This window comes from Triticum urartu, chromosome 1A, assembly GCF_056163025.1.
Source record: "Triticum urartu cultivar PI428250 chromosome 1A, HENAU_Tu73, whole genome shotgun sequence".
NCBI lineage: Eukaryota > Viridiplantae > Streptophyta > Magnoliopsida > Poales > Poaceae > Triticum > Triticum urartu.
Window position 1 is genome coordinate 318,325,760 of NC_141873.1, and position 72,089 is coordinate 318,397,848.

General features: G+C 48.8%; 2 protein-coding genes across 2 annotated transcripts; both read right to left on the bottom strand.

Annotated features, from left to right (window-relative positions):
- Window positions 1-21,431: 21,431 nt before the first annotated feature.
- LOC147991046 (uncharacterized) lies at window positions 21,432-21,842 on the bottom strand. The gene has a single exon (XM_087538507.1). The coding sequence runs from the start codon at window positions 21,840-21,842 to the stop codon at window positions 21,432-21,434; it is 411 nt and encodes a 136-aa protein (XP_087394633.1).
- A 789-nt stretch (window positions 21,843-22,631) lies between these two features.
- On the bottom strand, window positions 22,632-23,306 carry LOC147991047 (uncharacterized). Its single transcript, XM_087538508.1, has 2 exons — window positions 22,919-23,306; window positions 22,632-22,858 (listed from the first exon to the last, which is right to left on the bottom strand). Exons 1-2 carry the CDS (start codon window positions 23,304-23,306, stop codon window positions 22,632-22,634), a joined length of 615 nt encoding a protein of 204 aa, XP_087394634.1.
- Between the last annotated feature and the right edge of the window lie 48,783 nt (window positions 23,307-72,089).

The window sequence follows — 72,089 nt, forward strand, 5'->3', positions numbered from 1 at the left end:
GGCGGCAAAGGAAACAGCCTAAGGATAAAAAGCATACGCGAATGGAAACCAAACATGCACACGATCATATTTACACAAAAGACCTTCGAAAGGCCAGCATTCAACATAGTTCGAATACACCCCGAGTGGGTGGAACTGCGCAAGTTTAATAAAAATTGTTCAAAGGGTAACAAGCAGGAAAAGCAAGGACGACAGATTAAGCCAAGGGAGCGACTGGCGAGTCAGGCAGGTCGGTGGAGACGGCAGTGCCGGCTGGAGGAGTGGCCGGCTGGCGAACCTCGGCATGATCACCGCCTCCCGCAGAGGGCGCGCTAGCACGCGCCTCGTTGCTGGAGGCACGGTCAGGCTAAGGCTGGCTGGCCGCTTCACCGGCCGGCTCAACGTCTTTGCCTTCCTCTCCTTCGTCGTCTTCGCCTTCATCGCTGGAGGCGATCTCCTCTGCCGAGTCCTCACCCGCTGCCGGGTCCAGCCCGAACCACTCCTCCGGCTGGGCAATGCCGTCGTCATTTATTTCAGGAGCGAAGACGCTGATGTCAGTGCACTCGGCGATTGTCGAGGCACGCTGAGCGATAGCCGGCCGCACCTCCTCCATCTCCTCATCGGCCTCTAGCCACCAGGTGCGCAGCTGGTCCAGGTTCAGCCCCGGATACCAGGCTCGGACGAACTCCAGCGCCCGCCCAGCTCCAAGCCGGGCCGCCGATGCCTTCCAGGCCTCGAAGCGGCCAACCGCAACCTCCAGCCAGTCGGCAGTCCGACTCAGGGTGCGGGGAATCGTCTCGCCTGGCCAGAGGGCGGCCAACACCTGTGCCCCGGCGTGCTGGAGGCGGCGGAGCATACGGTGAGCCGGCTGCAGCCGGGCTTGGACCGCCAAGAGTTGCTCCTCAAGCGTCCGGCTCGCGTCCGGCATGATTTCAGCCCCCGCCTGCCGGCGTGCCTCGCGATGGGCCTCGATGGTTTGGGTGGCGAAGACGGAGTAGCCGGGAAAGTAGTCTACACAAAGAACAAAAAGCAACACAAGTCAGAACACAAATCAGGGGGCAAGGGGCAAGCAAGGAGTGAGGAAGGCGGCTTACCATCGATCAGATCCTCAATACGACTGAAGCCCTCGCTCAACACTTGTTTTGCCTCAGCCCAGCCCGCCGCTTCGGTCTCGAACTCGGCCTTCAGGGCGTCCTTGCTGTCCTGCGCCTTCTTCAGGGCCGCCTTGTGGCTCTCCTCCTGGTCGGCCAACTTCTTGGCCAGGTGGTCACGCTCCAGGACCAAGGCGTTGTACTCGGCTTCCTTGGCGCAAAGGGCGGCTTGGGCCCCACTGAGCTGCCCCCTCAAGTCGGCATTGGCTCCTGCAAGCATGAAGACAAAGGAAAAATCAATAAGGAAGAAGTCGTCAAGGAAGATTCGACCCGACTGCTCAGCAGTCGGCCCGAATCTCGGGGACTACACCCAGTGGGTGCACTGACGCGCCCCCACAGGAGATGAACGAAACAAAGCACGCACTCCGGCTGCTGGTCAGGTCTTCGGTTTTCCGGCCCAGCTCCTGAGCCTGGGAGTTGAAGGCAGCACCGCGGAGGTTATGATACTCCTAGAAGATCAGATAGGAGGCGAGAATAAGATAGTTGTCAGGACCTAGTAAGTTCCAAGCCGCCTGCGCAGCAGCCGACTCGGAACTCGGGGACTACACCCAGTGGGTGCGCTGACGCGCCCCCACGGAAGAAATCAAAAGAGCAAAATAACCAAGGCAAAAAGGCTCACCCGGATGACGGCCCGCGTCGAGAGGAACTCTTGGGTGTATCGCTGCAGCGAAGCGGCCTGGGCTTGAAGCTGGTTCTGGACCTCCTGGGCCGCCGCATTCAGCTCGCCCGTCCCCCCGCTGGGAGTCCACTCGGACGTGCTGACGCTGGCCGCCTCCAGGGCCTCCGCCGTCTGGTTGGCGCCCGCAGCTCGGTGCGGCTCCGGCGCGGAGGTGCCTCCCCCTGCGCGCCGGCGCAATGCCGACGGCACATCGAGGTCGGCCCCTGCCTCTGGCTCGCCCCCGGTCGGCTGCTCTGGCGCCGCGGCTGATTGGCCGCTTTGGCCCGCTCCAGTCGGCGCCGTCTGCGGCACCCCCTCCACGAGGACCACGTGGTCCTCCCTCCTCTCCATCACCAGCGGGTCTTGGTCGACCTCCTCCGACGGGGGCACGAGGATGTCGGGGGCCACGGCGCGGAGGGGAACGATGAGCAGCGGAGGCTGGTTGTGCGAGGCCTCCGCCTCCGTCTCCACGGCTGCCGCCTCCGCCCGGGCCTTGGCCGCTGCGTCGGCCTGCTCCTTCGTCGCCTGGGCGGTCCTTCGCTCCGCCGCCTCCCGCCCCTCCCGCGCCTCCCGTGCGTTCCGCTCCGTGGCCTCCCTAAGGTCAGCGCGGGGATCCACGCGACGGGAGCCTGAGGACCCTCCAGTCGGCCCGACTACGGAGCCGCCAGGACCTCGCTCAAGAGAAAGCGGCGCCCTATCCGGCGAGCAAAGAAAGATTTAGAAGATCTTCAATCGAAAGGGACAACAGAAAAATATACAAGACATTCGACGACTTACGCCGAGATCGCCTGCGGCTGCTTCACCGCCTTGCGGAAGCGGGCCGCCTTCACGGCCGCCTCATCCCGTTTGGTCGCCGCCGTGGAAGCCTTGGATTTCTTCGGCCAGCTGCCGAAGAAGGTCGACGCCGCCCGACGTTTCTGCGCGCCGCCACGGGCAGCTGGCGCGGCAGACAGGCCCGCGCCTTGATGATCAAGCACCGGCTGGCGGTGCGGGGCGGCTTCGACCTCGTCGTCGTCCGGCCAGTCCTCGAAGCCGGCCCCGAGCCCCGCGCCTCCTGCCTCGTCGCCTTCCCCCACGATGGCATCTTCCATGGCGGCCGCTCCCAGGTCCGGATCGTCGGCGTCGTCCATCGTGCGGTCGGGGAGGAGCTGGCGCTCTACCCCTGCGGCCCCGGCCATCGGCGGAAGAAGAGGGTTCTGCTAAGGGCAAACCGACTGATCAGAGGTCGGCCATCATGAGGCCGGCTACAAAAAGGAAAAAAAAGAAAAACTCACGGCAGGCGGAGGGTTGGCGCGAGAATACGGCCCCTTGCCGTATCGCCAATCTTCGGCAAGCTTGCAGTTGGAGATGTAGTTCACCATGTAAGACACCTCTGCATGAGGCATCTCCCTGGTGCTCAGCCGGCACGGGTCGAAGCGGCCGCTCATCTGGCAAATCATGTGAGGCCGGCCTTGGAGCAGAAGTACTCGGCGCTCCACGAAGGCGGCCACCAAGTCGGCTCCGGTCAGGCCCTCCGACTGGATCATCACCCGGAGCCGGGAGACGGCTGCGTTCCTGGCCTGAGACAACGACTTGGCCCGGTAGATTCACGAAGGTTGCCTCCCAGCCGGCGGGCCGGCTACGTAAGCCGGCAGGTTGACGTAGTCGCCTTGCTGGGCGACGTTCTTCACGTAAAAGTAGGACTTCTGCCAGAGCTTCACCGACTGGATCAGCGGGATGGCCGGGAACGGATTGTTCTCGCCCGTCCGCCTCATGGCAATGAAGGCTCCGCAGGGGGCGGGCACGCCCGCGACGACGGTGCCGAGCTTACTCTGAAAGAATTCCCCCCAGAGCTCGAGAGTGGGGAGAACCCCAAGAAAGCCCTCACACAGGGTGACGAAAGCCGACAACAGCATCACCGCGTTGGGCGTGAGGTGATGCGGCTGGAGGTGGTAGAATTCAAGGAAAGCTCGAAGGAATCCGCTCGCCAGGAGGCCGAAGCCACACAGGCAGTGCGAGCGGAAGATCACCCGCTCGCCCTCCTCCGGTGCCGGCGAAATCTCCCTCGCCGGTGCCTGACAAACCCGCACGAAGTTCTCGCCCGGCAGGCGCCGCGTCCGGCGGAGGAACTCGACGTGGTCCTCGTGGACGTTGGAGCCATCCCATGAACTCGACAACGCCATGGGAGCAATGCGGCGAAAGGCAAGACGATGCGACGACGGAGATGCACACGACCCCGCTACGGCTGGACAAAAGGAACCGAGAGGTCTGACGGCGGAACGGCGCGGCAATGGGTTTCTGCGGCGGCGAAGGGAAGAAGAAGGAAGGCGAGAAGGGGCGGAGCGAGGGAGAGCGTGCGAGCCTTTGCCGCTCCCCCTCCTCCCCCTACTTATAGACCCGCGCGGCAAAGCCGAGGAGGCGTGGTGTGGGGGAACGTGGGATCAACTGCGCCCACTCCCCCACGTCCCGCGATTATTGCGCCCTGATGGCGTAATAAAATCGCCGCGGGAAGGCGAGCGGTACGTGTGGGCCGCAGAAGATCCGCGCTCGGGCCGAGGCCTAGGAGTGGCGGGCCCGGGCTTGCGGCGGCGTCCCGTCACGCGCGTGCGTTGGCAGGATTTCCTTGCCACGTGGCCCGCGGGATGGCGCGCGGTCGGCTCGCAGGCCGACCCGCGTTCCCGCCTGCGAGAAACGGAGCTTTCCGAAGACGGCGCGCACAAGAAAAGCCGGCCCCTCAGGATAAGAAGCTGACCAAGCTTCTCGTCCCTTTGTCAGCCTCGAAGCTCGATCAGCTTTGGGGACTACTGTCGGAGTAAATGACCACGGGTAGCCTAGCCGGCTCCCCCTGGCCCTTCTAAAAAAATTACGAGCCGATCCGGCCCTCAAGAAATCCAAGACATGGGGCCGCCTTCCCCTTGCCGGCTGTCTCCCAGGCCGACTATCGGAGGGCAGACCGACTTTAGCCCTCATGAAGAAAGCCGTGGGAGGGCCGGCTCCAAGAAGCCGGCCGCGAGAAGGCCGACTCCAGGAAGCCGGCTCCCACAAAGCGGTCAAGATCGTACCCTCGAAGTCTGCATCCACATAACGGCGATGTGAAGGGGCGTGGCTACAGTAAAGCCTGCCACCCCCGAATCCTGGAGCACGCCTGGCACAGTGCGCCGTACGGGTGGCCATGACCCGTCCAGCGCGACACTGTTGCCATGTTGACCCTGATGTCATCCACGACGGGATGCCAGCGCGGCCCACGGGCGGTGGGCCCCTTCGGGCAGAGAGACACCCGAAGGCGGCCAGGCCTCCCCTAGTCGGCCCAAGACAGAGCCGGCTCCCCACAGCCGGCTTGCCACCTCCCTCGAAGGAGACACCCCATTAAGGAGACAAGACGCGGTGAGGCTACAGCGATCACCCGCCGGACGGCGGCACTGTAGCCACGCCCACCTCGGCGAAGCCCACGTCACCAGGATTGAGCAATAGTAACCAGCCACCGACAAGGCCCATGACAGTGGGGCCTGCCTGTCGACCAAGGAGCCGGCAGCCGGAGGGACCCACCAGCCGGCGGGCCCCAGCAGCCGGCGCAGAAGCCGGCGAGTGTAGACATAGACGGCTGGGCCCCACGCCCAGCCAGATTACCATTGTACCCCCGGGGGGTAGGCCTATATAAACCCCCCGGGGCACCCATGCAAAGGGTGGATCCATGCTAGTTTTAGACACCACATAGGGAGGAGAAGAGAGCGAGCCGTTCCCTTCTTCCTCCTCTCGCCATACTGCTCAAGGAGCATCGTGTAGCTACTTGTTCATCTAGTGATCATGCGGAGACTCCGCAGAGCAGCAATAGGGGTGTTACCTCCACGGAGAGCCCCGAAGCTGGGTAAGATTCGCCGGCGTGCATGTATTCGCCTCATCCCGCTTCCAGGCACCGGCGACGTCTTACCGGCTCCCGCAATGATAAGCCACCCGTTGGCATATGTCGCACCTACCACCCGACAAGAGGTTAATCATAAGTGGGATGCTTGTCCAAGTAAGGACAACACCCAAGCACCGGTCCACCCACATACCAAATTATCAAAGTACCGAACGCGAATCATATGAACGTGATGAAACCTAGCTTGACGATATTCCCATGTGTCCTTGGGAGTGCTTTTCTCTATAAGAGTTTGTCCAGGCTTGTCCTTTGCTACAAAAAGGATTGGGCCACCTTGCTGCACTTTATTTACTTCTGTTACTTGTTACTCATTACAAATTATCCTATCACAAAACTATCTATTACCTATTATTTCAGTGCTTGCAGAGAATACCTTGCTGAAAACCACTTATCATTTCCTTCTACTCCTCGTTGGGTTCGACACTCTTACTTATCGAAAGGACTATGATATATCCCCTATACTTGTGGGTCATCAGTGGGGGGCACTGTTGCCTCGTCCGGCTGACCAAAGGCATGGGCGGGGCACTGTGGCTTCGGTCATTAGTTGGTGGTGACTCGTCCCATCGTACGGCTGGGATGGGACGGCCGCTGACCCTTGGCCGGGTTGGAGTACACGCCAAGGGGAGTTGGCTTGTTGGATAAGTCTTGGTGCGCCGGGCTTGGCCGCCTTGGGCTGGCTTGCTGGAGAAGTCTTGAGGATTAGGCCGGGTCGAGGGGGCTTGGCCGGGTCGAGCGACCCGGCCGAGCGCGAGCCGTCTTGAGGGGCGATGCCATTCCCGTTGTTTTTTCAAAGGATCCGGGTTCCGTTGCCTGCCCGGGGTCCATCCCCCCGACAGTAGTCCCCGAAGTTGTGAAGGTCCGCCGTCTTCGAATGGAAGGGCCTTCGTAGTTTCCCCTTTGAAGGAGGTGAATCTTGAGGCCACCGGGTCCGGCAACACCCACTGTGTGCTGGCTTCCGGAAGCCAGATCGCGTCATCTTAACAGTGGCGGGAAACCGAGGAGTCCACCGAATCTTGGAGGCAATCTTTTGGGCCTCGCGCGGGCGCCACGTGGCGTCCGGGAGCCGGAGGGGCCTATCAGGCCACGCGCGTGATAGGACAGGGCGATGCACAGAGGCCCGTAGCCGCGCGCCTACGACCCACGCGTGCGGATTTATTGCAGTGTGAGTCAGTTGCCATTCTTGAGGCAGTTATTGCGTGTGTACGTGCGCAGTTATTGCGGGGAAGTGGGGGAGGCGAGCGCAAACAATCCCACTTCCCCACGTTTTGAACCGTGGCTTATAAATTGGGGCGAGGAGGGGGCGGTGGAAACCATTCCCACCCGCGCCCCTGCCTTCGTCTTCCTTCCTCTATTTCCTGCGAGCGCCGCGCACTGCGATGCCCGTTGCTTCGAGCAGAGCTTTGCGGTCACCCCCGTCTTCTTCTCTCGCTTCTTTGTCGATGGCGCTGTCGTCGAGCTCGTGGATGGGCTCGACCGTCACCCTTGAGGACATCGCCCAACTCCGCGCCACCAGGCGCCTACCGGGGGAGACGGAGGTCGCCGCGCGCCCGCCGCGGGGCGAGCGGGAGCCGCGGCCCGAGGGCATGGAGAGGGTCGTCTTCCTCCCGCACTTCGAGCGCGGGTTCTGGCTTCCTGCGAGCGGCTTCTTCCGCAACTTCCCGGAGTTCTTCAGGCTCCAGCCTCATCATCTGGGTGCCGACGCCATTGTGCAGCTGTCCGGCTTCGTGACCCTCTGCGAGGGGTACCTGGGGGTCGAACCTTTAATCGACCTCTGGGTCTGCTTCTTCTCCTTGAAGCAGCAGGGGTCGAGGGCCGGGGAGATGTCTGAGTGCGGGGCCACCGTCATCTCCAAGCGGGCGGGCGCTGACTGCCCGAAGATGCCGCTGGAGGATTCTGCCAAGAAGTGACAGAACTCTTTCTTCTACGTCCGCAACCTTGGCGCGAACTGCATCAGTCTGCCACCCTTCGTCAACTCGCCGCCGAACGAGAAGCAGAACTGGGGGTACTACCCCAAGCGCCCATCGCAAGAGGTGCTCAACCTGTGTGAGCGGGTGTTGGTGATGAAGGAGCGGGAGGGGCTCACAGGCACCGACCTCATCACTGCCTTCATCGTCCGCCGGGTGCTGCCGCTGCAGCAGCGCAACCATCTCATCGGGGAGATGACCGGCCTCCAGGACCCCAACCACATGGCGAACACGCGGCTGGGCGTGGACCTGGTCGCGCGCCGGGTCAACGACATCTCCAAGGCCAACCTCCAGGGCGACTGGGAGTTCGGGAAGGCCTCGTATAGTCGCGTGAACCCGGCACCCTCGGTGAGTCCTTGGTCTCCATTCTTTGCTGGCACTTATCTTCTTGTCCGTACCGACGCAACGCGGGAAGTGCTTCTGAACGCCATCCGACATCCTTATGACCGGGCGCGGGCGTAGTGTCGGGACCCCGATTCTAAGTCACACCGATCTAGCATGTAACACCTCATATCATTTTGCGGCCTCACGCACGGTAACCCCACGGGTGTCGCCTTACCATGACCCGGGACCGTTTGCGCCTTTTGGCTCACGTATATGATAGTGTCGCTAGCATCCATACGACAGAGAACCCGGGCCGACATGGCTAGTCGTGAACCCAAAGCGGCACAGACCTATGGAGACAGGCATACATGAATCACATCGAGCATGTCGGTCAATAACGTATGAGTCCGGGCTGTAGCACTGGCTAACAGGACTCCGGAAATCACCGCGTGACATTTCCCCGAAGGGACAGACATAGGAACGAAGTGGAACACATGCCGGCCAGTCAAGTGTTCTGAGCAGTAGTGCTGGGCTAGCAGGACTCCGGTGAACCGGGCTGTAGCGGACTACTATGGCTCAAGGAAGCACTAGACTACATTTCCCCATAAGAGAGGCTGCCAAGGACAAACAACCAGATTGTCCGATCCCACACATAGCAATACACGTCACACGTACGCATAACATGCAAGTATGTGATGTACAACATGGCATCACAACATAACGCAATTCATATAGATAAAGGCTCAGAAGATCCACATAGCATAAATACAAACAGGGGTCACATGACCCATCATTCAGAGCATACAAGCAATGGAAGCATTACATGTCTGAGTACAGACAACTACAATAGAAAAAGGCCGAGAAGCCTGACTATCTACAAGTCCCTCCAAGGTACAAGATCGTAGCTGAGGTAACAAGCTACTCGTCGAAGTCCAAGCGGTACTACTAGTGAGACAGATGTCTCACCTGCAAAACATAAATAAAGCAAACGTGAGTACAAAGGTACTCAGCAAGACTTACATCAGATCCTATCATACATGCATTTGTATCAAGAAGGTAATGTGGGGTTTAGTTGCAGCAAGCCAGCTTTGACTCAGTGGCTATCCTGTTCTACGACAATGAGAAACTTCTTTGAGGTGAGGCAGCGCACACGAGTCCACTAATCACCACATCAATACACTACTATGAATTCATCCCCGTCTCTCCTACGAGAAGGCCATCCATAGCACTCACACTTATCTTGAGCATTTTAGAGTATCCACTTCAGGTTGTCTATGTACCACATAAGCATCCAAGAAGTCCATAACCGAGGACACGGCTATTCGAATAGATCATGATAACCCTGCAGGGGTGTACTTCATCACACGCTCTCACCACTTATCACCGTATACCCGTCATGTATCTCGGCAACCTTCAAGCGGAAGCCTGGCGAGGGTGTCGGCCACGACCTGACTAACCACACAAGACTCTAGTCCAGGTTTATCGCCTATTCGGGTTCCATCCGCAAGGAGATCCGGCCGAGGTTTTGCTCACGGCCCCAAAAGATGTGTATAGGGTTCCCGAGCCCACCATCCGGGTGCCACTCGGTACACCGGGCCACGTGTGCCTAGTCTGTCCCAAGTCCACCCTGCCGGGTGCCACTCGGTAGAAAAATAGCACTACCTACAAACACCAGAAGCTATTTGCAACTCCTGGACAGAGTTCAAGGCGGTTAATAAGTCGAGAGAGCTTGGAGCGCCCGGAGCCCAATATGTGGTAGTAGCTAGTCATTGGACAACTTACACAGAACTCAGTTCTTAAGGACGGTCCCAATGAGACAACCCACCATGTACTCCTACATGGCCTCTCACCGCTACCTTTACCAAATCGTGTTCACACGCTTAACTCTCATTACCAGAACATATCATAACATTCCAATTCATTCCCGATGAATCAGACCTGACACAACTCTAAGCAATAGCAGGCATGGCATGGTAGGAACACAACATGGCTCAAACAACTCCTACACGTGCTAGTGGGTTTTAACTATTTACTGTGGCAATGACAGGTCATGAAGAGGAATGGGTTCAACTACCGCAGCATAAAGTAGCAGTTGAATCATTGTTGTCCTAATGCAATAAATGAGAGCAGGAGTGAGAGAGTAGGATTGTATCGGAATGAACAAGGGGGTTGCTTGCCTGGTAGATCAACAGGGGGGCACTGCTCCTCTGACAGGTACTCTGGATCGATCTCCGGAGCAGAACCTATCGAGAAGGAACGGTGTCGAAAATCAAACACAAGTATATGCAACAATATGATGCATGATCATGGCATGAATATGTGATATTGTTTGAGTTAAAGCATCTAGCGGTTATTTGGTTGAAGTCCATATGGACCAAGGGTTCATATGCAAACTCCATATTAAGCTCTTAAATATGCCATAAGTGTGTTTGCATATATACAACATGTATAGGTTGGTTTTTCATGCATGGAAATGGTACAGATGGATAGATTGAATTTTTCTGATCATTTTTCATATATAAATTATTTCAGTCTGAGCTACGGTTGAATTTCTATGAATTTTTGAAGTTTATATCAATTTCTGGAATTCTCTGAATTATTTAAAATCCAGAAAAATCATTATTGCGTCAGCATGACATCACAGAGGCGTCAGCAGGGCTGACCAGGTCAAACCTGACGTGTGGGGGCCACACGTGAGTGACCGGTTAGTTAACAAGGGGTTAGTTTATCCTAATTATAGGATTAGTGGCGCAGGGGCCCACTGTCAGTGTTAGGTTTAGTTAAATGGTGATTAGCCTTAAGCTAATCACCTGACCCATGGGGCCCACCTGACAGGCCCGCGAGGTCAAAGGGGTCAAACCCCACCGGCGTTTAACCGCCGGCGAGGCCGAACACGGCGGAGGGCTCGGGAAACGCCCTCCGGCGACCATTTAGGCGGCAGAGATCACGGACGAGGAGCTGGAGCTCGTCCGCGTCGTTTGGAGCAAGTGGGAGGCTGCGGGGGTGCCTGAGCTCGCCCGAAACGAGCTCGAGGCGGCGGCCGGAGCACGGCTTCGGGCGAAAAATGGGCTGTGGGGCACGGCAGGAACTGCGGAGGCCCTCTACGGCCTCCTGGCGTCACCAGGAGCACGGTGACGCGCGCGGGAGCGGCTGGCTCGGCCTCTGGCCATGATGGCGCCATGGCCGGCGGCGATGAGGTCTCGGGCGCGGCAGCTGAGCTAGCTAGGCGGGGCAAACGAGCACGGGGAGGAGGGGAGAACGAAGTAGAGCTCACGGGGAGATCGTAGACGTCGTCAGCGAGCTCGGGGACGCGCTGAGGTCGACGGTGCGGCGATGGGGATCCACGACGGCTGGAGATGAAGACGACGACGATGGAGGCGCTCCAGGGCCTCCCGAGGCTCGTGGCTCAACGAGGAGGTAGACGCAGACGTGGCAGAGCTTCTGGACACAACAGCGAGGCGAGGGGAAGTCAGTGGCTACGACAACGGCGAGCGGCAGCGACGGCAGCGCTCGGGCGGGTCGAGAGAGAGGGATCCAGGGGAGGAGGGAGAGCGAGAGAGAGTGAGAGAGAGTCGAGGGGAGTGTGTGGCGTCGTCAGGGGCCTCCAGCAGCGAACGGGGAAGCAGGAGGTGGCCGGCGCGTGCTCGCGCGCGGCGGCCACACGCGCTGTCCTCCTGGCAGGAGGAAGAAGACCTCCCTGCCCCTGGTGGCTGGGCCGGCCAGATGGGCTGCCAGGTAAGGCCCAGGTACTTCTCTCCATCTCTCTTATTTCTCTTTTCTATTTCTGACATTTGTTTCTGTTTTTTAAATAATACTAAACTAATTTATTTAATTCTGTCAATTTTGCAGGGGCCTAAGGAATTAATCCAAAACCCCTCACCAAAATTTAGAATTATTGGACAATATTATATATATATATAAATGTTTATCCAACGCAAATAATTACTGGATTAATTCCAAATGGCCAAAATAAATATTTTTGAGCCCCTAAAAATATTGGTTTGAATTTTACCTCCGCCCAATATTTTCAAAGAGAGACATGAACATTTTCTTGGACCTTTTTGGAGAAATTTTTATCTGGATTATTTCCAGAAATGATTCTGAGGGTTTCACAATCCCCATTTCAAATTTAAATGGAATTTAAACATGATGCACAAATGGCTAGCTGGTCTAGGTCATACCAGAACTAGGGATGTGACACGCAGGTGGTGCACGCTGCCTCAGAGGAGCCCAAGGCCCACGACGGAGAGGAGGAGGCGGCAGTTGACGCGGGCGTGGGGCACCGAGCTGGTAAGCCTTGAGCTTTCTTGTGTTTTCTTTTTGAATCACTGGGTTGCTGGGTCGAGGTGCCGACATGAGCCGTTGATGCAGCGGCACTGGGTGGAGGAGGTGGTGGCGCGGTCGAGGCCGGGTTGCCTCGGGGAGTGCCCGGGGCGAGGCAGCCACATGGGAAGGACATCATCGCGCAGCGAGCCCCAGCCGCGAAGCGCGCAGCGGACACGACCAGGGTGGCGAAGCCGGTCGCCAAGAGGAGGCGCGCCGGGCCGCAGGAGAGGGCGACGAGACCCGCCGTTCCGGTGGTGCCGGGGTAAGCTTTTCTTCTAGCTCGGACCGAGTTGCCGAGCAGCTTTGCTTGTCTTGTATTTACTTCATCTTGTGTTTCAGGTCACCGATCTCGCTGGCGGTGGCGGCGGCAGATGCGGCATCCGCCGAGGGCGCCGCGTTCCGGAGGAGCCAGTCCGTCACTATCGACCGGGACGAGGAGGAGGAGGGACGGGCGGATCCGGACCTTGGTCTGGACCCGTCCGACGCCGAAGGCCTGGCCTGGCGGGACCGGAACCGGGCTGAGGCGGAGCTGGAGGCAGCATCGACCCAAGCCTGGGTTAGCACCGCGACGGCGTGGGCCGGAGCCGGTGAGGAACCGGCGTGGCCTGATATGCCGGTGGGGACGGTGGCGGTGGAGACGGCCTTTGTGCCGTCGGCGGAGGGGGAGCGCGGCCACGATGGCCGCGTCGACGCGATGGACCTCGACCAGGAGGACGTGGTCGTTGGGGATGGTGTCCCGCCGCGGACCAACGTGGTCGAGCGGGCGGGAGCCGACGGAGGCGGTGGTGACGCTGTCTTGGGGTAGGCGTTGCGAACGGCACCGGCGAGCGAGACGCCGCTGGTGGAGGAGCTGCGAGCCAGCCGGCCCACGTAGCCGGCGTCGGAGCATGCCCTGGTGCTCAAGCCCGGGGGTCACCGGGCCGCCGGGTCAACCGACGCGGAGCAGGACCGGCGAGGTCTTCTTCGGACCCCTGACCCAGGAGGAGGCGGCGATGAACGTTGCTACCTCTTGAGCACTGCGTTGGTTTTCCCTTGAAGAGGAAAGGGTGATGCAGTAGAGCAGTGTAAGTATTTCCCTCAATTTTTTAGAACCAAGGTATCAATCCAGTAGGAGAGCACGCGCAAGTCACCTCGTACCTACACACACAAATAAGAACCTCTCAACCAACGCGATAAATGGGTTGTCAATCCCTTCACGGCCACTTGCAAGAGTGAGATTTGATAGAGATGATAATAATAAGATAAATATTTTTGGTATTTTTATGATATAGATTGAAAGTAAAAGGTAGCAAAATAAAGTAAATGGAAACTTATATGATGGAGAATAGACCCAGGGGCCATAGGTTTCACTAGTGGCTTCTCTCAAGATAGCATAAGTATTACGGTGGGTGAACAAATTACCGTCGAGCAATTGATAGAAAAGCGAATAATTATAAGAATATCTAGGCATGATCATGAATATAGGCATCACGTCTGTGAAAAGAAGACCGACTCCTGCCTGCATCTACTACTATTACTCCACACATCGACCGCTATCCAGCATGCATCTAGAGTATTAAGTTCATAAGAACAGAGTAACGCCTTAAGCAAGATGACATGATGTAGAGGGATAAACTCATGCAATATGATGTAAACCCCATCTTTTTATCCTCGATGGCAACAATACAATACGTGTCGTTTCCCTTTCTGTCACTGGGATCGAGCACCGCAAGATTGAACCCAAAGCTAAGCACTTCTCCCATTGCAAAAAAGATCAATCTAGTAGGCCAAACCAAACTGATAATTCGAAGAGACTAGCAAATATAAACCAATCATACATAAAAGAATTCAGAGAAGATTCAAATATTGTTCATAGATAAACTTGATCGTAAACCCACAATTCATCGGATCTCGACAAACACACCGCAAAAAGAAGAGTTACATCGAATAGATCTCCAAGGAGATCGAGGAGAACTATCGTGGTATTTCTCACGGGGGTCTTGCGAGTCGACAGATGCCACAAGGGCTTAGTGTGAGGGTAAGACTGCTGCTGATAGGACCGGGAGCGGGTATGCGAGTAGCACGCGGTGGTTTACCCAGCTTTGGAGCTCTCCGGAGAGATAATACTCCTACTGCTGCATGTCTGAGTGTATCTATCTGGGGTGTACATCGGGCAGTACAGAGTGCTCCTGGAGCTGTATCTGGGATCAGTGCCAAGTGCATCTGATCTGGTATATGCCTATGTGAGGCATGCTAGTGGCTGGCCATGCTCATGGCCGTGAGCATATGAGTGCTCATGCGTGAGTGTGTGTATCCTGGATGGAGGAATGGATGTGTGTGAGGCCTTGTGGCCATGAGCTAGCTAGCCCTCTTGCTAGCTAGCATGCATGCGTGGGAGTGAATGGCCAAGAGGCCATAGTGGCGCCCCTGGCCGTGAGCCTCCCCTGGTGCTCCTTATAAAGGGGAGCCCAGGGGACAAGGGATGGCCCATGTGACCAACTTCACTATTTGGGAGACAACGATGTGACATCTCACACCTGCTACAGTGTATCACTATTGCTCAGTAGTGTCCGGGTACAGCCATCTTGTCCACGGTATGGCCATCGTGTCAGGGTCTTGTCGGTGTCGGGTCGTGCTGCAGTCGGCTGGTTGACGCAGTCGGCAGCCGGCTGGTTGGCACAGTCGGCAGTCGGCTGGCTGGCGTAGTCAGACTGAGGGGCTTTGCTAGCCCCGATGTCTTGAAATATCGTCTTGCCGTCCTCGGGGTACCCATGGTCGATTACTCCGACAGTAGCCCCCAAGCCTCCGGGCAACTTGGCAAAGTTGGGCGGAGGTTTTTTGGCGAGTGTTCATGGAAATGATCATGAAAAAAGACAAAGTTAGTCCATGCAGATATATCAAATGTTTGCTTTTAGCATTGCAAGTTTTATGCGGAGGGTGCCGACTCGGTTTCGTCCGAGCCCCCTTAATCTTTTTCGTGTTCCCTCCGCTTTTTGGCTTGTGCTCTTGCTTGCCGGACAGCCGCTCTGCGGTCTGTGGCTATGAGTGGGCTGCGAAGTGGAGTGTACAGTACTCAGAGTCTAGGAGCAGATTCAACCGAGTAGATACTCATAAAGGAAACGATCGGGTCGCCCAAACCGTTTTTCTTCCCGGACGTTTTTCGCGTGGGTGGCCTCCAGCGTTCACTCTTGCTAGTCGGACAACCGTTCTGCGGTCTGTGACTAAGAGTGGGCCTTTGGTACCATGCACGGTACTAAGCCGTCTGCGGGAACTAACGCCTCAGGCCAAGCGGCCAGCCCCCGGGCCAACTCTGGCTGGCGCCGGGGTAATCAGTAATGCAACTGTAATTAAAATGCGGAGATAGACCCCGAGCATCGCTCGGGGTTATCCATGCTTGCGTGATGCAAAAAATATGCGGGTGAGGAGCTCACACTGATTTTTGTGTAGTCGCGGTCGTCGAAAACAGCCGGCACGACTCGGCGCTCGCGGAGCGCATCGGCGCACCCGCTGGGTGTAGCCATCGAGCCCCCGGGTGCTCGAAGGGGGGTTCCGGCCGGTCAGGCCCGACCGGCCAGGCGGCGAGGCATCTTGCAACACCCTTTATTCTTCTCTACTGCCGGCTGCTGGGAGCCGGACAAAACTCTTCTCTTGTCTGCAATCTTCTGTGGGGGCGCGCCAGCGCACCCACTGGGTGTAGCCCCCGAGATTCTAGCTGACTGCTGAGCAGTCGGGCCGGATCTTCCGGCAGCTACTTTGTCTTCATCTTCGCGGGGGCGCGTCAGCGCACCCGCTGGGTGTAGCCCCCGAGATCCGGGCCGACTGCTGAGCAGTCGGGCCGGATCTCCCGGCAACTACTTTGTCTTATTTCTCACGGGGGCGCGTCAGCGCACCCGCTGGGTGTAGCCCCCGAGATCTGGGCCGACTACTGAGCAGTCGGGCCGGATCTTCCGGCAACTACTTTGTCTTCATCTTCCCGGGAGCACGTCAGCGCACCCGCTGGGTGTAGCCCCGAAGATTCGGGCCGACTACTGAGCAGTCGGGCCGGATCTCTCGGCAACTACTTTGTCTTCTTCTTTTTTCTTCATTTGCGCCGGCTGAGAACAATCGGACACAGCTGTTTTTTTGCAGTCGGCCCTTTGACTTTTCTTTCTTTTCTTTCACTGCCTAAGCAGTCGGCAGGAGCGGGACGACAATAGCCAGCGTCCGGGTCACGGCAGAAGCCGGCAGGCCGGGAAGCAGGCAAAAGCCAGCCAGCACAGGAGCCAGCCGGCCGGGGAGCGAGGGAGCCGGCCAGGGCGAAGCCGGCAGGCCGGGGTGCGGAGGAGCCGGCATGCCGAGTTGCAGGGGAGACAGCCAGCGCAGGAGCCGGCCGACCGGGCGCGCGCGTAGCCGCCGGGTCGGCAGGAGTCCCCCAGGTGCGTAGCCGCAGGCGCGGCTTGGTCAGAAGTCGGCGTTGCGACGATGCGGAGCCGGCCCGACATAGGCCGAGTTGCAGAGGTGGCTCAGAGCAGAAGCCGGCGAGGGGCGCGCGAGGCGTGCGGAGCCGGCGGCGGACCGACGAGGCGGAGGCGGCCCAGCGCAGCCGGGTCACTGGGGAGGCGCGAACACGGCGCTGCGGGCAATTGGAGCCGGCTGCCGAAGGCGCGTACGAGATGCCGGCAAGGCCGGCTGGCGGATGGGGCCGGACCGGAGCAGGTCTGGGCGGGCGCGCGGATACGGAGGAAGCCAGCCGCTGGGCGAAGCCGGCGGAGCGAGGAGTGGACTGGAGCCGGCGCGCCCACGCGCGGAGGTGGCTGATGCGAGCACGTGGAGGCGGAGCAGCCGGCCGGCGAGCGGGCGCGGCAGCGACGGAGTCGTCATAGGGCTGGCGCGCGCGGGAGGAGTAAGCGGAGCCGGTGGCGAGATGTGTCCGGCCAGCGCACGTAGCCACATCCCGCGGGCGCCTGCATCGGGCAAGCTAGCTAGCTAGCATGCATGCAGCCTAATCCATTGGGTTTGCTAGCTAGCTAGCTAGCCATGCACGAAGGCGTGTACTTACAGGAGCGATAGCAAGGCGTGGCCGTAACTGCGGCTACAGCGAAACGCTGCATGGCAGCGACACCTACAACAATGCAAGCATGCAGCCACAGCAAGCGGCGGGCAAGCTCACAGTGGAGGCAGGAAAAGAGCCATGGGAGTGGAGGAGGCAGTGAGCAGCCACGGAGGCCGAGCGGCGCAGGAGGGAGCTCAACGGCAGCAGTGGACGACGCTCGAGGAGCTCGGAGAGGCCTGGCCGGGCGCGAGCAGCACGCACGCAGGCCTGGGCGCCTCTCGGAGAAGAAAACGAAGCAACGCCGCAGTCGACGGGACGGACGTGCTGCTCCACGCGGCCGTCCCGGGGGCGTGTTGGTGTCGAACCCTCGAGTGCTACCGGAGAGACGATGGCGATGCCACGCCGGTGAAGACGAAGATGGCGAGGCCAACGGCGAGGACATGCCGCCCCTCGCGGCCACACCGGGGGCGGGTCGAAGTCGAGCCCCCGAGCGCTACCGGAGAGACGGCGCGACGCTGCGGCGGGGAAGGCAAAGATGGTCCCGCCCGAATAGCGAAACCAGCAGCAGCGTGGTAGCATAATAGTAGTACCGCCCCACGGTGGGCGTCAACTGTCGTGGTATTTCTCACGGGGGTCTTGCGAGTCGACAGATGCCACAAGGGCTTAGTGTGAGGGTAAGACTGCTGCTGATAGGACCGGGAGCGGGTATGCGAGTAGCACGCGGTGGTTTACCCAGCTTTGGAGCTCTCCGGAGAGATAATACTCCTATTGCTGCATGTCTGAGTGTATCTATCTGGGGTGTACATCGGGTAGTACAGAGTGCTCCTGGAGCTGTATCTGGGATCAGTGCCAAGTGCATCTGATCTGGTATATGCCTATGTGAGGCATGCTAGTGGCTGGCCATGCTCATGGCCGTGAGCATATGAGTGCTCATGCGTGAGTGTGTGTATCCTGGATGGAGGAATGGATGTGTGTGAGGCCTTGTGGCCATGAGCTAGCTAGCCCTCTTGCTAGCTAGCATGCATGCGTGGGAGTGAATGGCCAAGAGGCCATAGTGGCGCCCCTGGCCGTGAGCCTCCTCTGGCGCTCCTTATAAAGGGGAGCCCAGGGGACAAGGGATGGCCCATGTGACCAACTTCACTATTTGGGAGACAACGATGTGACATCTCACACCTGCTACAGTGTATCACTATTGCTCACCAGTGTCCGGGTACAGCCGTCTTGTCCGCGGTATGGCCATCGTGTCAGGGTCTTGTCGGTGTCGGGTCGTGCTGCAGTCGGCAGCCGGCTGGTTGACGCAGTCGGCAGCCGGCTGGTTAGCGCAGTCGACAGCCGGCTGGCTGGCGCAGTCGGACTGAGGGGCTTTGCTAGCCCTGATGTCTTGAAATATCGTCTTTCCGTCCTCGGGGTACCCGTGGTCGATTACTCCGACAAGAACTTTTTATTGAGATTCAAAGAGAGATAAGAAGCCATCTAGCTACTAGCTATGGACCCGAAGGTCTGAAGTAAACTACTCACACATCACCGGAGGGGCCATGGAGTTGATGTAGAGGCCCTCCGTGATCGATGCCCCCTTCGACGGAGCTCCGAAAAAGGCCCCAAGATGGGATCTCTTGGGTACAGAAGGTTGCGGCGGTGGAAAGAGGGTTTCGTGGTGCTCGTGGATGTTTTCGGGGTATATGGATATATATATAGGAGGAAGAAGTAGGTCGGTGGAGCAACGAGGGGCCCATGAGGGTGGAGGGCGCGCCCAGGGGGGGTAGGCGCGCCCCCCTGCCTCGTGGCCTCCTCAATTGTTTCTTTACGCCCACTCCAAGTCCCTTGGATCACGTTTGTTTCAAAAATAATTCTCCCGAAGGTTTCATTCCGTTTGGATTCCATTTGATATTCCTTTTCCGCGAAACACTGAAATAGGCAAAAAACAACAATTTGCACTGGGCCTTGGGTTAATAGGTTAGTCCCAAAAATAATATAAAAGTGTAAAATAAAGCCCATTAACATCCAAAACAGAATATATAATAGCATGGAGCATTCAAAAATTATAGATACGTTGGAGACGTATCAGTCTGCTGTTGGACGAGCTGGAGGACGAGGTCTCCCTCCCGGAAGGCGAGGGGCTTGATTTTCTTGCCATGGTAGTGCCTCAGGCCTTGCTGGTAGATGGCCGAGTGACTGAGTGCTAGGAGACGTGCCTCTTTGAGCAGGTCGACGCCGTCTTTGCAAGATTCTTTGGCTTTGGCTTCCGTATACATCGTGACGCGCGGCGAGTCGAACTCGATGTCGGTCGGGATGATGGCTTCTGCTCCGTAGACGAGGAAGAACGGGGGGAACCCGGTCGACCGGTTTGGCGTGGTGCAGAGACTCTAGAAGACTGCCGGCAACTCGTCGAGCCAACTACCGGGAGAACGGACGAGTGGCTCGACGAGCCGTGGCTTGATGCCGGATAGGATGAGGCCATTGGCCCGCTCGACCTGGCCATTGGATGGCGGATGTGCAACGGAAGCCAGGTCGAGGCGGATGCCGGAGACGGAGCAGTACTGCGCGAGCGCGCCTTTGGCGAAGTTGGTGCCATTGTCCATGATGATGCTGTTCGGCATGCCGTAGCACACTGCGATGTCCTTGATGAACCAAACGACCGTCGGGCCGTCCAGCTTCTTGATTGGCCTTGCTTCGATCCATTTGGTGAACTTGTCCACCGCCACCAGCAAATGCGTCATGCCGCCTCGGGTGGTCTTGAAGGGTCCCACCATGTCGAACCCCCAGACCGCGAAGGGCCAGGCGATCGGGATGGTCCGGAGTGCTGACGCCGGCTGGTGGCTGCGCTGGCTGAAGCGCTGGCATCCCTCGCACTTGATGACGAGTGACTCTGCGTCTTCGAGGGCCGTGGGCCAGTAGAAGCCATGGCGGAAAGCCTTGGCCACCAGGGATCTTGAGGCGGCGTGGTGCCCGCATTCGCCCTGGTGTATGTCGAGGAGGATCTCAATGCCCTTGTCCTGCTCGACGCAGCGCTGGAACACGCCGGTGGAGTTGCGCTTGACAAACTCATTGTTGATGATGCTATAGGCGGACGCTCGACGCTGCACTTGCCGAGCTTCGGTCTCGTCCATGGGGAGGACCTCGTTCTCCAGGAACTCTGAGATGGGCAGGGCCTAGGATGGCGCCGTCACCACGGCGCAGATGACCACTATTTCAGGATCTGGGTCGGCGGCCCCCGAGCCGGGTCCGGTAGCCCCCGGGACGGGTTCGGCAGCCCCCGGGTCGGATGGAGCAGTCCCCGAGCCGGGTTCGGCAGCCCCCGGGTCGGATGGAGCAGTCCCCGGGCCGGGTTGAGGCATGGCTGGGTCGCTTGGAGCAGTCCCCGGGCCGGGTTGAGACACGGCCGGGTCGCTTGGAGCAGTCCCCGGGCCGGGTTGAGGCACAGCCGGGTCAGTCGGCACATGGATGGACTCGGAGTCTAGAGACGGCTTGACGGACGGCTTGTGCAGATGCTCGAGGGAAACGCCAGATGGAATGGACTGCTGAGACGAGGCGATCTTGGCGAGCGAGTCGGCTGCCTCGTTCTCCGCGCACGGGACGTGGAGGAACTCTCAACCCTCAAAGAACCCGGACAGTTTCTGGACGAGGAAGCGGTAGCTTGCCATGTTGGAGTCGTGCGCGTCCCACTCGCCCGAGCACTGCTGCACCACCAGGTCCGAGTCACCATAGCACAGGATGCGCCGGATGCCGAGTTCCTTGGAAGCCAGAGGCTGTGCACAAGGGCTTCGTACTCGGCGACGTTGTTGGAGGCGGCGAAGTGGAGCTGTAGTGCGTACTTGAGCCGTCCGCCCTTGGGGGAGGACAACACTATGCCGTCCCCCAGGCCGAGTCGCATCTTCGAGCCGTCGAAGTGCATGCGCCAATGCATTGAGTCTGGTGGCGGTGGCAGGTATTGGGTTTCGGTCCAGTCGACGAGGAAGTCGGCCAAAGCTTGGGACTTGATCGTGGTGCGGGGCTCGTAGAGGATGGTATGGCCGGCCAGCTCGAGCGCCCACTTGGCGACTCGACCAGAGGCATCCCGGCACCCGATGATGTCACCGAGAGGGGCGGTGCTGACCATGGTGATGACATGCTCTTGGAAGTACTACTTTAGCTTCTTGACGGTGAAGTACACGCCGTAACACATCTTTTGGTAGTGCGGATAATTCTGCTTCGAGGCGGAGATTACCTCGCTCAGGTAGTAGACGGGACGTTGGACGGCTTGGACCCTGTCCTTCTCTGGTTGCTCGACCACCGTCACCGTGCTGACCGACCGCGAGGTCACGGCGATATAGAGCAACAATGGCTCCTTCTCGGCCGGCGCGGCCAGGACTGGTGCGGTGGAGAGCATGCGCTTGAGATCCCGGAAAGCTTCATTCACATGGTCGTTCCATTCAAACAGCGTCGTCTTCTTCATCAGCTGATACAGGGGCAGGGCCCTCTTGCCCAGCCGGCTGACCGAGGCCAAGCAGCCGGTGAACTTCTGGACATCGCGCAGCCGGGCCGGCTTGCGCATGCGCTCGATGGCCTTGATTTTCTCCGGGTTCGCCTCAATGCCGCGCTCCGAGACGACGAAGCTGAGTAGTTTTTCGGCCGGGACGCTGAAAACGCATTTCTATGGGTTGAGCGTGACCTTGTACTCACGCAGGTTGGTGAAGGTCTCCTTCAGATCGTCGAGGAGCGTGAGGTGCTGCTTGGTCTTCACCACGATGTCGTCCACGTAGACGTGGATATTGTGGCCGAGTTGCGGCAGCAGGCATTTCTGCATGCAGCGCTGGAAGGTGGCGTCGATGTTCTTCAAGCCGAAAGACATGGTGATGTAGCAATACGCCCCAAAGGGCGTGATGAAGGACATCTTCAGGGCGTCGGCCGGGTCCAGCTTGATCTGGTGATAGCCGGAGTAAGCGTCCAGGAAGGACAGGAGCTCACACCCGGCAGTGGAGTCGATGACTTGGTCGATCCGTGGGAGGGCGAACGGGTCTTTTGGGTAGGCCTTGTTCAGGCTGGTGTAGTCGATACACATGCGCCAGGTCTTGTTCTTCTTCAAAACGAGGATTGGGTTGGCCAGCCACTCGGGGTGAAATACTTCCATGATGAAGCCGGCAGCTGGAAGCTTGGCAACCTCTTCATCGATGGTCCTTCCGTTCTCTTCGAAAAAACACCGCAGGGGTTGACGGACGGGCTTGGCGTCCTTGCAGACGTGGAGTTTGTGCTTGGCGTACTTCCTCGGGATACCCGACATGTCCTTTGGGGTCCATGCAAAGATATCCCGATTCTTAGGAAGGAAGCCGGCGAGCTCGCCTTCCTATTTGCTGTCGAGGCGGGTGCCTACGACAACGTACTTGCTGCAGCTAGAGTCTTCCGGGTTCAGCTTCACTTTCTTGGTTTCCTTGGAGGGCTTGAACGAGGCCTCGTCGGCCGGGTCCTCGTCCGGGGCGGGTGCGGCCGACACCTCTTGGGCCAGGGTGACGATTCGGTCGAGCAGGCGCCGCTCCTCGGCTACGACCAGCGACTCGGCCAGCTTGGCGCCGTCTCGGACACATTCCACGGACTTGCGTTAGTCGCCAGTGATGGTGATGAGGCCCTTTGGACCCGGCATCTTTATCTTCAGGTAGGCATAGTGGGGAACCTCCATGAACTTGGCGAGCGCGGGCCAGCCCAGCAGCGCATGATATGCGCTGGACAGGTCCACCACCTCGAACCAGATCGGCTCACGTCGAAAGTGGCTGCTGTCGCCGAACAGGACGTCGAGCCGGACCCGACCGATCGGGGAGCAGGAGAGGCCGGGAACGATGCCATGGAAAACCGTCCGGGTCGGCTCCAAGTCCTTGGCCTCGAGGCCGAGCTTGGTCATGGTTTCGCGGTAGAGGATGTTGATGCTGCTGCCGCCATCGATGAGCACCCGGGAGAACTTGCACGTGCGCCGAGGCGCGATGATTATGAGACCGAGGACGAGGGCGTAACCACCCGGGTTCGGCATGATGACCGGGTGGTCCTGCCGAGTCCAGGTGACCGGACGCTCTGACCAATGCATGTACTCTGTCTTGGCTGGGATGACGGCGTTCACCTCCTACCGAAGGAGGCGCTCGTTGATCGTATCATCGCCGAGGCTGGTGAAGACGACGTAGGTTGCGTTCTCGGCTGGGTAGGCGTCGTCGCGCATTGCACCGCCGGCCGGGGGCAGTGGTGGAGGTGGAGGCGGCTGCCTCGCTCCCGGAGCCGGGGCTGGAGGAGGTGGGATGTCGCCCCTCATGATGCGCTTGGTGATGGCATACTGCCGAAGCATGTGCGTGGACGGCCTCGCGCCACTATGGTCCTTGCAGGGAGTGTCAGGCATCTCCTCGAAACTCATGGCGGGTTTCCATGTCGTCTTGCCGGTCTGCCGACGTTTGGTGGTCGGGTCGGCCGCGGGCGCCTGCTCGGCGGCCGCAACGAGCCGGTTGTCGTACCGCTGAGCCGGCTGATCGGCCTTGCGCTTGTTGTTCTGCTGCTGCCGGCTTCCTCCACCGGACGGCTTCGGGGGGGGGGGGGGGGGGTAACCGACTTTGCTTTGTCGGCTTCGTCCAGCACCACCTGGATCTTCATGGCGGAGTCCGCGGTGGCGTACTTGTCCGCCGTCACCATGAGCACGGCCATGGTGGCCGGCTCGGAGCACAAGAGCTTGTGCTTGAGGAGGGTGCCGTCTCGACACCCGTTGACGAAGTATTGGATTTCTTGGACTTCATGGACGCCCTCGCAGCTGTTCCGGAGCTTGGTCCAGTGTGCGAGGTACTCGCGACCGGTCTCCGCCGGTCCCTGGACGCACATGGTGAGCTGACTTGGGCGGTCGGGTCGCTTGTACGTGCCGGTGAAGTTGCACACGAAAGCTTGCTCGAAGTTGACCCACGCGTTGATGCTACCCTCTGGTAGACTGTTCAACCAGGTGCGGGCCGACCCTTGGAGAATGAGGGGCGCGTAGCGCACGACGAGGCGGCGGTTGCCGTCGACGATGCCGACGGCGGTGGTGTAGTCGGTGAGCCAGTCCTGCGGCTTCACGGTGCCGTTGTACTTGGGGGCGTCGGCGGGGAGCATGAACCCTTTGGTAAAGGGCTCACCTCGGATGTGTGGTCCGAAGCATGCCGGCCCAACGGGGCCGGTTCCCTCCAGCTCTTGGGAGAGGGCGAGTCGGTCGAGGCGATGACAGGCGTCGGCGTCATCGATGACGCGCGAGCCCAGCCGGCCAGTCACCACGTCGCGGGGGGCCGGGTCTCCTCCCATTGGGTGCCGACTGGGTTGGAGCAAGGGGTCGAGCCGGCGTCGGGCCTCCAAAGTTGGCTCGTCGCCCAAGCCCCCGGTAGTCGTCAAGGCGGGGTTGCGCCGGGTCCGGGTGCGGCCAGAGTGCGCTTCGCCGGGCAGAGAGGACGCCGTGTGCTGGAAATCGCTGGGTCCAGCGACGCGGGCGGAGCCGGATCCGGCTCGCTTGGCGAGTTGGTTGAGGCGGTCCTGCTGCGCGTTAGACGCAGTGAGGAGGTCGTTCACCCTCTTGAGGCGGTCCTGCAGCTCTTCGCCTGCGAGCTGGTCCAGCCCGACCGCGGCCGCCTGGGCAGCGCACATGTTCTTCACGGGAGTCTCGTAGACGGGAGGGATGGCGCCGAAGGCGCACCCAATCGCGCCGCCCCGGGCCCGCACATCGGTGACCTGGCTTGGCTCAGGCGCGTCTGGCGTGAAGCCGTAGGCGACGTTGCGCTCCAGCTGAGCGGAGTCGAGGAGGCGCTGTGTGGCAGTGAGCGTCTTGGTGAGGTCCAGCAGGCGCTGGCGATCCTCGTCGAGGCTAGTCCGGGCCTCGGCGACGTCGGAGGCATCAATGTCGATGCCGATGGGGATGCGGAGGCTCTGCATCATGGCCCGCAGGGGGTCGGGTGGGCTGGCCTGCCCAGCCGCGGTCCTAGCTTCGGCGGCCTTCCTCGCCGCGCTAGACGAGGAAGCGGCGCCGGTGTCGGTGACGAAAACCTCCACGCAGAGGTCCATTGCCCCGGCGGGAACGCCGCTACCGAGGGAAAGGGGGGAGTCGGGAAAGTCGAGCGCCTCCCTGGGGTACTCGTCGGCCGCAGGCGCGTCGGAGATGCGCAGTGCGGCGAAGGAGATGGCGAGTGTGTCGATGACGTCGTCCGCCAGCGTGACCGGCTCGTCGGAGTCGGAGTAGAGCCCCGTCTGAAGCATGCTCCCGGCCAGGACCTCAAGCTGCCCCACAGTGGGCGCCAACTGTCGTGGTGGGCACATGGCAGATGCCATGGGATGGCTAAAGAGAGGAGGAGGCTCGAGGGCACTGGTGGGCTCCAGAGGCGAGGTCGTTATGAGCGAGCGCGGGACGCAAGACATACCCAGGTTCGGGGCTCTCTGGAGAGATAACACCCCTAGTCCTGCCGAGTGTGGTTAATACGTTAAAGTACAAGGTTGCTCCTAGAGCTGTATGGAGGAGGAAGAAGGGCAGGCCAAAGGCTTAGGCTGCTCTCTCTCCCGGTGTGGCTAGTCTAGTTTGTTGTGTGAATGCTATCATTCTCGTTGTGCTGCTTGCCTATGTGCATGAGGGCTCCTAGGGGTTTTATAGGTCAACCCCCCAGGGGTACAATGGTAATGTTACAAGGTTGTAGGGCCGGGTCGTCAGCGTCTAGGAACCCGGTGCTGGGACCCGCCGGGTACCAGGTCTCGCCAGGTTCCCCGGGCATGGGACCCACCAGGTACGAGGGCACTGTTGGTCCTCTTGTCGATCATCAGGGCGTGGCCGAGTTGATCTGGCTATAGTGGCGCTCCATCAGGTCGCCGCTTGCTGGCGTCATGGGTGACGTCAGGTGCACTGTTGCCACTCCGAGCCTGGTCAGCGGGTAGGTGGGGGGCACTGTTGCCTCGTCTGGCTGACCAAAGGCATGGGCGGGGCACTGTGGCTTCGGTCATCAGTTGGTGGTGACTCATCCCATCGTACGACTGGGATGCGACGGTCGCTGACCCTTGGCTGGTTGGAGTACACGCCAAGGGGAGTTGGCTTGTTGGATAAGTCTTGGTGCACCGGGCTTGGCCGCCTTGGGCTGGCTTGCTGGAGAAGTCTTGAGGATTAGGCCGGGTCGAGGGACCCGGTCGAGCGCGAGCCGTCTTGAGGGGCGATGCCGGCCCCGTTGTTTTTTCAAAGGATCCGGGTTCTGTTGCCTGGCCGGGGTCCATCCCCCCGACAGAGTGGAAAGATGAAAGAACTTATGAAATTGTTTGCTAGTAAGTGCTCCTATTTGTCGTGGTGTAACACGACCACTGATGGAAATATGCCCTAGAGGCAATAATAAATTGGTTATTATTATATTTCCTAAATCATGATAAAGGTTTATTATTCATGCTAGAATTGTATTGATCGAAAACTTAAATACATGTGTGAATACATAAACAAATACCGTGTCCCTAGTAAGCCTCTACTAGACTAGCTCGTTGATCAAAGATGGCTACGGTTTCCTAACCATAGACATGTGTTGTCATTTGATAATGGGATCACATCATTAGGAGAATGATGTGATGGACAAGACCCATCCGTTAGCTTAGCATATTGATCATTCAGTTTATTGCTATTGCTTTCTTCATGTCAAATACATGTTCCTTCAACTATGAGATTATGCAACTCCTGGATACCGGAGGAATACCTTGTGTGATATCAAACGTGACAACGTAACTGGATGATCATAAAGATGCTCTACAGGCATCTCCGAAGGTGTTTGTTGATTTGGCATAGATCGAGATTAGGATTTGTAACTCTCAATATCAAAGAGGTATCTCTGAGCCCTCTCGGTAATACACATCATAAGCTTGCAAGAAAATGACTCAGGAGTTTAGTCACAAGGTGATGTATTATGGAACGAGTAAAGAGACTTGCTGGTAACGAGATTGAACTAGGTATGAAGATACCAGCGATCGAATCTTGGGGAAGTAACATACCGATGGACAAAGGGAATTACATATGTTGTCATAACGGTTCGACCGATAAAGATCTTCGTAGAATATGTAGGAGCCAATATGGGCATCCAGGTTCCGCTATTGGTTATTGACCGGAGAGGTGTCTCGGTCATGTATACATACTTCTCGAACCCGTAGGGTCCGCACGCTTAACGTTCGATGACGAGATAGTATTATGAGTTATGTGATTTGGTGGCCGAATGTTGTTTGGAGTCCCGGATGAGATGATGGACATGACAAGGAGTCTCGAAATGGTCGAGATGTAAAGATTGATATATAGGACGATGGTATTCGGACACCAAAAGAAAGGAATAGGATTCCCCCTTCTTTCCCTCTCCCCTCCCTTTCGTTCAACCTCCGACATATATGGCAGGGGCGGCTAAGGAGTAGCCCAAGTAGGAATCGGTCCTACTTGGGGCGCCTCCTAGCCTCTCCCCTCCCCCTCCCACCTATATATACGTGGGGGGCGCCTAGCACACCCCAGACAATTGTTTAGCCGTGTGGGGAGCCCCCCTCCACCATTTACACCCCTGGTCATATTTTCATAGTGCTTAGGAGAAGCCCTGCGAGGATCACTTCACCATCACCGTCACCACGCCGTCGTGCTGACGAAACTCATCTACTACCTCGACGTCTTGCTGTATCAAGAAGGCAAGGAACGTCACCGAGCTGAACATGTGCAGAACGCGAAGGTGTCATGCATTCGGTACTTGATCGACTGAAGCGCGAAGAAGATCAACTACATCAACCGCGTTGTGAAACGCTTTCGCTTATGGTCTACGAGGGTATGTAGACACACTCCCCCCCTCGTTGCTATGCATCTCCATGGATAGATCATTGCGTGTGCGTAGATTTTTTTTTGTTTTCCATGCAACGATTCCCAACAGTGGCATCATGAGTCAGGTTTATGCGTAGATGATATGCACAAGTAGAACACAAAGAGTTGTGGGCGGTGATAGTCATACTGCTTACCACCAACGTCTTATTTTGATTCGGCGGTATTGTGGGATGAAGCGGCCCGGACCAACCTTACATGTCCACGCACATGTGACCGGTTCCACCGACTAACATGCAATTAGTTTTGCATAAAGGTGGCTGGCGGATGTCTGTTTCTCCTACTTTAGTTGAATTGAATTTGACTACAGCCGGTTCTTGAAGAAGGTTAAAATAGCAAACTTGATGAAACACCGTTGTGGTTTTTGCATAGGTAAGAACGGTTCTTGCTAGAAGCCCATAGCAGCCACGTAAAACTTGCAAAAACAAAGTAGAGGATGTCTAACTTGTATTTGCAGGGCATGTTGTGATTTGATATGGTCAAGACATGATGTGATATACGTTGTTGTATGAGATGATCATGTTTTGTAATTTATCGGCAACCAGTAGGAGCCTGATGGTTGTCTCTTTATTGTATGAAATGCAAACGCCATGTAATTGCTTTACTTTATCGCTATGCGTTAGCAATAGTTGGCGAGACGACCACGACGCAACAATGGAGATCAAGGTGTCGAGCCGGTGACGATGGAGATCATGATGATGCTTTGGAGATGGAGATCAAAAGCACAAGATGATGATGGCCATAGCATGTCACATATTTTGATTGCATGTGATGTTTATCCTTTATGCATCTTATTTTGCTTAGAGTGGCGGTAGCATTATAAGATGCTCCCTTCACTTAATTTCAAGATAAAAGTGTTCTCCTTGAGTATTGATAATCCCCAAGTGCAAGGAATCATCGTAGGAATTTCCAAAGATGGAAGTGATAAGTATGGAGTGTCGAACCCACAAGGAGCTAAAGGTAAGATCAATATTCTCTCAAGTCCTGTCTGCCACTGATACGACTCTACGTACACCGAACATTTGCTTCCAACTAGAAATAAGAAATAAAACTATGTTGTGGGTATGAAGATGATAACTTTGCATGATATCGGAGAACTAAAATATAAAAGTAGGTGTTGTTATCATAAAGTTAGAATATATTACTATATATTATAAATAGCGAGTGTGGAATAATGATGGATCGGTGTGCGGAATTGTCCTAGACAATTGTTAACAAGATCATTAGTCATCATTGCAATTTTATTTGAGGGAGAGGCATAAACTAACATACTTTCTCTCCTTGGATTATATGCACTTATAATCAGAACTCTAGCAAGCATCTGCAACTACTAAAGATCATTAAGGTAAAACCCAACCATTGTATTAACATATCAAGTCCCCTTTATTCCATACGCAACAACCCCCTTACTCGGGTTTAAGCTTCTATCACTCTAGCAACCCACTATAAGCGAATCATGAACGTATTGCAACACCCTACAAAGGGAATCCTTCACATGTGCACGGCACGAAAGGATAAAACATGCAACCCAAACCAATCTAGATCATCGATCAAGCCAACGACAAAGGAAATCTACTCAAAACATCATAGGATGGCAACACATCATTGGATCATAAAATGTGGCATAAAACACCATGTTCAAGTAGGGGATTACATCGGAGTGCGAGAGAGTGGACCGCGTAAAAGAGATGAGGATGGTGATGTTGATGAATACGATCACTGCGGCGATGATTCCCCCGGTGGCACTCCGGTGCCACGGAAATAGAGGCGGAGAGAGTCCCCCCTTGTGCTTCCTCCTCCATGGCCTACCCCCTAGATGGGGAGAGGTTCCCCTCTAGTCCTTGGCCTCCATGGCGATGATGGCCCCCTCCGAGATCCTCCTCCATGGCCTACGGTGATGTTGGCCCCCTCCGGCTAGGTGCCAGAGAGGGCCTAGATTGGTTTTTCGTGGTTACAGAGGCTTACGGCGGCGGAACTCTTGATCTATCTTCTGTTCTAGGATTTTTAGGATTTATAGGAAGGGTTGGCGTCGGTTTTACGCCAGGGGGCCCCACGAGGCGATCACAAGGTCAAGGGGCGCGCCCTAGGGGGGCACCCTTGTGGTGGCCCTAGGACTCCTCTTCCATATATTTTTATTCCAGTATTTTTCATATTTTTGAGAAAAATTCTCCGTTAATTTTTAGCCCGTTTTGAGGACTTTTATTTCTGCACAAAAACAACGCCACCGTAGTTCTGCTAAAAATAGCGTCAGTCCAGGTTAGTTCTAATCAAATCATACCAAAGTCATATGGAATTGTTGTAAACATGGCATGAATACTTCATAAATTATAGATACGTCGGAGACGTATCAGCATCCCCAAGCTTAATTCCTGCTCGTCCTCGAGTAGGTAAATGATAAAAGAAATAATTTATGAAGTGTGAATGCTATCAAGTGCACAATTTTGATCAATGAAAGTTGCAAGCACTTTTTTCTAGCATTATTCTTTATCATAAATAGTAGCTCATCTTCATAAAACTTCTCATGATCAAGTAACGAGCTATTCACATGTTAAAGCATAGACCATAAACTTTCTTGAAAACTAACAAACCATGTTCTTAGTCATCAAACTATTGCAATTCATCTTATTTTCAGGAAGGGTCTATGTAAGAGCTTTGAATTAGCAAATTCCACATACTCAACTATCATTTAATCTTTCACAATTGCTAACATTCACGTGATATTTATGTGTTCAAAGTTTCAATCGGACACAGAGAAATATAGGGGCTTATAGTTTCGCCTCCCAACCTTTTACTTCAAGGATAATGTCAACAATAATACTTTATGAAAACCTACATCCGAGTGGATATAAATATCCGGATCGCTCCAACACATAGTGCCTGCCAAAGGAAAAAGTGTAAAAAGGAAAGGTGAAGATCACCATGACTCTTGCATAGTGGTAGAAGATAAAAGTAAAAGATAGGCCCTTCGTAGAGGGAAGCAGAGGTTGTCATGCACTTTTATGGTTGGATGCACAAAATCTTAATGCAAAAGAACGTCACTTTATATTGTCGCTTGTGATAAAGACCGTTATTACACAATCTATCGCTTTCATTTCTTCCATATCACAAGTTCGTATAAAGCTTATTTTCTTCACACTAATAGATCATACATATTTAGAGAGCAATTTTTATTGCTTGCACCGATGACAACTTACTTGAAGGATCTTACTCAATCCATAGGTAGGTATGGTGGACTCTCATGGCAAAACTGGTTTAAGGTATGTTTGGAAGCACAAGTAGTATCTCCACTTGGTGCAAAGAATTTGGCTAGCATGAGAGGGAAAGGCAAGCTCAACATGTTGTAGGATCCATGACAATATAACTTCTATTCAGATATTAGAAAACCTAACTCATTGCGTTGTCTTCCTTGTCCAACGTCATCTTTGTAGCATGTCATATTTTAATGAGTGCCCACAATTACAAAATATGTCCAAGATAGTATATTTATATGTGAAATCTCTCTTCCTTCAATATTCATTCATGAATTTTTCAAATGACCAATACTATGTTTGCTAACTTTCAATAAATTTACCACCTATACTTATTATATGTGAAGTCATTACTCCCCATGGTATAAGCATATGAAACATATATAAATTAAGATTTATGATATTCAATTCATTCAACCATTTACTCATAGGATATAAGTGAAGTACTTGCATAAATGACAAACTACTCCAAAAAGATATAAGTGAAGAACAGCGAGTAGTCAAGTAATTAACTAGCCATGGGAGGACTCTCTCTCATTCAAGATTTTAGATCCAATGATTTTATTCAAATAGCAAGTAAAATGAAATATGCTCCAAGCAAAACACATGTCATGTGACGAATAAAAATATAGCTCTGAGTAAGGTATACCGATGGTTTTGAAGATGAAAGAGGGGATGCCTTCCGGGGCATCCCCAAGCTTAGGCGCTTGAGTCTTACTTGAATATTACCTTGGGGTGCCTTGGGCATCCCCAATGTTAGGGTCTTTCCACTCCTTATTCTCCTCATATCGATATCTCACCCAAAACTTGAAAAATTCAATCACACAAAACTTAACGGCACTTCGTGAGATGGGTTATTATGACAAAGAGTAAATCATTCACTTTGGTACTGTCAAAGACAAGATTCATAATTGTTCTCACACAATGCCTACTATAGCGACCCGACCTCAAACGGTCAAGCCTCTGTGTACCGTGCCATCCCTAGATCGGTATGCTGGCACACACAATACATCAATGTATGTATCAAAGTTCAATCACATGTATAAATAACATAAAACTGATATATATACCTCATAAATCTCAGCGGAAACAATCGAACGGGTGTGGAGTCCCATCAACGCCAATGGCAAGTTGAGTGTAGACAGTAACCCTACAACATAACCCTTACTCGTCGTAGAAATTCCTGCAACATAAGACGTTGCAGCCCTGTAGGTCAGTACATTGAATGTACTGGCAAGTCACATCATAAGAATAATGAACCTATCTGTACATGCAATTTGGCCGGTGGAAAGCTCTAAGTTTAGTTTTTGCATAAAGCTAGTTTTTCCCTAGAATAAAAGATATTATTCTACCACTAATGTATAGCATAGGATGAGTTGGCAAACCCAACTCAATCCATTCCCAAAGTTTCATTTAAAACCCAACCGTTTAATTAATAGTGATGAGATCTTCCATCCTTTCCACTACTAGATGCTCAAGTTGTCCGTAACCGAGGACACGGCTAATCGATTAGGTTTTAACACTCTACAAAGGTTTGCGCACTTTTCCCCACAAGACTCAATCGCCTCCCTTGAAATTCTCGCACTGCCTGGTGTTTGAGAACAGGATGACTGAGGCATAGTCTTTCGAAAGTATTTCCCCTTAACCCACAGATAGGCCGGTACACCTACTCATTCTACATTTGCTAGCCCATCCCGGAAGGGGTCACACTAACTACTCAACTAAGCCAGAGCCCATATTGTCTTGTGGCTGCACACGTAAGCTTCTAGACATGAGAATACGATTGATCTCTTTGAGCCTTGGCGGACGGACCACTAGTGGTGCACCACCATGGATTTCCCATGCATGCTCCCACTGTACTTCGCCACCATTCAAACCAAACCTCCGCCCAGGTAGTTCATTAAGTTATCTTGGATCTACTTACTAGTTTGTCACTCATCTCTCACAATGAACACTTCCCAATGCACGTCTACATTGGCGAGGCCAAATTAAACTTACGCGGTGGTGACAAAGGTATATGGTTCAAACCTACCTCAGTGAACTACTAGGTAACGACATAGCCATATGGCAACAATAAATCCTACCATGCAATCCTACCACAAAAGGACTAAGTGCATAACATAAACATAGGTAATTGGAAGAATGGTCAAATGTGAACTTGCCTGGATACCGGTAGTTGAATTCTAAAGATCGATAGTACTCGACTTCGCACTCCGGACAGTCTACCATCAAAGTAAAATAACATACATAAGCAAACATTCTAGAGAGCAATAACATGCAACACGAAAGACTCGGAAAACCAAATGGAAACCCAACACACATAACTTGCATGCAAATAATTCTAGGTGCCAACAATAAGTGACATAAGGTGCAAAACCGTGATGTGATCTATTGTGCATACTTGGCATAGTAATAAAACTATCATGGACAGATCCTAGGTGTGTGAAAATATTTTGAGAAAGGTCTAGGTGATAGGGTTTAGCTACAGTGACACGGTGCAAAAAGAATCACATCAATCGGAGCTACAGTTTAGGAGATATGGCCAGTTGAAGTTTGAATTCAAATCTGAATAAAGTTCAAATTTGAATTTGTAAAAAGTTTACAAACATGATGCTACTGGATAGATCTAATCATGGCGAAGAATTTGCCGCTGGTTTCATCGAATTTGGAGTTACGGTTAAAAAGATACGGCTATCCGAAGTTCAGGGACTAATTTGTAAAACTCAGGGACTAAACAGAAAAGAAATAACTGCAAACAGGCCCTTGGCCACGTGGCGGCTCGTGACTGGCCGAGCAGCGTTCGCTGTAGAAGTTATACGGCGAACGGTCACTAAATAAATAAAACACTACCGCGGCTAAATAAAAAGAAAACCAAGACCGATTTTCACTAAAACCGCACGGGTTTAATAAAACCGAGATTAACCGGTTTAATCTAAAAAACTAACAGAACGAGGGGGGGGGAGAAGGCGGCTCACAGCGAGCGAGGACGGCGAACAGGGGTGGCGGCGCTGGCGTCAGGCGGCGGACGGGGCGGCGGCCTGCGGTGGTCCTCGGTGGTGGGGAAGAAGACGGGGAGATGCGTCACGGCGTGGGCGTCACGGTGGTGGTGGTGGCGATCCTCGGGGTGGCCGGGACGGGCGAGGCGAGGGCGGCGGCTCCGTGCTCCGGCGAGAGCGCGGGTCGTCCAAGTGGCGGCTCGGTGACCTAGAGGCAAAACCACCATGTCAAAACGGAGTGCGCGGATGTGGGCATTCGAGTGATGAAGAGAATGGGGGCTGGGGTGCACCACCGGCAACGGAATCGATGGTGAGGCGGCTCGGCTCCGGCGAGACCCAAGCGACAACTGCGGGTGGTAGGAGCCGCGAGACGACGCGCAAGTGGGCAGGATGGAGGAGGATCCTCCGAGGCTTTTATAGGCGCGGAGAGGGGTGCTCGGGGCAGCGAGATAATGCTTATCCCGAGAGGGATGCGGCCGACGGGTTTGGGAGCATGGCGCGTGCTCATCCCGAGCAGTGCGGGAGGTTGGGGACGAGCTGGGGAGTGGGGCCCACCTGGCAGCGGGAGGGGCCGAAGCGAGCAAGGGAAGAGGGGCGCGGGCGAGCGAGGCGTAAGGCCTCAGGCGCTGCTGGGCCGGCTCGGTGCGCTGGCTGGCTCTTGGGCCGAAGACCATGGGCCGGCTAGAGGGCGCGTGTGTGTGTGTTTTTTTTTGTTTTTTTCAGAAAGGAGACTCCAATAGAAGTAAATTAAATAAAAAAATACATAGGCATATCATATACCAAAATGTTCAGAAAAATACCCCGAATAAGATGAACTATTTTTCAAGTTCAACTAAATTCCAAAAAAATCATAAAAGTCAAACAGTGCTACTGTTGCATTTAAAATCAGTAAAAATCATTTTTAAAATACCAAAATGATTTCAAATTTATTTTCTCCTAATTTTCTATTGAAGGGAATCATTTTACCCTTATTTCCATTTATTTATTTTTAGGAGAAAAATATTTTGAATAGAAACTCAAATAACTCCCAATTGGATTTGAATTTGGAATTTCAAACAACTTCAAATGGAAAATGAGTTTGAAATAACTTCAAAGTGACTTCCAATTTATTTCTTTGAAACTTCCAACTCTCTTTCTTCAAATATGAAGAAGTCATTTTATCTTCCCTCATGAACTCATTGAGTTGCTTAAAGTTTCTAAGTTTGAAATATTTCAAAATAGAATTTCAAATCATTTTCAACCCCCTTTTCATTTCTTTAAATGGAAGAAGTCATATTATCTTCACTCTAGGGTTTTGTGACGAAATGAATTTGAATTCAGGGAGATCAAAATGCAAGATGAAAAGTTTTGGGAAAGTCCTTTTATTCCCTCTCATTCAACTTTCAAAAGTTTTCAGTTTCCAATCATTTTCACACAATCAATCACACAACAATCAAACAAACAATCATAATAATTTATTTAATATAACATTCCAAAATTTAGAATTTTGGGATGTTACAAACTACCACCCTTAAAATGAATCTCGTCCTCGAGATTCGGAGAGGCTAGAAAGAAGGTTAGGTTGGGGGGGGGGGTCTCCTTGAAAATCCATTCATCAACACAAGGTCTGGGGTGCTACCACCCTTAGAAGAATGGTTATGGTTCCAACAAAACTCATGTACTCCATCCTTGGTGTTAACGGTGTCGGTCTCCTCATATTTTTTGAGATAACTCCTTCACTTGTGTTCTTCCGGTAAGGGCATGGCCTTTTACTCAAAATCTGGAGTCCTTGCATCAAATAAGATCCTTCCGGGTCTGGGTCTTCTTTGCTATCAGGCCTTCGCCAGTGCTAAACAACTATCGAAAATCTCATGGTGGTCAACAATTATTGGTTCCTCCTGCAGGAAATGGGTCTGGGATGAACCTCACCGCATAACCTATGATTGGCAACAGGTGCCTGTACAGGGTTTCCATCATCCTGCAATTCTAAGGCTTTTGGCTTGTCGTGTCGACACTCTTCTAGGGTTTTAAGGCTCTCTGATTTTCCATCAACATATGATAGCTCATGATAGAAGTCTTCGGTATGGGGGCCAATCCATCCCGTACTTGAATCATTACTACATACGTAGATAGTGAATCATGTGTCCTAACACTTGGGCACACTCACAAGCATTGCAGAACTTCTCTTCTCCACGATCTGGGTTCAGGTAAATTCATTGGTTCTGCAAGCCAAACAAGACCTCTATCGTTTCTTCACAACTCTCGGGTTTACGTAACCTCGTATGAAACGTGTGCTGATGAAATCACAACTTCTTCTAGAATTCTTTTCTTCAACAAGATTGTGCTTGTTTCCTTATCAAATCCTGGGTCCTGTGGGTTATGGCCCACTTCAACACTTGTATATCTTTAACTCATCCTTGGAGTTACTATTATTCCATATTCCAACATTACATCTCCTTTAAATCCAATAGTACTTCATTCCTTCATACTCTCGGGGTAACCATCATAACTAAAACCAAACTCCAACTCATTTGTCCAAACTCCACTCTATGGAATACATTTTCTTTTCCATTGTTCAAGTGTTCACACAGACAAGTACCGCCAAAAAATGCACTGGTTCATCCATAATCCATATTCTCTTCATATCAAATCCTTTATTACATCCTTAACCACTACTCAAAACTCAAATTTCAAAAGTACTTTATTACAAAAGCTGCCATCCACATAGTTTGATATGGTCAAGCATTACTTCCATCTTTATCCTTTTGCCCTTCTTGAAGATACTTCAGTCCCACTAGAATTGTGCGATGTGATCCTTCAAATCATCGATGTTTTGCTTCATTGTGGTGGCCATGAGCTTCATCTCCATCATCTCTGCATGCACCTCCCTCTGGTATTCCTGAGTGTGACAGAGTCTTGCTTCTAGTATTTCTCCAATCTGACGTATGGCTTCCATAGCAGCTTCATGAACAGAATCAAAGAATGTTGCCCGGGGCACTCGAGAAATGAAAAAGTATTGACCCATAGTCTTTGGGCAAACTCCCCTCACATGGTTCCACATACCAAAGTTCAACTCCCTTCTCCATGAAAGGATAACCCTTGTAGACTGCATCTCCTTCAAGATTAATATGCTTCATCATGTCCTTCAGGATCTTCGGGTAATCCTGATCACTAGTCAGGGTCATGATCATTTCTGAGCCCTTGAGAAAAGACTCGTAAAGGGTTGTCATCTGCAGGTATAAGATAGAAGGGGTACTCAGGATAATGTATCTATTTCCTTGGGTGAAATGTGGTTATTTTGGGGGAAAGGTTTGGTTCAGCTTGCCCATGGGCTCAAGTTTTAAGTGTGGGTGACATAGTGAGGGAGGCACTCACAATCAACAAAGAACTCATGACACCTCATATGAGATTTCAAACATATCACCTTTTATTTCTTCGCGAACTATTACAATTTCCATTTCATAACTCAACTCAACATCCCTAAAATTAAAGTGTATTCCACATTTATTACATGCTTTATTCCAATATCAAGATCTCAACTACTCAGCCCAAGCTTTCCTCGAGTCTGAACATTCTCTCGCAAAATGTCCTACTCCTTTGCAGCGTAAACAAATGATGCCAGACAAATCTAGGGGCTTCCTGGTGGTTATCTTGGCTCCTTGGGTTCTTGGCTTCCTTGTTGGGCATTTGCTAGCGTAATGACCTAAATCCTTGCACCTATAACAAGTGATTTGACTCAGGTCCTTTTCTGCAGAAATTGGGTTATTCTGGGGGTACTTGCTCTTTCTCGTTCTCGACTTCTTCGTTCCGATCAATTCCTCTATCTCTTGTCGATCAAACTCCACTTCTTCCATCGGGAAGTTTCCCAGATACTCTTGGCTTTCCTTCGTGCACTACTGTGAAAAATGTCATTCTTCTCCACATGAATAGCAAGCATTGGAGTAAAATCTGTTTAGGCTTTCTCCATCAGGGTCGTTAACATCTTCCTTCATCACAGGTTTTTTTAAACTCTCCCTGAGGGCTTCTTTCAGTGCTTCCTTCTGTTGCTTGGAAATTTCTTGTACCTTGGGGTAAATATGACACTGGGCAGGGTAGTGCGTAGTTCCTTCACACAAGAAACAAGTAACCTGCCTAGTTGGGCATTCTTCAACTCGGTGATTTGCTTCACAATGAGGGCATCCATCCTTGTGTTCCTCATGGTTATGTCGTATCTCACCGCAAATCTTGCATGCACAAGGTTTCCTCATTTTATTGCCATAGGGCTTCTGAATAAGACGAGATCTCAGTAGAGTCGTCTTGAATTGCTCCCAAGTTTTTGCCGCGTTACATCCTTGTATGGCCTGATGCATTTTCCACCAGGTTGCAGCACTTTTTGTAAAGTACTAAAGAGCGTATTGAACCTCATACTTCCTTGCAACCAAATTGCTCCTGAAGTGATTCTCCATGTTTTGAATCCATAGCTCTGCCTCCAACTGAGTGATCGGTTCAGAGAATACAAGTCCATCTTCATTCATCATCGATTGGGTCCAAGGGTTTTGGGATGAGATAAGAGGGATAGAGAGATACACACAATACACACAATATATTTTTGAAAGTAAGTTTTATTTGTGGCTGTCAGGGAAAACATCAAACAATGACAGCTCACAAACATCGCATCTAACGTGAGTATACAACAGGGTTTTGGTCCTCTAAAGGTCATATAAATCTTGGAATTTGTCGGTGTCTTCAAATTCTTCAATTCTTCAAAGGCTTCGACTGTTGTAGCTTCAATTCTTCCAGTGTATGGTGAAGTCCGATATCTTGCCCTTCTCGGAGTGGTCTCATCAGTTGATCCTCCGTGTGGTCAAAGGGAAAATGGGTATTGTTTAACTATTTGAGGTAAAAGGAAATATTTGATAAAGCTCAGAAAAGAAGAGAGGTAAAGGATCTTTTTGAAAATTAAGTGTTAGAGAAATCCTTTCCTAAGGGCTTTCCAGTTTCTAGGGTCACGTCCTACAGTCAACATGTGCTCTGATACCATCTCTGTAGCGACCCGACCTCAAATGGTCAAGCCTCTATGTATCCGTGCCATCCCTGGATCGGTATGCTGGCACACACAGTACATCAATGTATATATCAAAGTTCAATCACATGTATAAATAACGTAAAACTGATATATACCTCATAAATCTCAGCAGAAACAATCGAACGGGTGTGGAGTCCCATCAACGCCAACGGCAAGTTGAGTGTAGACTGTAACCCTACAACATAACTCTTAGTCGTCGTAGAAATTCCTGCAACATAAGACGTTGCAGCCCTGTAGGTTAGTACATTGAATGTACTAGCAAGTCACATCATAAGAATAATGAACCTATTTGTACATGCAATTTGGCTGGTGGATAGCTCTAAGTTTAGTTTTTGCATAAAGCTACTTTTTCCCTAGAATAAAAGATATTATTCTACCACTAATGTATAGCATAGGATGAGTTGGCAAACCCAACTCAATCCATTCCCAAAGTTTCATTTAAAACCCAACTGTTTAATTAAGAGTGATGAGATCTTCCAGCATTTCCACTACTAGATGCTCAAGTTCTCCGTAACCGAGGACACGACTAATCGATTAGGTTTTAACACTCTGCAGAGGTTTGCACACTTTTCCCCACAAGACTCGATCGCCTCCCTTGAAATTCTCGCACTGCCTGGTGTTTGAGAACAGGATGACCGAGGCATAGTCTTTCGAAAGTATTTCCCCTTAACCCATGGATAGGCCGGTACACCTACTCATTCTACATCTGCTAGCCCATCCCGGAAGGGGCCACACTAACTACTCAACTAAGCCAGAGCCCATATTGGCTTGTGGCCGCACACGTAAGCTTCTAGACATGAGAATACGATTGATCTCTTTGAGCCTGGGCGGACGAACCACTAGTGGTGCACCACCATGGATTTCCCATGCATGCTCCCACTGTACTTCGCCACCATTCAAACCAAACCTCTGCCCAGGTAGTTCATTAAGTTATCTTGGTTCTACTTACTACTTTGTCACTCATCTCTCACAATGAACACTTCCCAATCCACGTCTACATTGGCGAGGCCAAATTAAACTTACGCGGTGGTGACAAAGGTATTTGGTTCAAACCTACCTCAATGAACTACTAGGTAATGGCATAGCCATCTGGCAACAATAAATCCTACCATGCAATCCTACCACAAAAGGACTAAGTGCATAACATAAACATAGGTAATTGGAAGAATGGCCAAATGTGAACTTGCCTGGATACTGGTAGTTGAATTCTAAAGATCGATAGTACTCGGCTTCGCACTCCGGACAGTCTATCGTCAAAGTAAAATAACATACATAAGCAATCATTCCAGAGAGCAATAACATGCAACACAAAAGACTTGGAAAACCAAATGGAAACCCAACACACATAACTTGCATGCAAATAATTCTAGGTGCCAACAATAAGTGACATAAGGTGCAAACCCGTGATGTGATCTATCATGCATACTTGGCATAGTAATAAAACTATCATGGATAGATCCTAGGTGTGTGAAAATATTTTGAGAAAGGTCTGGGTGATAGGGTTTAGCTACAGTGACACGATGCAAAAAGAATCACATCAATCAGAGCTACGATTTAGGAGATATGGCCAATTGAAGTTTGAATTCAAATCTGAATAAAGTTCAAATTCGAATTTGGAAAAAGTTTACAAACATGATGCTGCTGGATAGATCTAATCATGACGAAGAATTTGCCGCTGGTTTCATCGAATTTGGAGTTACGGTTAAAAAGATACGGCTATCCGAAGTTCAGGGACTAATCTGTAAAACTCAGGGACTAAACAGAAAAGAAATAACTGCAAACATGCCCTTGGCCACGTGGCGGCTCGTGACTGGCCGAGCAGCGTTCGCTGTAGAAGTTATACGGCGAACGATCACTAAATAAATAAAACACTACCGTGGCTAAATAAAAAGAAAACCAAGACCGGTTTTCACTAAAACCACACGAGTTTAATAAAACCAAGATTAACCGGTTTTATTCTGAAAAACTAATCGAACGAGGGGGGGGGAGCAGGCGGCTCACAGTGAGCGAGGACGGCGAACAGGGGCGGCGGCGCTGGCGTCAGGCGGCGGACGGGGCGGCGGCCTGCGGTGGTCCTCGGCGGCGGGGAAGAAGACATGGAGATGCATCGCGGCGTGGGCGTCACGGTGGTGGTGGTGGCGATCCTCGGGGTGTCCGGGACGGGCGAGGCGAGGGCGGCGGCTTTGTGCTCCGGCGAGAGCACGGGTCGTCCAAGCGGCGGCTCGGTGACCTAGAGGCAAAACCACCATGTCAAAACGGAGTGCGCGGATGTGGGCAGTCGAGTGACGAAGAGAATGGGGGCCGGGGTGCACCACCGGCAACGGAATCGACGGTGAGGCGACTCGGCTCCAGCGAGATCCAAGCGGCAACTGCGGGTGGTAGGATCCGCGAGACGACGAGCAATTGGGCAGGATGGAGGGAGGAGCCTCCGAGGCTTTTATAGGCGCGGAGAGGGGTGCTCAGGGCTGCGGGATAATGCTTATCCCGAGAGGGATGCGGCCGGCGGGTTCGAGAGCATGGCGCCTGCTCATCCCGAGCAGTGCGGGAGGTTAGGGATGAGCTAGGGAGTAGGGTCCACCTGGCAGTGGGAGGGGCTGAGGCGAGCGAGGGAAGAGGGGCACGGGCGAGCGAGGCGTAAGGCCTCGGGTGGCCTCGGGCGCTGCTGGGCCGGCTCGGTGCACTGGCTGGCTCTTGGGCCAAAGACCATGGGCGGGCTGGCGGGCGCGTGTGTGTGTGTTTTTTTTGTTTTTTTTCCAGAAAGGAGACTCCAACAGAAGTAAATTAAATAAAAAAAATACAGAGGTATATCATATACCAAAATGTTCAGAAAAATACCCCGAATAAGATAAACTATTTTTCAAGTTCAACTAAATTCCAAAAAAATCATAAAAGTTAAACAGTGCTACTATTGCATTTAAAATCAATAAAAATCATTTTTAAAATACCAAAATGATTTCAAATTTATTTTCTCCTAATTTATTTCCATTTATTTATTTTTAGGAGAAAAATATTTTGAATAGAAACTCAAATAACTCCCAATTGGATTTGAATTTGGAATTTCAAACAACTTCAAATGGAAAATGAGTTTCAAATAACTTCAAAGCGACTTCCAATTAGTTTCTTTGAAACTTCCAACTCTCTTTCTTCAAATATGATGAAGTCATTTTATCTTCCCTCATGAACTCATTGAGTTGCTTAAAGTTTCTAAGTTTGAAATATTTCAAAATGGAATTTCAAATCATTTTCAAACCCCTTTTCATTTCTTTAAATGGAAGAAGTCATATTATCTTCACTCTAGGGTTTTGTGACGAAATGAATTTGAATTCAGGGAGATCAAAATGCAAGATGAAATTTTTTTGGAAAGTCCTTCTATTCCCTCTCATTCAACTTTCAAAAAGTTTTCAATTTCCAATCATTTTCACACAATCAATCACACAACAATCAAACAAACAATCATAATAATTTATTTAATATAACATTCCAAAATTTAGAATTTTGGGATGTTACACCTACTGTACCATATCATTTCTACACCTTATATTGAGAAATATAAGCCATAAAAACTAGAAAACAAGTGACGTATGCATTGAAAATAGAATCTGCCAGAAACAGAACAGTCTGTAATGATTTGAACAACAACCATACATCTGCTACTCCAAAAACTTTGAAAAATTAGGACAACCTAAGAAATTTGTTTATTAATCCTCTGAAAAAGAATCAATATTTTATCACGCTTCTGTTAAAAATGAGAATTGTTTTCCTAAGCGCAAAAGTTTCTATTTTTCAGCAAGATCAAATCAACTATCACCGTAAGCCATCCCAAAGGTCTTACTTGGCACTTTATTGAAACAAAAGCTATAAAACATGATTACTACAGTATCTTTATCATGTGAACACACAAAAACAGTAAGGATAAATATTGGGTTGTCTCCCAACAAGGGCTTTTCTTTAATGCCTTTTTAGCTAGGCATGACATTCTAATGATACTCTTCCAAGCCCAATTCCAATGATAATTTTATTCATACTCTAAAAGATATAAGTGAGGTTTATAGAATTCTACAAATAATATATATTTACCAACATCCAAGCTCAAAATATATAAGTGAAGCACATGAAGCATTCTATAAAGCCATGCTCAAAAGATTTAAGTGAAGCACAAAGATAATTCTATAAAGCCATAGTCAAAAGATTTAAGTGAAGCACAAAGAGAATTCTACAAATCAATGAAGGGCTATCTCATACTAACATGGAGCATAAAGGAAGATAAAATAAACACAAAAGACACATATCATGTGAACAAAACAAAAACCGAGGTATACCAATAATTGTTGAAGACGAAAGAGGGGATGCCTTCCGGGGAATCCCCAAGCTTAGATGCTTGAGTATCCTTGAAATATTTACTTGGGGTGCCTTGGGCATCCCCAAGCTTGAACTCTTGCCTCTCCTTATTCATCACATATCGGTAACTCCTCGTTCTTCGAACACTTCATCCACACAAAACTTAACAAAAACCTTGTGAGATCCATTACTATAATAAAGCAAATCACTACCTTTAGGTACTGTTGTAAACTCATTCCAATTTCATGTTAGCATTATATCTACTGTATTCCAACTTCACCATGGCTCATACCCCCAATACTACCCATAGATTCATCAAAATAAGTGAACAACATATAGAAAATAGAATCTGTCAAGAACAGGACAATCTGTGGCAATCTGGAGCTTCCGTATACTTATGTAACTTCAATACTTCTAAAAAATTAGGGCAATCTAAACAATTTGCACAACAGTATTGTGTAAAAATTTCAAGATTTTATCATGCTCCAGTAAAAAATGAAAATTAAAAGTCTACAGCAAAAGTTTGAATGAATATATACAAGGGGATACTTATTTTTGAGAAACTTCCATGAAAAATTCTACATTATTTCCATGAGCATGAACACAAGTGTTCAAGGTCGAACCTCACTTCTCCGATGCATAACCTTCCAATCACTTCTCTCTTTGAAAAAGTTTTTAGGCATAAGAGGCAAGTAAATTTTTTTGTATTTTTCAATTTGTAATTTTTTTGTTTGTTTCACCCACAACTAAACAAAAACTACTTAGTGAAGAAAGCAAACAATCATACACGAAAATATCAACCCCATGCTATTGCTCTCCGGCAACGACGCCAGAAAAGAGCTTGATAATCCCCAAGTGCAAGGAATCATTGTAGCAATTTCCAAAGATGGAAGTGATAAGTATGGAGTGTCGAACCCACAAGGAGCTAAAGGTAAGATAAATATTCTCTCAAGTCCTATCTTCCACTGATACGACTCTACGTACACCGAACGTTTGATTACAACTAGAAATGAGAAATAAAACTACGTTATGGGTATGAAGAGGATAACTTTGCATGATATCAGAGAACGAAAATATAAAAGTAGGTGCTGTTATCATAAAGTTATAATATATTACTATATATTATAAATAGCGAGTGTGGAATAATGATGGATCGGTGTGTGGAATTGTCCTAGGCAATTGTTAACAAGATCGTAGTCGTCATTGCAATTTTATATGAGGGAGAGGCATAAGCTAACATACTTTCTCTCCTTGTAACATATGCACTTATGATTATAACTCTATCAAGCATCCGCAACTACTAAAGATCATTAAGGTAAAACCCAACCATAGCATTGACATATCAAGTCCCCTTTATCACATACGCAACAACCCCCTTACTCGGGTTTAAACTTCTATCACTCTAGCAACCCACTATAAGCGGATCATGAATGTATTGCAACACCCTACAGCGGGAATCCTTCACGTGTGCACGACACGAAAGGCACCATAGGACAGCACCAAAATAAAACATGCAACTCAAATCAATCTAGATCATCAATCAACCGAACGACAAAGGAAATCTACTCAAAACATCATAGGATGGAAACACATCATTGGATCATAATATGTGGCATAAAGCACCATGTTTAAGTAGAGGACTAGAACGGGGTGCGGGAGAGTGTGGACCGCGTAAAAGAGATGAGGATGGTGATGTTGATGAAGACGATCACCGCGGTGATGATTCCCCCGGTGGCACTCCGGCGCCATCGAAAGAGAGGGGGAGAGAGTCTCCCCCTTGTGCTTCCTCCTCCATGCCCCCCCTAAATGGGGAAAGGTTCCCCCTCTGGTCCTTGGGCTCCATGGCTATGATGGCCCCCTCCGGGATCCTCCTCCATGGCCTCCGATGATGTTGGCCCCCTCCGGCAGGGTGCCAGAGAGGGCCTAGTTTGTTTTTTCATGGCTATAGAGGCATTCAGCGGCAGAACTCCATATCTATCTTATGTTCTGGGTTTTTTAGGATTTATATAGGAAGGGTTGGCGTCGGTTTCACATCAGGGGGCCCCAGGAGGCGATCACAAGGTCGAGGGGCGCACCCCACCCTTGTGGTGGCCCGGGACTCCTCTTCCATATCTTTTTCTTCCAGTATTTTTCATATTTTCCAAAAAAATTCTTCGTTAATTTTCAGCCCATTCTGAGGACTTTTATTTCTGCACAAAAACAACACCACTGTAGTTCTGCTGAAAACATCGTCAGTCCGGGTTAGTTCTAATAAAATCATACCAAAATCATATGGAGTTGTTGTAAACATGGCATGAATACTTCACAAATTATAGATTCATCGGAGACGTATCAAGTATGCACCGTTGCTACAATTCGTCATTTCGAGACACCACGTGATGATCGGGTGTGATAGACTCTATGTTCACATACAAGGGCTGTAAGACAGTTTTGCACATGCAGAATACTTGGGTTAAACTTGACGAGCCTAGCATGTACAGACATGGTCTCAGAACACCGGAGACCAAAAGGTCGAACATGAGTTATATAGTAGATATGATCAACATAGAGATGTTCACCACTCCTGACTACCCCATCTCACGTGATGATCGGACATGGGTTAGTTGATTTGGATCATGTATCACTTAGATAACTTTTGGGATGTTTATTTAAGTGGGAGTTCTTAAGTAATTTGATTAATTGAACTTAATTTATCATGAACTTAGTATTACAGTTTTGCATATCTATGTTGTAGATCAATAGCTCGCGATATAGCTCCCCTATTTTTCATATGTTCCTAGATAAAACTAAGTTAAAAGATGATAGTAGCAATAAAGCGGACTAGGTCTGTGATCCGAGGATTATCCTCATTGCTGCACAGAAGAATTATGTCCTTGATGCACCGCTAGGTGACAGACCTATTGCAGGAGCAAATGCAGGCGTTATGAACGGCTGGCAAGCTCAATATGATGACTACTTGATAGTTTAGTGCACCATGCTTTATGGCTTAGAACCGGACTTCAAAAACGTTTTGAATGCCACAGAGCATATGAGATGTTCCAAGAGCTGAAATTGGTATTTCAGACTCATGCCCGTGTCGATAGGTATGAGACCTCTAATTTGCCTACGAGATGGAGGACAATAGCTCAGCCAGTGAGCATGTGCTCAGAATGTCTAGGTACTACAATCACTTGAATCAAGTGGGAGTTAATCTTCCAGATAAGATAATGATTGACAGAGTTGTCTAGTCACTATCACCAAGCTACTTGAACTTTGTAATGAACTATAATATGCAAGGGATGACGAAAAACATTCCCATGCTCTTCGTGATGCTGAAATCAGTGAAGGTAGAAATCAGGATAGAGCATCAAATGTTGATGGTTAACAAGACCACTAGTTTCAATAAAAAGGGCAAGGGAAAGAAAGGAAACTTCAAGAAGAATGGAAAGCAAGTTTCCAGTCCCATGAAGAAGCCCAAAGCTAGACCCAAGACTGAAACTGAGTGCTTCTACTGCAAAGGAATGGTCACTAGAAGCGGAACTGCCCCAAATACTTGACGGATAAGAAGGATGGCAAAGTGAACAAAGGTATATTTGATATGCATGTTATTGATGTGTACCTTACTAGTATTCGTAGTAGCCCCTGGGTATTTGATACTGGTTCAGTTGCTAAGACCAGTAAATCGAAACAGGAGTTGTAGAACAAATAGAGACTAGTTAAGGGCGAGGTGACGATGTGTGTTGGAAATGATTCCAAGGTTGATACGATCACCATCGCACACTCCCTCTACCTTCGGGATTAGTGTTGAACCTATATAAATGTTATTTGGTGTTTGCGTTGAGCATGAATATGATTTGATCATGTTCATTGCAATACGGTTATTTATTTAAGTCATAGAATAATTGTTGTTCTGTTTACATGAATAAAACCTTCTATGGTCATACACCCAATGTAAATGGTTAATTGAATCTCGATCATAGTGATACACATATTCATAATATTGATGCCAAAAGATACAAAGTTGATAATGATAATGCAATATACTTATGGCACTGCCATTTAGGTCATATTGGTGTAAAGCGCATGAAGAAATTCCTGTAGATGGACTTTTAGGATCACTTGATTATGAATCATTTGATACTTGCAAACCATGCCTTATGGGCAAGATGACTAAAACTCCATTCTCCGAAACAATGGAGCGAGCTAATGACTTATTGGAAATAATACATATCGATGTATGCTGTCCGATGAGTGTTCAAGCTCGCGACGGGTATCATTATTTTCTCACCTTCACATATGATTTAAGTAGGTATGGGTATATCTACTTGATGAAACACAAGTCTGAAACATTTTGAAAAGTTCAAAGAATTTCAGAGTGAGGTGGAGAACCATTGTAACAAGAAAATAAAGTTTCTACGATCTGATCACGGCGGTGAATATTTGAGTTATGAGTTTGGCCTTCATTTAAAACAATGTGGAATTGTTTCACAACCCACGCCACCTGGAACACCACATCGTAATGGTGTGTCCGAATGTCGTAAACCGTACTTTATTGGCTATGGTGCATTCTATGATGTCTCTTACCGATTTACCACTATCGTTTTGGGGTTATGCATTAGAGACAACCGCATTCACATTAAATAGGGCACCATCTAAATCCGTTGAGATGACACCGTATGAACTGTGGTTTGGCAAGAAACCTAAGCTGTCATTTCTTAAAAGTTTGGTGATGCGACGCTTATGTCAAAAGGCTTCAGCCTGATAAGCTCGAACCCAAAGCGGAGAAGTGCATCTTCATAGGATACCCGTAAGCTATTGGGTATACCTTCTGCCATAGATCCAAAAAAGGCAAAATCTTTTGCTAAGAATGGTTCCTTTATAGAGAAGGAGTTTCCCTTGAAATAAGTGAGTGGGAGGAAAGTAGAACTTGATGAGGTAATTGTACCTTCTCTCGAATGGGAAAGTAGCACATCAGAGAAATCTGTTCCTGTGATGCCTACACCAACTAGAGAGGAAGCTAATGATGATGATCATGAAACTTTGGATCAAGTTACTACTGGACCTCGTAGGTCGAACAAAGCACGTTCCGCACCAGAGTAGTATGGTAATCCTGTCCTGGAAGTCATGTTATTAGACCATGGCGAACCTATGAACTATGAAGAAGCTATGATGAGCCCAGATTCCGATAAATGGCTTGAGGCCATGAAATATGAGATAGGATCCATGTATGAGAACAAAGTGTGGACTTTGGTGGACTTTTCCGATGATCGGCAAGCCATTGATAATAAATGGATCATCAAGAAGAAGACAGATGTTGATGGTAATGTCAGCATCTACAAAGCTCGACTTGTCACAAAAGGTTTTCGACAAGTTCAAGGGGTTGACTACGATGAGACCTTCTCACTCGTAGCGATGCTTAAGTCAGTCCGAATCATGTTAGCAATTGCCACATTTTATACTTATGAAATCTAGCAAATCGACGTCAAAACTGCATTTCTTAATGGATTTATTAAAGAAGAGTTGTATATGATGCAACCAGAAGGTTTTGTCGATCCTAAAGGTGCTAACAAAGTGTGCAAGCTCCAGCTATCCATATATGGACTGGTGCAAGCATCTCGGAGCGGGAATATACACTTTGATGAGGTGATCAAAGCATATGGTTTTATACAGACTTACGGTGAAGCCTGTATTTACAAGAAAGTGAGTGGGAGCTGACGATGACATGTACCTAGGGTAGGGTCATAGGGCTGACCTACACGCCTTACCCAAGGACACTGCCCTAGAGTCAAAGACATTCAAGATACAATAGAAGAAACTAGCTAAATTAACCAAGGAGTGCAATCCACTCGACCCCCAACCTCACTCGGAAACCCCAATTCCATTCGACCAAGATGAAGTCACTCGACCATACAAGAAACCACTCGGAATACAGAAGGCCTAAAGTCACTCAGGATGGCAACGGTTAGGCGTTCGGTCTCTAGTCTTAAAGATCATTTATAGCTCTTTATAACCGGCATTACTAGTAACGCCCTGTCTTGATGTACATTGAACCCTGTGTAACGTGGGATGGCTAGGGTCCTGGCGCACTCTATATAAGCCACCCCCTCCTCTATTACAAGGGTTCGCACCCCTGTAACTCTCATGCATAATCCAGTCGACCAAGCCTCCGGGCACCGAGACGTAGCTGTTACTTCCTCCAAGAAGGGCCTGAACTCGTAAACCTTGTGTGCACAACCTCGTCGTAGCTAGGATCTTGCCTCCTCCTACGTACCCCCTATTCTATTGTCAGACTTCCTCCCATGACAGTTGGTGCCCACCGAGGGGCCGGTGTCTTAGCGACTTCCGGCGAGATTGCAATTTTTCCGATCTTCATCATCATGGTTTCCGGTGGTGGTCTGGCTTTGGGCTGCGAGATCCGACTCGGTGTGCTCGTTTTCATCGCCGCCGACTCCGCCTAGCTCTAGGAGGCCCCCCTGACATCGAGGCCCTTCCCGTCCGTGGGGCGGCTCACTTTCACGCGAGTGCTTGTGGTGTCCTTCTGCGGCAGCCGTCGACTCAGTATCGGCCGATACCTTCGTTGTCCACTCTCCCCGTTGTATGCCGTCACAAGCGGTCTGGTGGATCGCGGCTTCAGCGCTAGGTGAAACATGCGGTGGCCCGCCAGTCCGCCACCCCCCAAGTTGCGGCAATCGAGCCCGACGAACCCTTCTATGGACCAGTCGACTGGCTCCGTAGACACTCTCTCCGAGTGCGGAAGCAGTGACCCCGCGGCGGAGGTCCTTATGGTCAACTCTCGCCACAGTCCGCCTGAATATCGTCGCACCGGTGGCGGCGGCGGCGATGGTTCGTCGGATGCTCACGATGAGTATAAACCCCAGGCCCTCACCTCGGAGCAAAGGGATGAGCTGCATCACCGTAACATGGAGGTGCTTCAGACCCCCATTGTGGGGGAGACTTCCGAGGCTCAGGCCCTGGAGACCGCGCACCTAGCAACCTTGGCCGAGCGCGCGCGTCTGGAGAACCTTCAGCATTCACTCGATGAGCATGCCCGTCAGTTGATCCCCGAATCCAGTCGACGACAGCGACAGTTGTTTCCGCCTGAGCCCCAAGTATATCGCACTCCGATTCAGAATTTTACAGCTGCAGCCCATATAGCAGAGTCGATTCAGCCGTCCCAATCAGAGGCCGGGAGACGTTTGATGCAGATCCGAGCGCTGCTATGGGCAGCAGGTGAGCAAAACACAACCGTTTCTCAGTCGCGCAACAAGATCCACAACAGGTCCATGGTAGCGCACACGGTCCAGTCGGCTCACAGCCCAAGATCACCTCTGCGGCATGAGGGTCGTGGGCACCGCCAAGAGCAGTACCTGGGTCAGAGCCACAAGCAGTATGATCATCGACTCGGCCGTGATGGCCACCGTCGAGTGCCAACGCCCCCTCCGAGGGGCGGATCGTATGTGCCCCGGCAGTATGATGACATACGCCCGTACGGCAACGAGCGAAGGATCCCAGTCGACCCAAGAGATCCCGAGTTTGATGCAAGATCAATTCTTGTACAAGGTCTGGTCGACAGAAACCGGGCACACAGAGAAGGGCAAGATAGGAATCACCCGAGTTGCGGCATAGTTCACGTGTCTGGGCCTGAATGTTTCAGTAGAGCCATTAGAGGTGCTGAGATTCTGCCCAACTTCAGGTTGGTGACAGGAGTAAGCAAGTTTACCAGTGAGTCTAAGCCCGACACTTGGCTAGAGGATTACCGAGTGGTTGTGCAGATTGGCGGTGGAAATGATGATGTAGCCATGAAGCACCTCCCCTTGATGCTGGAAGGCTCAGCCAGAGCTTAGTTGAATCAGTTGGCTTCTGGAAGTATTTTCAGTTGGGAAGAGCTAGCCCGAGTGTTTGTCAGAACATTCGAGGGCACTTGCAAACGGCCTGCTGAGCTAACTGAGTTACAGCATTGCGTCCAGAAACCGAATGAAACTTTGAGGGATAACATCCAGAGATGGACCACCCTTCATCATACAGTGGAGAATGTGTCACAGCATCAAGCAGTTTGCGCCTTCAAGGAAGGTGTTCGGTACAGAAAGCTTAACCTGAAATTCGGTCGAACATGAGATATGACCCTAGCCCAAATGATGGAAATAGCCACTCGGTATGCCAACTGTGAGGAAGAAGACCGACTCTGTAGTGGCAAGAACAAATCAGTCGCCCAGGACACCGGAGGAGGAAATTCCAGTCGGAAGCAGAAACGCAAGGCCGAAACTACAAGTCCTGCTGAAGCTGCAGTTGTGAACCAAGGGAAGTTCAAAGGGAAACCGAAGGGGCCATGGATCCCTAAAAAAGTGAAAGATCAAGCAGGTAATGATGTTCTTGATTTGCCATGCCACACACCAAAACAGATGCGAAGGGTAACTTGATTCTGCCCTAGCATACCACTCGACAGTGTCGACTCCTGATTCAGAGCTTCAGAGAGGGTCAACCCAGTGAAAAAGCAAACGAATCTGATAAGGAGGAGGACAAAGAGAGGGATGAAGGTTATCCCAATGTCAATGCCACCTTAGTGATTTTTTGCTGACATCAAGAGCAAAAGTCGACTAAAAGTTATTAACAGGGAAGTAAACATGGTTGCTCCGGCAACGACAACCTATTTGAAGTGGTCAAAGACTCCCATTACATTCGACCAGTCCAATCACCTAGCGCATGTTGCTACCCCTGGGCGGCAAGTGTTGGTGGTCGACCAAGTCATTGAGGGCACCCGACTGACCAAGGTTCTGATGGATGGTGGCAGTGGTCTGAAGATTTTGTATGCTGAGACCCTCCGAGGGATGGGCATTCCGATGTCCAAAGTCAGCGAGAGCAACATGTGATTCCATGGAGTCATCCCAGGAAAGAAAGACGACTCACTCGGTCAGATCACTCTTGACGTGGTTTTCGGCGATTCAAAGAATTACGTAAGGAAAAGTTGACATTCGAGGTGGTGGACTTCCACAGTGCTTATCATGCAATTCTGGGTCGGGCTGCATATGCTCGTCCCATGGCTCGACCGTGTTACGTGTACCTCAAGCTAAAGATGCCTGGCCCCAGAGGTGTGATCACACTCACGGGAAATCAGCAAAGAGCAGAAGAGTGCCTCCAGAAAGGCTAAAAAATTACCGATGGAGAGATGGCAGCAGTAGAAATGGAAGAATACAAGAAGACTACCGATCCGAGTGATTTGTTGTGCGCTAAGAAGCCTGCTTCGAAGTCTGCATTTCAGTCGTCCGGTGAAACAAAGTCTGTACACATTCACCCGACCGATCCCAATGCTGCTCCGACTCATATATCAACAACACTCGACGACAAATAGGAAGAAGCGCTCATCCAGTTCCTCCGTGAGAACTAGGACATCTTCGCATGGAAACCGTCTGACATGCCGGGTGTACCCAGGGGACTGCGTGAGCACCATTTGCAATTCGACCCAAAAGTAAAACCTGTCAAACAGTATCTCCGTCAGTCCGCCGTGGAGAAAAGGAAGGCCATTGGTGAGGAAGTGGCTTGGCTTCTGGCAGCCGAGTTCATCCGAGAGATATACCACTCCGAGTAGCTAACCAATGTCGTCATGATCCCCAAGAAAGATGATTCACTTTGTATGTGCATCGATTTCAAGCACATCAATCGGGCCTACCCGAAAGATCATTTCCCTCTCCCCCGAATCGACCAGATCATCGACTCAACTATGGGGTGTGAGCGTTTATCCTTTTTGGATGCATATTTTGGGTACCATCAGATCTGACTGTATGGACCCGACGAAATAAAAACGGCCTTCATCACCCCATTCGAGTGTTTTGCTATGTTACCATGCCTTTTGGTCTCAAGAATGCTGGCGCCACATTCATGCACATGATTCGGAAGTGTTTGCTCACCCAAATCAGTCAGAATGTGGAAGCATACATGGATGACATCATGGTCAAGTCACGTAAAGGTTCCGACCTACTGTCTGACCTTGCTGAAACCTTTGCCAACTTGAGAAGATATGATATCAAGCTTAATCCGTCAAAGTGCACATTCGGAGTCCCAGGTGGGAAGTTACTTGATACGTCTCCAACGTATCTATAATTTTTGATTTATATTATTTGTTTTGGATGTTTAATGGGCTTTATCATACACTTTTATAGTATTTTGGGACAAACCTACTAACCCAAGGCCCAGTGCAGATTGCTGTTTTTTGCCTATTTCAGTGTTTCACAGAAAAGGAATATCAGACAGAATCGAAACGAAATGAAACCTTCAGGAGTGTTATTTTTGGAACAAACGTGATCCAGGGGACTTGGAGTAGACGTCAAGAAAGAAACGAGGTGGCCACGAGGCAGGGAGGCACGCCTGCCCCTAGGCGCGCCCCCCACCCTCGTGGGCCCCTAGCAGCTCCATTGACCTACTTCTTCCTCCTATATATACCCACATACCCCGAAAACATCCAGGAGCACCACGAAACCCTATTTCCACCGCCACAACCTTCTGTACCCCAGAGATCTCATCTTGGGGCCTTTTCCAGAGCTCCGACGGAGGGGGAATCGATCACGGAGGGCTTCTACATCAACACCATAGCCTCTCTGATGATGTGTGAGTAGTTTACCACAGACCTTCGGGTCCATAGTTATTAGCTAGATGGCTTCTTCTCTCTCTTTGGATCTCAATACAATGTTCTCCTTGATCTTCTTGGAGATCTATTCGATGTAACTCTTTTTGCGGTGTGTTTGTCGAGATTCGATGAATTGTGGGTTTATGCTCAAGTTTATCTATGAACAATATTTGCTTATTCTCTGAAATCTTTTATGTATGATTGGTTATCTTTGCAAGTCTCTTCGAATTATCAGTTTGGTTTGGCCTACTAGATTGATCTTTCTTGCAACGGGAGAAGTGCTTAGCTTTGGGTTCAATCTTGCGGCGTCCTTTCCCAGTGACAGGAGGGGCAGCAAGACATGTATTGTATTGTTGCCATCGAGGATAAAAAGATGGGGTTTATATCATATTGCTTTAGTTTATCCCTCTACATCATGTCATCTTGCCTAATGAGTTACTCTGTTCTTATGAACTTAATACTCTAGATGCATGCTGGATAGCGGTCGATGTGTGGAGTAATAGTAGTAGATGCAGAATCGTTTTGGTCTACTTGTTGCGGACATGATGCCTATATACATGATCATGCCTAGATATTCTCATAATTATGCACTTTTCTATCAATTGCTCGACAGTAATTTGTTCACCCATCGTAATACTTATGCTATCTTGAGAGAAGCCACTAGTGAAACCTATGGCCCCCGGGTCTACCTTTTCTCATATAATTTTCCAATCTATTTTATTTTGCAATCTTTACTTTCAATCTATATCATAAAAATACCAAAATTATTTATCTTATTATTATTATCTCTATCAGATCTCACTCTCGTAAGTGACCGTGAAGGGATTGACAACCCCTTTATCGTGTTGGTTGCGAGGTTCTTATTTTTTGTGTAGGTACGAGGGACTTGCGTGTAGTATCCTACTGGATTGATACCTTGGTTCTCAAAAAGGAAATACTTACGCTACTTTGCTACATCACCCTTTCCTCTTCAAGGGAAAACCAATGCAGTGCTCAAGAGGTAGTAAGAAGGATTTCTGGTGCCGTTACCGGGGAGGTTGCACCAAGTCAAGTCAAGATTTGATCTCCCGTCAACGAGCCATTTCTGGCGCTGTTGCTGGGGAGATCTACGCACAAGGTAATACATACCAAGTACCCATCACAAACTCTTATCCCTCGCATTACATTATTTGCCATTTGCCTCTCGTTTTCCTCTCCCCCACTTCACCCTTTCCGTTTTATTCACCATCTTTTTCCGCTCGTCTCTTTTTGTTCGCCTCTTTTTGTTTGCCTCTTGCTTGCTTGTGTGTTGGATTGTTTGTCACGATGGCTCAACATAATACTAAATTGTGTGAATTTTCCAATACCAACAATAATGATTTTATTAGCATTCCGATTGCTCCTCTTACCGATGCTGAATCTTGTGAAATTAATACTGCTTTTCTGAATCTTGTCACGAAAGATCCGTTCTCTGGCCTTCCTAGTGAAGATGCTGCTACCCATCTAAACAGCTTTTTTGATTTGTGTGATATGTAAAAGAAGAAAGATGTGGATAATGATATTTTTAAATTGAAGCTATTTCCGTTTTCGCTTAGAAATCGTGCTAAAACTTGGTTTTCGTCTTTGCCTAAAATAGTATTGATTCTTGGAATAAGTGCAAAGATGCTTTTATCTCTAAGTATTTTCCTCCTGCTAAGATCATCTCTCTTAGAAACGATATTATGAACTTTAAGCAACTAGATCATGAGCATGTTGCACAATCTTGGGAGAGGATGAAATTAATGATTCGCAATTGCCCTACTCATGGTTTGAATTTATGGATGATCATACAAAATTTCTATGCTGGATTGAACTTTGCTTCTAGAAATCTTTTAGATTCGGCCGCGAGAGGAACTTTTATGGAAATAACTTTATGGGAAGCTACCAAATTGCTAGATAATATTATGTTTAATTATTCTCAATGGCACACCGAGAGATCTTCTAGTAAAAAGGTTCACGCTATAGAAGAAATTAATGTTTTGAGTGGAAAGATGGATGAACTTATGAAATTGTTTGCTAATAAGAGTGTTTCTTCTGATCCTAATGATATTCCTTTGTCTACCTTGATTGAGAATAATAAAGAATCTATGGATGTGAATTTTGTTGGTAGGAACAATTTTGGTAACAACGCGTATAAAGGAAAACTTTAATCCTAGGCCGTTTCCTAGTAATTCCTCTAATAGTTATGGTAATTCCTACAACAATTCTTATGGAAATTATAATAAGATGCCCTCTGATTTTGAATCTAGTATTAAAGAATTTATTAGTTCGCAAAAGAGTTTCAATGCTTTGATTGAAGAAAAATTGTCTAAGATTGATGAGTTGGCTAGAACGTGGATAGAATTTCTCTTGATGTTGATTCTTTGAAACTTAGATCTATTCCACCTAAGCATGATATCGATGATTCTCTCAAAGCCATCATAATTTCCATTGATGAGTGCAAAGAAAGAACCGCTAGAATGTGTGCTAAAAAGATTGCTTTATAAAAGCGTGTTCTTCTAGTCTTGATGATAATAAAGATGAAGATCTAAAAGTGATTGATGTGTCTCCTATTAAATCTTTGTTTTTCAATATGAATCTTGATAATGATGGGATTGGAGATGAGTCAACTTTAGTTAAAAGGCGTCCCAAGGATTCAGAGTTTTTAGATCTTGATGCAAAAATTGGTAAAAGTGGGATTGGAGAGGTCAAAACTTTACATAGCAATGAACCCACTATTTTGGATTTCAAGGAATTTAATTATGATAATTTCTCTTTGATATATTGTATTTCCTTGTTGCAATCCATGCTAAATTCTCCGCATGCTTATAGTCAAAATAAAGCTTTTACCAAACATATCGTTGATGCTTTAATGCAATCTTATGAAGAAAAGCTTGAATTAGAAGTTTCTATCCCTAGAAAACTTCATGATGAGTGGGAACCTACTATTAAAATTAAAATTAAAGATCATGAATGCTATGCTTTATGTGATTTGGGTGCTAGTGTTTCCACGATTCCAAAAACTTTGTGTGATGTGTTAGGTTTCCGTGAATTTGATAATTGTTCTTTAAATTTGCATCTCACAGATTCCACTATTAAGAAACCTATGGGAAGGATTAATGATGTTCTTATTGTTGCAAATAGGAATTATGTGCCCGTAGATTTCATTGTTCTTGATATTGATTGCAATCCTACATGTCCCATTATTCTTGGTTGACCTTTCCTTAGAACTATTGGTGCAATTATTGATATGAAAGAAGGGAATATTAGATTCCAATTTTTGTTAAGGAAAGGCATGGAACACTTTCCTAGAAATAAAATTAAATTACCTTATTAATCTATTATGAGAGCCACCTATGAATTGCATACCAAAGATGATAATACCTAGATCTATTCTTGCTTTTATGCCTAGCTAGGGGCGTTAAACGATAGCGCTTGTTGGGAGGCAACCCAATTTTATTTTTGTTTCTTGATTTTTGGTTCTGTTTAGTAATAAATAATTCATCTAGCCTCTGTTTATATGTGGTTTTATGCTTTTAATTAGTGTTTTGCCAAGTAGAACCTTTGGGAAGACTTGGAGGAAGTTTTAGTGATCTTGCTGTAAAAAACAGAAACTTTAGCGCTCACGAGATTTGCTGCCATTTTTTACTGGAGAGTGTGATTAGGTTGATTATTTTTGCAGATGATTAATAGACAAATTCCTCACGTCCACCAATTTATTTCAGAATTGTAGGGGTTACAGAAGTATTCTAAACCTATAGATTACTACAGACTGTTCTGTTTTTGACAGATTCTGTTTTTCGTGTGTTGTTTGCTTATTTTGATGAATCTATGCCTAGTATCAGAGGGTATGAACCATAGAGAAGTTGGAATACAGTAGGTTTAACACCAATATAAATAAATAATGAGTTCATTACAGTACCTTAAGTGGTGGTTTGTTTTCTTATACTAACGAAGCTCATGAGATTTTCTGTTGAGTTTTTTGTTGTGAAGTTTTCAAGTTTCGGGTAAATATTTGATGGATTATGGAATAAGGAGGGGCAAGAGCCAAAGCTTGGGGATTCCCAAGGCACGCAAGGTAAAATTCAAGGATAACCAAAAGCCTAAGCTTGGGGATGCCCCCGAAGGCATCCCCTCTTTCGTCTTCTTCCATCGGTAACTTTGCTTGAGGCTATATTTTTATTCACCACATGATATGTGTTTTGCTTGGAGCGTCTTGTATGATTTGAGTCTTTAATTTTTAGTTTACCACAAACATCCTTGCTGTACACAGCTTTTGGGAGAGACACACACGAATTGGAATTTATTAGAATACTCTATGCGCTTCACTTGTATCTTTTGAGCTAGATAATTTTGCTCTAGTGCTTCACTTATATCTTTTAGAGCACGGTGGTGGTTTTATTTTATAGAAATTATTTATCTCTCATGCTTCACTTATATTATTTTGAGAGTCCTTTAGAACAGATGGTAATTTGCTTTGGTTATAAACTTGGTCCTAATATGATAGGCATCCAGGATAGGTATAATAAAAACTATCGTAGAAAGTGCATTGAATACTATGAGAAGTTTGATACTTGATAATTGTTTTGAGATATAAAGGTGGTGATATTAGAGTGTGCTAGTTGAGTAGTTGTGAATTTGAGAAATACTTGTGTTGAAGATTGCAAGTCCCATAGCATGCATGTATGGTAACTGTTGTGTAACAAACTTGAAACAAGAGGTGGTCTTTGATTGTCTTCCTTATGAGTGGCGGTCGGGGACGAGCGATGGTATTTTCCTACCAATCTATCCCCCTAGGAGCATGCGCGTAATGCTTGGTTTTTGATGACTTGTAGATTTTTACAATAAGTATGTGAGTTCTTTATGACTAATGTTGAGTCCATGGATCATACACACTCTCACCTTTCCATCATTGCTAGCCTCTTTGGTACCGTGCATTTCCCTTTCTCACCTTGAGAGTTGGTGCAAATTTCACCGGTGCATCCAAACCCCGTGATATGATATGCTCTGTCACACATAAACCTCCTTATATCTTCCTCAAAACATCCACCATACCTACCTATTATGGCATTTCCATAGCCATTCCAAGATGAAGTCACTCGACCATACAAGAAACCACTCGGAATACAGAAGACCTAAAGTCACTCAGGATGGCAACGGTCAGGCATTCAGTCTGTAGTCTTAAAGATCATTTATAGCTCTTTAGAACTGGCGTTACCAATAACTCCCTGTCTTGACGTACATTGAACCCTATGTAACGTGGGATGGCTGGGGTCCTGGCGCACTCTATATAACCCACCCCCTCCTCTGGCACAAGGGTTCGCACCCCTGTAACTCTCACGCATAATCCAGTCGACCAAGCCTCTGGGCACTGAGACATAGCTGTTACTTCCTCTGAGAAGGGCCTGAACTCGTAAACCTTGCTTGCACAACCTCGCCGTAGCTAGGATCTTGCTGCCTCCTACGTACCCCCTATTCTATTGTCAGACTTCCTCCCACAACAGTTGGTGCCCACCATGGGGCCGGTGTCTTAGCGAATTTCGGCGAGGTTGCAATTTTTCCTATCTTCATCATCATGGTTTCCGGCGGTGGTTTGGATTTGGGCCGCGAGATCCGACTTGGCGTGCTCGTTTTCATCGCCGCCGACTCCGCCTAGCTCTAGAGGCCCCCTCGACGTCGAGGCCCTTCCCGTCCGCGGGGCGGTGCACTTTCGCGCGAGTGCTTGTGGCATCCTCCTGCGGCAGCCGTCGACCCAGTATCGGCCGGTACCTTCGTCGTCCACTCTCCCTGCTGTATGTCGTCACAAGCGGTCTGGTCGATCGCGGCTTCAGCGCTAGGTGAAACATGCGGTGGCCCACCAGTCCCCCACCCCCCAAGTTGCGACAATCGATCCCGACGAAACCTTCGATGGACCAGTCGACTGGCTCCATAGACACTCTCTCCGAGTGTGGAAGCAGCGACCCCACGGTGGAGGTCCTTATGGTTGACTCTCGCCGCAGTCTGCCTGGATACCATCGCAGCGGTGGCGGTGGCGGAAGCGACGGTCCGCCGTATGCTCACGATGAGTATAAACCCCAGGCCCTCACCTCGGAGCAAAGGGATGAGCTGCATCACCATAACATGGAGGTGCTCCAGACCCCCATCGTGGGGGAGACTTCTGAGGCTCGGGCCCTGGAGACCGCGCACCTAGCAACCTTGGCCGAGCACGCGCGTCTTGAGAACCTTCAGCATTCACTCGATGAGCATGCCTATCGGTTGATCCCCGAATCCAGTCGACGGCAACAACAGTTGTTTCCGCCTGAGCCCCAAGTATATCGCACTCCGATTCAGAATCTTACAGCTGCAGCCCGTATAGAAGAGTCGATTTAGCCATCCCAATCAAAGGTCGGGAGAGGTTTGATGCAGATCCGAGTGCTTCTCCGGGCAGCAGGTGAGCAAAACACAACCATTTCTTAGTCGCGCAACAAGATCCATAGCAGGTCCATGGTAGCGGACACGGTCCAGTCGGCTCACAGCCCAAGATCACCTCTGCGGCATGAGGGCCGTGGGCACTGCAAAGAGAAGTACCTGGGTCAGAGCCACGAGCAGTAGATCATCGACTCGGCCGTGATGGCCACTATCGAGTGCTAATGCCCCCTCCGAGGGGCGGATCGTATGTGCCCCGGCAGTACAATGACATACGCCCGTACCGCGACAAGGGAAGGATCCCAGTCGACCCAAGAGAGCCCGAGTTTGATGCAAGATTAATTCTTGTACAAGGTCTAGTCGACAGAAACCGGCACACAGAGAAGGGCAAGATAGGAATCACCCGAGTGGCGGCAGAGTTCACGTGTCTGGGCCTGAATGTTTCAGCAGAGCCATCAGAGCTACTGAGATTCCGCCCAACCTCAGGTTGGCGACGGGAGTAAGCAAGTTTACCGGTGAGTCTAAGCCCGACACTTGGCTAGAGGATTACCGAGTGGCTTTGCAAATTGGCGGTGGCAATGATGATGTAGCCATGAAGCACCTCCCCTTGATGTTGGAAGGCTCAGCCAGAGCTTGGTTGAATCAGTTGGCTCCTGGAAGTATTTTCAGTTGGGAAGAGCTGGCCCGAGGGTTTGTCAGAACGTTCGAGGGCACTTGCAAATGACCTGCTGGGCGAACTGAGTTGCAGCATTGCGTCCAGAAACCGAATGAAACTTTGAGAGATTACATCCAGAGATGGACCACCCTTCATCATACAGTGGAGAATGTGTCACAACATCAAGCAGTTTGCGCCTTCAAGGAAGGCATTCGGTACAGAAAGCTTAACCTAAAATTCGGTCGGATAGGAGATATGACCCTAGCCCGAATGATGGAAATAGCCACTCGGTATGCCAACGGCGAGGAAGAAGACCGACTCTGTAGTGGCAAGAACAAACCAGTCGCCCAGGACACCGGAGGAGGAAATTCCAGTCGGAAGCAGAAATGCAAGGCCGAAACTGCAGGTCCTTCTGAGGCTGTAGTTATGAACCAAGGGAAGTTCAAAGGGAAGCCCAAGGGGCCATGGATGCCTAAAAAAGTGAAACATCAAGCAGGTAATGATGTTCTTGATTTGCCATGCCACATACACACCAAAACAGATGCAGAGGGAAACTTGATTCTGCCCAAGCATACCACTCGACAGTGTCGTCTCCTGATTCAGAGCTTCTGAGAGGGTCAACCCAGTGAAAAAGAAAAAGAATCTAATAGGGAGGAGGATAAAGAGGGGGATGAAGGTTAAATGCCACTTTAGTGATTTTTGCTGACATCGAGAGCAAAAGTCGACTGAAAGTTATTAACAGGGAAGTAAACATGGTTGCTCCGGCAACGACAACGTATTTGAAGTGGTCAAAGACTCCCATTACATTCGACCAGTCTGATCACCCAGCGCACGTTGCTACCCCTGGGCGGCAAGCGTTGGTGGTTGACCCAATCATTGGGGGCACCCGACTGACCAAGGTTCTGATGGATGGTGGCAGTGGTCTGAAGATTTTGTATGCTGAGACCCTTCGAGGGATGGGCATTTCGATGTCCAAACTCAGCGAGAGCAACATGCGATTCCATGGAGTCATCCCAAGAAAGAAAGCTGACTCACTCGGTCAGATCACTCTTGACGTGGTTTTCGGCGATTCAAAGAATTACTGTAAGGAAAAGTTGACATTCGAGGTTGTGGACTTCCACAATGCTTATCATGCAATTCTGGGTCGGGCTACGTATGCTCGTTTCATGGCTCAACCGTGTTACGTGTACCTCAAGCTGAAGATGCCTGGCCCTAGAGGTGTGATCACACTCACAGGAAATCGGCAAAGAGCAGAAGAGTGCCTCCAGAAAGGCTCAAAAATTGCCAATGAACAGATGGCAGCAGTAGAAATGGAAGAATACAAGATGACTGCTGATCCGAGTGATTTGTTGTGCTCTAAGAAGCCTGCTTCGTAGTCTGCATTTCAGTCGTCCGGTGAAACAAAGTCTGTACACATTGACCCGACCGATCCCAACGCTGCTCCGACTCATATGTCAACAACACTCGACAACAAATAGGAAGAAGCGCTCATCCAGTTCCTCCGTGAGAACTGGGACATCTTCGCATGGAAACCGTCTAACATGCCGGGTGTACCCAGGGGACTGGCTGAGCATCGTTTGCGATTCGACCCAAAAGTAAAACCTGCCAAAGAGTATCTCCATCGGTACGCCGTGGAGAAAAGGAAGGCCATTGGTGAGGAAGTGGCTCGGCTTCTGGCAGTCGAGTTCATCCGAGAGATATACCACTCTGAGTGGCTCACCAATGTCGTCATGGTCCCCAAGAAAGATGATTCACTTTGTATGTGCATCGATTTCAAGCACATCAATCGGGCCTACCCAAAAGAACATTTCCCTCTCCCCCGAATCGACTAGATCGTCGACTCAACTGCGGGGGTGAGCGTTTATCCTTTTTGGATGCGTATTCTGGGTACCATCAGATCCTATTGTATGGACTCGACGAAATAAAAACGGCCCTCATCATCCCATTCGGGTGTTTTTGCTATGTTACCATGCCTTTTGGTCTCAAGAATGCTGGTGCCACATTCATGCACATGATTCAGAAGTGTTTGCTCACCCAAATCAGTCGGAATGTGGAAGCAAACATGGATGACATCATGGTCAAGTCACGTAAAGGTTCCGACCTACTGTCTGACCTTGCTGAAACCTTTGCCAACTTGAGAAGATATGATATCAAGCTTAATCCGTCAAAGTGCACATTCGGAGTCCCAGGTGAGAAGTTACTTGATACGTCTCCTACATATCTATAATTTTTGATTGTTCCATGCTATTATATTATTTGTTTTGGATGTTTAATGGGCTTTATCATACACTTTTATATTATTTTTGGGACAAACCTACTAACCCAAGGCCCAGTGCAAATTGCTGTTTTTTTGCCTATTTCAGTGTTTCGCAGAAAAGGAGTATCAGCCGGAATCCAAACGGAATGAAACCTTCGGGAGAGTTATTTTTGGAACAAACGTGATCCAGGGGACTTGGAGTAGACATCAAGAAAGAAGCAAGGTGGCCACGAGGCAGGGAGGCACGCCTGCCCCCTGGGTGCGCCCCGACCCTCGTGGGCCCCTAGCAGCTCCACCGACCTACTTCTTCCTCCTATATATATCCACATACCCCAAAAACACACAGGAGCACCACAAAACCCTATTTCCACTACCGCAACCTTATGTACCCAAGAGATCCCATCTTGGGGCCTTTTCCGGAGCTCCGCCGGAGGGGGAATCGATCACGGAGGGCTTCTACATCAACACCATAGCCTCTCTGATGATGTGTGAGTAGTTTACCACAGACCGTCGGGTCCATAGCTATTAGCTAAATGGATTCTTCTCTCTCTTTTGATCTCAATACAATGTTCTCCTCGATCTTCTTGGAGATCTATTCGATGTAACTCTTTTTGTGGTGTTTTTGTCGAGATCCGATGAATTGTGGGTTTATGATCAAGTTTATCTATGAACAATATTTGATTCTTCTCTGAAATCTTTTATGTATGATTGGTTATCTTTGCAAGTCTCTTCGAATTATCAGTTTGGTTTGGCCTACTAGATTGATCTTTCTTGCAACGGGAGAAGTGCTTAGCTTTGGGTTCAATCTTGCGGCGTCCTTTCCCAGTGACAGGAGGGGCAGCAAGACATGTATTGTATTGTTGCCATCGAGGATAAAAAGATGGGGTTTATATCATATTGCTTTAGTTTATCCCTCTACATCATGTCATCTTGCCTAATGAGTTACTCTGTTCTTATGAACTTAATACTCTAGATGCATGCTGGATAGCGGTCGATGTGTGGAGTAATAGTAGTAGATGCAGAATCGTTTTGGTCTACTTGTTGCGGACATGATGCCTATATACATGATCATGCCTAGATATTCTCATAATTATGCACTTTTCTATCAATTGCTCGACAGTAATTTGTTCACCCATCGTAATACTTATGCTATCTTGAGAGAAGCCACGAGTGAAACCTATGGCCCCCGGGTCTATCTTTTATCATATAAGTTTCCAATCTATTTTATATTTCAATCTTTACTTTCAATCTATATCATAAAAATACCAAAATTATTTATCTTATTATTATTATCTCTATCAGATCTCACTCTCGTAAGTGACCGTGAAGGGATTGACAACCCCTTTATCGCGTTGGTTGCGAGGTTCTTATTTGTTTGTGTAGGTACGAGGGACTTGCGTGTAGTCTCCTACTGGATCGATACCTTGGTTCTAAAAAACTGAGGGAAATACTTACGCTACTTTGCTGCATCACCCTTTCCTCTTCAAGGGAAAACCAACGCAGTGCTCAAGAGGTAGCAAGAAGGATTTCTGGCGCCGTTGCCGGGGAGGTTGCACCAAGTCAAGTCAAGATTTGATCTCCCGTCAACGAGCCATTTCTGGCGCTGTTGCTGGGGAGATCTACGCACAAGTCAATACATACCAAATACCCATCACAAACTCTTATCCCTCGCATTACATTATTTGCCATTTGCCTCTCGTTTTCCTCTCCCGCACTTCACCCTTGCCGTTTTATTCGCCCTCTTTTTCCGCTCGCCTCTTTTTGTTCGCCTCTTTTTGTTTGCCTCTAGCTTGCTTGTGTGTTGGATTGTTTGTCACGATGGCTCAAGATAATACTAAATTGTGTGACTTTTCCAATACCAACAATAATGATTTTCTTAGCACTCCGATTGCTCCTCTTACCGATGCCTAATCTTGTGAAATTAATATTGCTTTGCCGAATCTTGTCATGAAAGATCCGTTCTCTGGCCTTCCTAGTGAAGATGCCGCTACCCATCTAAACAACTTTGTTTATTTGTGTGATATGCAACAGAAGAAAGATGTGGATAATGATATTGTTAAATTGAAGCTATTTCCGTTTTCGCTTAGAGATCGTGCTAAAACTTGGTTTTCATCTTTGCCTAAAAATAGTGTTGATTCTTGGAATAAGTGCAAAGATGCTTTTATCTCTAAGTATTTTCCTCCCGCTAAGATCATCTCTCTTAGAAACAATATTATGAACTTTTAAGCAACTAGATCATGAGCATGTTGCACAATCTTGGGAGAGGATGAAATTAATGTCTCCCAATCGCCCTACTCATGGTTTCAATTTATGGATGATCATACAAGATTTCTATGCTGGATTGAACTTTGCTTCTAGAAATCTTTTAGATTTAGCCGCGAGAGGAACTTTTATGGAAATAAATTTAGGAGAAGCTACCAAACTCCTAGATAATATTATGGTTAATTATTCTCAATGGCACACCGAAAGATCTTCTAGTAAAAAGGTTCATGCTATAGAAGAAATTAATGTTTTAAGTCGAAATATGGATGAACTTATGAAATTGTTTGCTAATAAGAGTGTTTCTTCATATCCTAATGATATGCCTTTGTCTACCTTGATTGAGAATAATAATGAATCTATGGATGTGAATTTTGTTGGTAGGAACAATTTTGGTAACAACACATATAGAGGAAACTTTAATCCTAGGCTGTTTCCTAGTAATTCCTCTAATAATTATGGTAATTCCTAAAAAAATTCTTATGGAAATTATAATAAGATGCCCTCTGATTTTGAATCTAGTATTAAAGAATTTATTAGTTCGCAAAATAGTTTCAATGCTTTGTTGAAGAAAAATTGTCTAAGATTGATGAGTTGGCTAGGAACGTGGATAAAAATTTCTCTTGATGTTGATTCTTTGAAACTTAGATCTATTCCACCTAAGCATGATATCAATGAGTCTCTCAAAGCCATGAGAATTTCCATTGGTGAGTGCAAAGAAAGAACCGCTAGAATGCGTGCTAGAAAAGATTGCTTTATAAAAGCGTGTTCTTCTAGTCTTGCTGATAATAAAGATGAAGATCTAAAAGTGATTGATGTGTCTCCTATTAAATCTTTGTTTTGCAATATGAATCTTGATAGCGATGGGACTGGAGATGAGTCAACTTTAGTTAAAAGGCGTCCCAATGATTTGGAGTTTTTAGATCTTGATGCTATGCTTTATGTGATTTGGGTGCTAGCGTTTCCACGATTCCAAAAACTTTGTGTGATGTGTTAGGTTTCCATGAATTTGATAATTGTTCTTTAAATTTGCATCTTGCGGATTCCACTATTAAGAAACCTATGAGAAGGATTAATGATGTTCTTATTGTTGCAAATAGGAATTATGTGCCCGTAGATTTCATTGTTCTTGATATTGATTGCAATCCTACATGTCCCATTATTCTTGGTAGACCTTTCGTTAGAACTATTGGTGCAATTATTGATATGAAAGAAGGGAATATTAGATTCCAATTTCTGTTAAGGAAAGGCATGGAACACTTTCCTAGAAAGAAAATTAAATTACCTTATTAATCTATTATGAGAGACACCTATGAATTGCATACCAAAGATGATAATACGTAGATCTATTCTTGCTTTTATGCCTAGCTAGGGGTGTTAAACGATAGCGCTTGTTGGGAGGCAACCCAATTTTATTTTTGTTTCTTGATTTTTGGTTCTGTTTAGTAATAAATAATTCATCTAGCCTCTATTTATATGTGGTTTTATGCTTTTAATTAGTGTTTGTGCCAAGTAGAACCTTTGGGAAGACTTGGGGGAAGTTTTAGTGATCTTGCTGTAAAAAACAGAAACTTTAGCACTCACGAGATTTGCTGCCATTTTTTTACTGGAGAGTGAGATTAGGTTGATTCTTTTTGCAGATGATTAATAGACAAATTCCTCACGTCCACCAATTTATTTCAGAATTGTTGGGGTTACAGAAGTATTCTAAACCTACAGATTACTACAGACTGTTCTGTTTTTGACAGATTCTGTTTTTCGTGTGTTGTTTGCTTATTTTGATGAATCTATGCCTAGTATCAAAGGGTATGAACCATAGAGAAGTTGGAATACAATTGGTTTAACAACAATATAAATAAATAATGAGTTCATTACTGGACTTTAAGTGGTGGTCTGTTTTCTTATACTAACGAAGCTCATGAGATTTTCTGTTGAGTTTTTTGTTGTGAAGTTTTCAAGTTTCGGGTAAATATTTGATGGATTATGGAATAAGGAGTGGCAAGAGCCTAAGCTTGGGGATTCCCAAGGCACACCAAGGTAAAATTCAAGGATAACCAAAAGCCTAAGCTTGGGGATGCCCCGAAAGGCATCCCCTCTTTCGTCTTCTTCCATCGGTAACTTTGCTTGAGGCTATATTTTTATTCACCACATGATATGTGTTTTGCTTGGAGCGTCTTGTATGATTTGAGTCTTTGCTTTTTAGTTTACCACAATCATACTTGCTGTACACACATTTTGGGAGACACACACATGAATTGGAATTTATTAGAATACTCTATGTGCTTCACTTATATCTTTTGAGCTAGATAATTTTGCTCTAGTGCTTCACTTATATCTTTTAGAGCGCGGTGGTGGTTTTATTTTATAGAAATTATTTATCTCTCATGCTTCACTTATATTATTTTGAGAGTCCTTTAGAACATATGGTAATTTGCTTTGTTTATAAACTTGGTCCTAATATGATAGGCATCCAGGATAGGTATAATAAAAACTATCATAGAAAGTGCATTGAATACTATGAGAAGTTTGATACTTGATAATTGTTTTGAGATATAAAGGTGGTGGTATTAGAGTGTGCTAGTTGAGTAGTTGTGAATTTGAGAAATACTTGTGTTGAAGATTGCAAGTCCCGTAGCATGCATGTATGGTAACCGTTGTGTAAGAAATTTGAAACATGAGGTGTTCTTTCATTGTCTTCCTTATGAGTGGCGGTCGGGAACGAGCGATGGTCTTTTCCTACCAATCTATCACGATAGGAGCATGCGTGTAATGCTTGGTTTTTGATGACTTGTAGATTTTTACAATAAGTATGTGAGTTCTTTATGACTAATGTTGAGCCCATGGATCATACGCACTCTCACCTTTCCATCATTGCTAGCCTCTTCGGTACCGTGCATTGACCTTTCTCACCTTGAGAGTTGGTGCAAACTTCGCCGGTGCATCCAAACCCCATGATATGATATGCTCTATCACACATAAACCTCCTTATATCTTCCTCAAAACAGCCACCATACCTACCTATTATGGCATTTCCATAGCCATTCCGAGATATATTGCCATGCAACTTTCCATCGTTTCATTTATGACACGATTCATCATTGTCATATTGCTTTGCTTGATCAAGTAGTTGACATCGTATTTTTTGCAAAGCCACCATGCATAATTTGTCATACATGTCACTCTTGATTCATTGCCCTTCCCGGTACACCGCCGGAGGCATTCATATAAAGTCGTTCTAGTATCGAGTTGTAATCATTGAGTTGTAAATAAATAGAAGTGTGATGATCATCATCAATAGAGCATTGCCCCCCCCCCCAAAAAGAGGAAGGCCAGATAAAAAAAGAAAGGCCCAAAAAAAGAAAAAAAGAAAAAAAGAAAAAAGGGACAATGCTACTATCCTATTTTTCCACACTTGTGCTTCAAAGTAGCACCATGATCTTTATGACAGAGAGTCTCTTGTTTTGTCACTTTCATATACTAGTGGGATTTTTTCATTATAGAACTTGTCTTGTATATTCCAACAATGGGCTTCCTCAAATGCCCTAGGTCTTCATGGGCAAGCAAGTTGGATGCACACCCACTTAGTTTCTTTTGTTGAGCTTTCATACATTTATAGCTCTAGTGCATCCTTTGCATGGCAATCCCTACTCCTTGCAATGACATCAATTGATGGGCATCTCCCTAGCCCATTGATTAGCCTCGGCGGTGTGAGACTTTCTCCTTTTTTGTCTTCTCCACATAACCCCTATCATTATATTCTATTCCACCCATAGTGCTATATCCATGGCTCACGCTCATGTATTGCGTGAAAGTTGAAAAAGTTTGAGATTACTAAAGTATGAAACAATTTCTTGGCTTGTCATTGGGGTTGTGCATGATGAGAGCATTCTTGTGTGACGAAAATGGAGCATGACCAAACTATATGATTTTTTAGGGATGAACTTTCTTTTGCCATGTTATTTTGAGAAGACATGATTGCTTAGTTAGTATGCTTGAAGTATTATTTTTTTTTGTCAATATTAGACTTTTGTCTTGAATCTTTCGGATCTGAACATTCATGCCACAATAAAGAAAATTACACTGAGAATTATGCTAGGTAGCATTCCACATCAAAAATTCTGTTTTAACCATTTACCTACTCGAGGACGAGCAGGAATTAAGCTTGGGGATGCTTGATACATCTCCAACGTATTTATAATTTTTGATTGTTCCATGCTATTATATTATCTGTTTTGGATGTTTAATGAGATTTATTATACATTTTATATTATTTTGGGACTAACCTACTAACCCAAGGCCCAGTGCAAATTGCTGTTTTTTTGCCTATTTCAGTGTTTCGCAGAAAAGGAATATCAAACGGAATCCAAACGGAATGAAACCTTCGGAGAGTTATTTTTGGAACAAACGTGATCCAGGGGACTTGGAGTAGACGTCAAGAAAGAAACGAGGTGGCCATGAGGCAGGGAGGCGCGCCTGCCCCCTGGGCGCGCCCCCACCCTCGTGGGCCCCTTGCAGCTCCACTGACCTACTTCTTCCTCCTATATATATCCACATACCCCGAAAACATCCAGGAGCACCACGAAACCCTATTTCCACCGCCACAACCTTCTGTACCCAAGAGATCCCATCTTGGGGCCTTTTCCGGAGCTCCGCCGGAGGGGGAATCAATCACGGAGGGATTTTACATCAACACCATAGCCTCTCTGATGATGTGTGAGTAGTTTACCACAGACCTTCGGGTCCATAGTTATTAGCTAGATGGCTTCTTCTCTCTCTTTGGATCTCAATACAATGTTCTCCTCGATCTTTTTGGAGATGTATTCGATGTAACTCTTTTTGCGGTATGTTTGTCGAGATCCGATGAATTGTGGGTTTATGATCAAGTTTATCTATGAACAATATTTGATTCTTCTCTGAAATCTTTTATGTATGTTTGGTTATCTTTGCAAGTCTCTTCTAATTATCAGTTTGGTTTGGCCTACTAGATTGATCTTTCTTGCAATGGGAGAAGTGCTTAGCTTTGGGTTCAATCTTGCGGTGTCCTTTCCCAGTGACAACAGGGGCGGAAAGGCACGTATTGTATTGTTGCCATCGAGGGTAAAAATATGGGGTTTATATCATATTGCTTGAGTTTATCCGTCTACATCATGTCATCTTGCCTAATGCGTTACCCTGTTCTTATGAACTTAATACTCTAGATGCATGCTGGATAGCGATCAATGTGTGGAGTAATAGTAGTAGATGCAGAACCGTTTCGGTCTAATTGTCACGGACATGATGCCTATATACATGAGCATGCCTAGATATTCTCATAATTATGCACTTTTCTATCAATTGCTCGACAGTAATTTGTTCACCCACCGTAATACTTATGCTATCTTGAGAGAAGCCACTAGTGAAACCTATGGCCCCCGTGTCTATCTTTTATCATATAAGTTTCCAATCGATTTTATTTTGCAATCCTTACTTTCAATCTATATCATAAAAATACCAAAAATATTTATCTTATTATTATTATCTCTATCAAATCTCACTCTCGTAAGTGACCGTGAAGGGATTGATAACCCCTTTATCGCGTTGGTTGCGAGGTTCTTATTTGTTTGTGTAGGTACGAGGGACTTGCGTGTAGTCTCCTACTGGATTGATACCTTGGTTCTCAAGAACCGAGGGAAATACTTACGCTACTTTGCTGCATCACCCTTTCCTTTTCAAGGGAAAACCAACACAATGGTCAAGAGGTAGCATTACTCGGTTTCCTTGTTTCCGAACGAGGGATCGATGCAAACCCAGAGAAGGGTGGAGCAATCCTCCGAATGAAATGCCCCCTGCGTGTGCATGACGTTCAGAAGCTTACTGGTTGTTTGGCTGTGTTGAGCCAATTCATCTCTCGTCTAGGTGAAAAGGCATTGCCTCTTTACCGATTGATGAAAAAGTCTGACAAGTTCGAGTGGACTCCTGAAGCCGAAGCAGCGTTTGTAGAGCTCAAAGCCATGCTTTCCACCTAGTCGGTACTTGCTGCTCCAGTCAGCAAAGAACCTCTACTACTATACATTGCAGCCACTGGACAAGTTGTCAGCACAGTGCTCACGGTCGAGCGGGAAGAAGAAGGCAAAGCCTACAAAGTTCGGCGCCCAGTGTATTATATTTCTGAAGTCTTGACTCC

Coding starts and splice junctions, on each gene's coding strand:
- LOC147991046 (XM_087538507.1), bottom strand. CDS start 21,842: ATGCGCAAGCCGGCCCGGCTGCGCGATGTCCAGAAGTTCACCGGCTGC.
- LOC147991047 (XM_087538508.1), bottom strand. CDS start 23,306: ATGCCGAACCCGGGTGGTTACGCCCTCGTCCTCGGTCTCATAATCATC. Junction 22,859..22,918: donor CCTGAAGATAAAGATGCCGG/GTCCAAAGGGCC, acceptor AATGTGTCCGAG/ACGGCGCCAAGCTGGCCGAG.